At 40.4% G+C, this 72089-nt stretch overlaps 4 protein-coding genes and 2 long non-coding RNA genes across 8 annotated transcripts; 5 read left to right on the forward strand and 1 right to left on the reverse strand.

Moving 5' to 3' along the window:
- The first annotated feature begins 13322 nt into the window (after window positions 1-13322).
- On the forward strand, window positions 13323-13997 carry LOC136843115 (uncharacterized). Its single transcript, XM_067111135.1, has one exon. It carries the CDS (start codon window positions 13323-13325, stop codon window positions 13995-13997), a length of 675 nt encoding a protein of 224 aa, XP_066967236.1.
- Window positions 13998-20514: 6517 nt separating this feature from the next.
- Window positions 20515-31236, forward strand: LOC136847324 (uncharacterized). Of its 2 annotated transcripts, none has more exons than XR_010855710.1 (3): window positions 20515-20699; window positions 29825-30012; window positions 30156-31236. It is a non-coding gene; the product is annotated as an uncharacterized lncRNA (long non-coding RNA). The 2 variants fall into 2 exon arrangements; XR_010855709.1 differs by having other exon boundaries at window positions 30186-30504.
- Window positions 31237-33931: 2695 nt separating this feature from the next.
- Window positions 33932-34531, forward strand: LOC136843117 (titin-like). Its single transcript, XM_067111150.1, has one exon. It carries the CDS (start codon window positions 33932-33934, stop codon window positions 34529-34531), a length of 600 nt encoding a protein of 199 aa, XP_066967251.1.
- A 77-nt stretch (window positions 34532-34608) lies between these two features.
- On the forward strand, window positions 34609-37299 carry LOC136843123 (nascent polypeptide-associated complex subunit alpha, muscle-specific form-like). Its single transcript, XM_067111161.1, has 3 exons — window positions 34609-35307; window positions 35559-35992; window positions 36132-37299. Exons 1-3 carry the CDS (start codon window positions 34609-34611, stop codon window positions 37297-37299), a joined length of 2301 nt encoding a protein of 766 aa, XP_066967262.1.
- Window positions 37300-37337: 38 nt separating this feature from the next.
- Window positions 37338-37895, forward strand: LOC136843133 (titin-like). Its single transcript, XM_067111172.1, has one exon. It carries the CDS (start codon window positions 37338-37340, stop codon window positions 37893-37895), a length of 558 nt encoding a protein of 185 aa, XP_066967273.1.
- Window positions 37896-38940: 1045 nt separating this feature from the next.
- Window positions 38941-51088, reverse strand: LOC136849850 (uncharacterized). 2 transcript variants are annotated; one of them, XR_010856446.1, is made up of 6 exons: window positions 50960-51088; window positions 44983-45100; window positions 40431-40535; window positions 40083-40220; window positions 39566-39682; window positions 38941-39439 (listed from the first exon to the last, which is right to left on the reverse strand). It is a non-coding gene; the product is annotated as an uncharacterized lncRNA (long non-coding RNA). The 2 variants fall into 2 exon arrangements; XR_010856448.1 differs by lacking the exon at window positions 40431-40535.
- Window positions 51089-72089: the final 21001 nt, after the last annotated feature.

A 72089-nucleotide genomic window follows, 5' to 3' on the forward strand; every position in this document is an offset into this window, starting at 1 on the left:
TACCAAACCTATTCCTGTGAAACATCATTATACCAACAATATATGCATGAAAAGGTTTCCTAAAACAGTAAATGTCTTAAACAAAAATCGAAAGTCAAAATAAATACCATGGAAACTGGTCAATAAAAATGTTACTCTGCATAAAGAAATTATATGAAAAACATATTTTTTAGAAAATGGAAATTACGAAAAATAAGATATTTGGTAGCAAATTGGATACCTTCGATAGAAAATTTGCATAAGGGACGAAGTGAATAAAGAATGAAAATTGCGACTGAAAGTTGAAAAGAAAGAAATAATTGAATAACTGCAACAGTACTATATATTAAAAAAAACCAAATGAAGGGATAAATAGGATAATCTAACATGATAAAAGAGAACAAAAGGTACTGCGGTGTCGAAAAGGTTTAGGACTACAGAGAAAAATGAGAAAGCCCCATGCACACTATACAGTATATATATATATATATATATATATATATATATATATATATATATATATATATATATATATATATATCAAAGTATTCTACAGCATTGCACCAGCTGTCAACTTTAATCAGATACTAAAACCTTCGAATGACACAGCTTGTCTACGTTTTCGGGCAGTGTTGCTTTGATTACATCAATGAACGATACGGACAGAGAGACGTACGCCGTAAATTACCAAGCTCCTTGGAAGGTAAGGTTTTGAGGATTACAGGAAATGTAAAACGCAATTTTTATTAAATGGGATGTAGGTATAATGCACAGTATATACACAATACTACTAGAAAGTAAGCTAGAATTTTTAATTCTTCATTACCGCAGTCAAACCGAGGCTAAAAGTTGTTCTGAATCTTCAGCAACTTACAAAACACCCAGCATTATATCTTATGATAATTCATTTTCTAATAAAATTGTGTTTCAGGACAGTATTCACGTTCGTTCTACATTTTATAATTTCGTAGATAATCCTACCTTCCATTTCCACTGTAGGGGGTAGTACCGTCAATGCATTTCATGCGGTTCATTGTAGGGATCACTCAGGGTTCTTTGCAGTGTCCCTTCGGCCCCTACCTACAACCCCTTTCATTCCTTTTATTGTACTTCCGTTCATATTCTCTTTCTTCCACCTTCCTTTCCACCCTCTCCTAACAATAATATTGATTCATAGTGCAACAGCGAGCTTGTCCTCTGTTAAACGTTTCAGAACTTTATACTGTCTATTTCCGCTTCAGCGCTGAATGACCTCATAGGTCCCAGCGCTTGGCCTTCGGCCAAAATTCTATATTCTCTCTCTCTCTCTCTGCCTTCCATTTCTTTTTTAAGCGATAGTTTTGCGCTAGAGTTGTACCACTACGTTAATATCGTGCTCACTGCATATATCTAAAACTCTCTCCCACCAGTCTTTATAAAGTTTATTTGGTATTAAGTCTGCTTTTACTGTACTTTTTTTGGTATGATACAATTTGCTGCTGCTGCAAAAAAGTATATATTTTATAGCACTGTGCGTACTTGGTGCTGTTACAAGAAATTTAGACCTTTCTATGCTCGGATATTTCTTAGTGAAGCTTACATTTGTTTGGTTATGCTGTATTGTTTAAACATTTAATATTTGAGTACTATGTTCGTCCATCACTATTCTGAATATCATCATCGTCTTTAATATTTGTCCTCTTTATTACTTTTAATTTTTTAACCCTCACATTATTGCTTTATTTCTTTTAGCTAATTTGTTCACCCAGCGTTTTATGTCATTCTGTACGTTCCCTAATTTAGTCAAAATGTGGTAATAAAAAGAAGAGATAAGTGGTGTAATCAGTTTTCTTTCACGGACCCTAAAAGTGTTCCTCCTTCCACGTGACTGTGACGTAAGTGTTCCAGTGCTTTACGATCCATAGAATTGTTTAGGACTTTATGTTAAGCTTCCGTCCGGTAATAGTTGCTTTTGAGCAAATGTCCTCCTGAGGTTGACAACTTCCCCTATGAAAAAGGTTAGAAGAATTGTCCTGTTCACTTTTGGTTGATATCTGAACGAAACGATGGGTTAAGTGCGATTGTTCCATGAGTTCACGCTTATCAAGTTATAGTCCTTTAGGAAGATTGCCGCCTAGGTACGGTATTTGAACAATGAAGTTTTGAGCTTATTGTAATCCAGGGTTGAAACATGAAAAGGAAGTAGTCCGACATCGTAAAGCATACCTTGTGCCATGATTTAGGCTAGTTGATCTCTTAAACTGGTGAAAGGGCCCAGTGCAGGTGTATGTCTTTTTTTTTTTTTTTTTAATTTTAACCCTATTCGCCTTTTGGAGTTTAGAATGTTTTCGTTTTAATTAGAATATTGGACTTTGTTTTAATTTGAGGGTTTAATGTGTTTGTCATTGGTTTTCTGAGCAAATGCTTGCTTTTGAGATAGGCTAGGATAGTAAACCCCGTTCACAGGCCATATTCAGTAACTTGGGGGACCACGGTGTGGAGGGGGTGGTTTTGGGTTGGTGGGGCGGGGAAAAAAGTTACAAGGAGGTTAATCCTATTGACAGTTCTCAATATGATTAGGTTAAGGTCTTGTAATGTTTACTTGCCAGTTAGTCTATGCAATAGGGTGAAGTCCTGGGGTTAAACTTTACTGTAATTGTCCTGCCTGATTCCTGCCAGTCGCCAAACAGACCAGTTACAGCATTTTTCACCCCCGCCAGGTCAGGGCACATCACCCTAAGTTAGGTTAGGTAGGTAAGGTCTGGTTTGGTCAGGACATAGCATTATAGGAAAGGTTGTGTATGTATGAGGAACCTGTCCCGATCGACAACTGGCGGGAATCAGGATGTGCAACTAAGGTAAAGTTTTACCAGACCAAGTGCCCTTGGCTAGGTTATGTTGGGCTGTCGCAACTTTAGACCATATGAAGTTTAGGCTTTAAGACTTTGTAGAAGTGCCTTGGGCTCCATATTTAATACTACCCCCTCGAGGATCAAAGTATTATATACACCCATTTCGGCCATTTGCCAGTTTGGATGTTGAGGCTAATGACTTATGGCCGAAACGACCAGGACTGAGTTGGGTTGGGGGTCCAGGGAGGCGAAGCCCTTCATTTAGGTTAGGGTAAATTGATTCCTGTATTATAGTCATTTTGTTTTCCCCCACCCAAAACCGTTTTCTCCCTTTGGTCCCCAGTGTTATTAAAAGTAAATTTTTGTAAGTAAAACGAATGCAAAAATTCAAAGCAAACATAATATACAAAAAATATTTTCAGGGCCAGAATACAATAATGGTTTAGGTAATTCTAAGCTGGCTGTCCGCGGTGAGGTAGCCTATGGCAATTGACGTTTTCCTATGTTATATGACGTGCTGAACAAGATTTTAAAATAACATTTTGGCGGTCGGCTGTAACTGAAATGTAATTGACCCTTGAAAACTGGGTATTATTTTAGAAAGAGGAACCAGCTTAGGGACCGATAAATACTTCAGAAACGCATAAATCGCACTTTTCTGATTAGGAATATACTATTAGTTATGCCCGGAGATGAATAGAACATAGGTAATCGATTTTTGTTACGTTTACAAAAAATGAGGACTCTGTTTTTTTACTAAGGCAAGTGGCTATTAAAGAGAGATGTTCACCCTTTGACTCCCTCCAAAAAATGACTTCAGAGCTCCCCCCCCCCTCTTTTTGTTCCACCTATACACTTCGTTTGATTGCCTCACGTGACTTATTCACGCACCACATGACTTGATACTTTGAAATAATTGGCTCATTTTAAACAAACGAAAGCCAATTATATTCAAATATTCCTGCCACCGTGGCGCTTCAGGCATTACTCTAGGCTAACTCATCAGTACTAAGCATGGCCGTCGTTCAGATAACTTGTCGTGGTTGTGATATAGACTATTTTGAATTTATAAGACGATATCACTCGCAAGATTCCAAAATCATCACATTTTTGCAGGAACATGGTGTTTTACCTACAGCAGTAACTTGTCCTCAATGTGATATAACTTGTACATATAGTGAAACAAGGCATAAATTTTTGTGTGGCCCGTCGAAGGAAGCTTAATAAGCAGAAGGAAGTAGAAAGTGTTAGTATTAGGTTAGCCTTTTTAAGGGGATATTTTTAGACAGTGTTCATGGAAGCCGTGGGCAGTTGCTTTGTTTGTAAAACCATTGGTTAAGAAAATCTTTTGATCATATGACTATTATACGGGTGCCTAAAGTGGTCAAGTAGAACAAAGCGTAGATTGGCGTCGTTTTGTTCGAAGTCACAGAACAATGGTTTTTCCAACCAACCGCAAATTGATGGTCGTGACGTCATTGCGGAGATCGACGAAACGCTCTTCGTACATCGCAAATACAATCGTGGTTGACAACTTACCCAAGTGTTGTTGTTTGGGGGAATAGAGCGAATCTCTAAGAAAAAATCCGTTATTCCCCTTAACAAAGAAGGCCAAGACAGAAGTGCAGAGACGCTTATTCCTCTTATTAAACTATTTTACCTAATTCTGTTGTGATTAGTGATGGGTGGGCAGCGTATCGCACACTTGCTGAAGAAGGATACACGCACAAAGTGATCAATCACAGCGAACAATTTGTCGACAGAGACGATAGTAGTGTGCACCATATAAAACATTGAGCGCCTTTGGTGTGATATAAAGAGTGGTTTCGAGGACGCCTGGTAACGAGAAACAATATCTCGAACAGTATTTAGCGAGATATTTGTTTATAGACAATTTCGATAAAGAACAGGGTCAGTTGCATCACAACTTTTATTGAAGCTGGGAAATTATATGTACCTCATAGTGACCGACAACGACCCGCGGCCGAAACTGATAATTCATCTTGGACAGCGATATCGACCATCCAGGGCCTGCTTTGGTAGATCTAAGCCGGCTGTCCGCGGTGGGCTAGGTTATGGCAGTCGACATTTTCTATAGAACTTTACTTGCTGAACAAGAATTTAAAGTAATATTTTGTCGCTCGGCTGTAATTAAGCTGTAAATTACCTTTAGAACTGTAACCCGGCCAGTGGAGGTGGACCGGTTGGGAATCTGGGTCCTGGGTGGGTAAAACACTTTCGAGAACAGCTCACGGTGAGGGACCCGTTGGGAATCCGGGTTCTGGGTGGGGTAAATAAGCTAGGAAAAGGTTTGGGCAACTTATTGTTGTATTTCCAGTTATTTATGTCACTTGGAACCACGAAAACAGCGTAAAAATAAGTGGGAATAAATGGACAGCACGAGCCATTACAAAGGTACTTTTCACATATCACTACTACTGCTGATTCCAGGCCATATCACGCATGCGCGTCTTACAGAGGCTTCGGTTCAACCAATGCCTCCAATTGAGAGAGTAGTTGGTGGGTTTTGGCGGGTGGCTGTACCCAACCAATCACGTTGCAACGTTACCCCAACATTACGTTTCACCCAGGTGGAGATTTGGGGATACATAAACTCAGTTACATGTATTCCTTTTTGCTCAACTGTTTTATAACAGTTTCCTATACGTTTAGCTTGTGCCTACAACCTTCTTTCCAACACTTTTCTGTTCACAAATATATTGACGTCTCTTGCAACATGATTTTACCATAAATAAACAAAAATTACTTTACATTTGTGGCCAGACACCTGAAACATGTATATGGGGTAGGAGGAGAAGGGTCTTGCAGGACGTTCGCTACCACTTTCTCTCAGTGACGTTAACAGAAACTTTTATTACATATTTTGTAAAGCCCTGTGGTTGCGCGCAGCTCAATATTACCGCTTGCCAGAGCATATGAGCCTGCCAGATTATTTTAAAAATGCGGATAAGGCGCGCAGCGCTGTTCATACCCCAAAACTGAAAGCAGAAATACACTTTTAGCCCCCAACCATCCTTCCTACCCTGTTCCGGTGCAGTTCACGGCACAGTTCACTCACCCTTCAACCCAGCACGATGGCGGGACGTGACTCCCGGAACCTCCTGCTCTTCTGAGCCTGTAACCAGGGGAATTTGCCACTACCTGCGCGGTGCTTTTAGTTACAAGGATTTCTCTTCTTATTACTCAGGGCATTATGAACGCCTTTATAGAATTCTCGCAAGACCACGGCCTTTTGAGGAAACAAGCCTTTTGCCCTCACTGTGGCAAAGGAGTGTAGAGGCTTGACCTGCAGAAAGTGTTCAGGTTATTAGTTACACCACCTGTTGATTTTTACATCTAACTGCAACGCAGTTTCAAAACTAAAGTAGGCTAAAATATTCCTTAAAAGAGCTATACCATTGGTTGTGTCGTTCATTATATTTTCATTTTTGAGGTTTGTAACGTTAGCAATTTTTTTTTCCCCTTACTTTCAGGTGCGACAGGTCGTATGCCCCACGCCAGAAGCAGAAGAGAAGGAGGTGCAATTACTACCTCTCATTGTTTAAGGGCACCTGGTTTTCTGGGTCCCTCATGGATGTCGAGACTGTCCTCTTCTTCACTTACATTTCGTTAGTGATTTCTTTAACTATAGGGTTGTGAGGACAGAGACTAGGTTTTAAGTGACGTGGCTATTAATGACTGGTCCAGCTACTGCAGGAAGTAAGTTTTTGGTTTATTTTTTCAGTGGATGGTTTTGTGATCAACCTTTATTCACTTCCCTAACCGAATTTTGGTTTCAGGTCATAGTAAATTGGTGTATCCGGCAGAAGAAGCAAATAGGTGGCCCGGTACAACTGTTGAGATTGTGAAAGCAAAAAGTTTGTAGCGCAAGTATAATGTAGGCAGGGTCATTGAAGGCCAGTGGGTTTTTGGTGGTGTCTGCAGGCAGACTCAAAGAGTTTTTGGTGCCAGTAGACAACAGAACTAGCTTGACTTTGCTTGCTGTCATCAAAGGACCACATTGTACCGGGACAACTATTGTATCTGATTGCTGGAGAGCTTTATGACTGCCTGAAGGACGAAGGCTACGTACACATAACCGTCAACCACTCCATGAACTTTGTGGACCCAGTAACTGGTGCTCATACAAACACTATTGAGAAGAGGTGGAGGAACCGTGAGACGACGCCTAGGTACGGACGTAGGGGTACAACCAAGTCGGGTATGGCATGGCATATTTAAAATCCACTTCCGATGACCGAAGACGAGGCTCCACGCGTTAAATAAAGGCGGCGGCTGAGTTGTATCCTCCACCCCTTTAAATAGGTAAGTTCTAAGCTATCTTCTTTATTATTAGGTAGTTAGGTCACCTGTGTTTTGGTGTTATTAGGTTTTAAGTGCTTTCACGTGGGAGCATTATTATTTTTTGGTAACTGTCATTTACCGCCATGTTTCAACATAACAGTCCTACATCACTTTACCAACTTGTACCTTTGTGCGGTACCAACTTCCCCCTTACTGAACATATGGCTCCTAGTGGTTCACGTAACTCAAGATGGCGGATTTGTTTACGTTTACGTTTCTTACGCCCCGATCTGAAGCTTAGCGGTTAGTGTGCAGTTGAGGTAGCCTGTGGCAGTTGACGTTTTTCAGTGTTGCTTTGCTTGCTTTGCATGAGTTTAGGGTAACATTTTGCCCGTCGGCTGCAGCTGAACTAATTTACCCTTGAGCTGTGGCGCGCCAGTGCAGGGGACCCATGTACCGGTGTGCAGTCTTCAAGCTTCAATTACGCTTTAGTTGCAACCGACCCGACAAAATTTTACTTGTGAATTCTTGTTCCAGCAGGTCAAGTTCTATAGAAAAACGTCAACTGCCATAGGCTACCTCCACATGGACAGCGGCTTAGAATTGCCCCTGCTTTATAAGGTAAATATAAGGTTTGTCGTAGGTTGTGATATAGACTTTATTTGAATTTAAAAGACGATATCACTCACGAGATTCCAGAAATCATCACATTTTTGCCTAGGCTAGTCGTGTTTTTTGTATGTACTGTGGGCTAGCGCGCAGCAGCTAACATTTCCTCTTGCCAGAACATGTCGCGGCTTGCCAGAATCTTTAAATATGCGGATAAGGCGCGAGCGCCCGTTCCACGCAACTTACTGTAACCCCTGTGGAAGTGCGCGAGTGCAACATTACCTCTTGCCAGAACATGTCGTGCTTGCCAATAATCTTTAAATATGCGGAGGCGCGGCGCCCATTTTCGCCTACTGACCTTACTGACAGCACACACAAACATATTCACCGTTAACAACTAATTTATCAGTAATGCTGGTAGTAGCTAGCCTTGCCCGCATCTCGATTGCAGAGTAAGGGGTCAACCTATTGCTAAATTGTGTGTTATTTTGCTCCTACACACACCGTATCTGCATCCCCCCACCCAAAAACCCCGGTTCCCAACAGGGTCCCCTGTTACTGTTGATATATAAGGTTTTCGGTGGTCATCGCCACTCGTATCTGACTCCCCCCACCCAAAAATCCCGGTTTCCCAATGGGGTCCCCCTTTACCGTTTCAGCAAACTTTCGGAACTACTTTGTTTGTTGTTGTTTTGTATCGCTTCGCCATATTGGTTTTGGTGTTCTTCACGATTTCGGTCGGCGATCGAGAATGGGCTGGAAACTGCAGGTGCTCGAGTAAGTCTAAAACCGTTAATTTCCGAGGAAAATGAAGGTGATATTCGTGCAAAAACACATCAAAATCACCTAGAAAAACATATTTCCATGTCATTTTGGGCTGGTTCCTCTTTCTAAAAATTTACCGAAAACTGCACATCTATAGTGTGGGTCGCATACAGTTCAAGGGTAAATTACAGCTTAGCAGCAGCCTACCAGCAAAATGTTACCCTAAATTCATGTAAAGCAAGCAAAACAACACAGAAAAATGTCAATTGCCATTGTCTAGCTCAACTGGACACTATTTGTTGCTTGCGACCAGGGTGAAGAAACTTAACAGGTATACAAAGCCGCCATCTTGTGTTACGTAACCACTAGGGAGCCATGTGTTCAGCCGGGGTTGGGGGGGAGATGAGGTTATGGCACTGCACAGAAAGTACGAGTTGGTAAAGTGACGTAGGACTTACGTAGAGACGTGGCGGTAAATAACAGTTGCCCAATAAAATAATTCTTCCATATAAAAAACACCCTGTTTTTACCTTTTCAACTAGATTTTTCTAAACTTTTAGGGGTTCTGATACTGGCTGTGCATCAGTTTGTTGTCGGCCAAATGGAAATGTCCCTTCGCCGTGTTTAGTACTGGCCCGGGGGGGTTGTTGGGTACCGATACGTTAACAAGTTATTGCACTTGCTGGATGGGATATGAACCGTTCGAAACAGACGTACCCGTGCTCTGTCTTAAGAAGATTGCATATGGAAACCCCTTGTTGGACTTCACAGGTTAATTACACTCGAGTGCCAAAAATTAAAGGTAAATTCATAATTAGCAACCAAAAAACTGTAGAAAAAGTTAATATTACAACATGATTGGTTTAGTACCCCAACCCCCAAAACACCTGCCAACTACTCTCACAGTTAGGGGCATTGGGTGAACCGAAAGCTCCCCTGTAAATCGATGCATGCGTGAAAAGTGCCTTCGGAACGGCTCTCGCTGTCCATTTATTCGGCCTTTTTTTTACGCTTGTTTTTTGTTTCAAATGGCATATGTAACAGGAAACACAACAGTAAGGTGCCCAAACCTTTTTCCAAGTTATTTACCCCACCCAGAACCCCGGATTCAACGGTCCCCCACGTTAGCTATTCTCGAAAGTGTTTTCACTTGCCCAAAACCCAGATTCCCAACAGGTCCCCTCTTACCGTCGGCTACATTTCTAAGGTAAATTACAGCTCAATTACTTTTGGCCGCCAAAATATTACCTTGAATTCTTGTTCAGCAGGTAAAGTTCTATAGAAAAACATCAACTGCCATAGGCTAGCTCACCGCGGACAGCCGGCTTAGATCTACCATGGTTTAAAGTTAACTTTAATTTTCTTATGAAGAATTTTTAGATTTCAGGTAATTCTAAGGATAAGTGCTGCACGTAGATAATGAAATATTTTATATAGAACAGTAGAGAAGATGGTGTATATAATGCAGTGCAGGTTAGGTATAATATGAAAAATGTATATTTTGTTTTAATGTTGCAGAAAGCTCTGTGGGGCATCATGTTTAGTAACAGCCCCTTGGAGATGAACATAAAATCTAACAACTGTAAGTTTCTTGAATTATTTTGGTAAATTCCACAAATTATCTTGCCTGTACTGCATTATATAAACCCTTTTTTGTATTCAATCAATAAATTTCATAAAATAGATATCTCCATCTGTATAATTTAAGAAAGGATTACACTTGGGACGCTGCAAAGAATTAGGTGAAACACATTCCAGAAGGAAATGTTGTGTGAGTCATAGATTAGTTGTGGGGCCGAGGACCAAGACATATATTTTAAGGGTAGTGTCACATGAGCATGTTTTCTGGCATTGTTTAGCTTCTTGCCACCAAACTTTGTACCAAATAGCAATATCTTAAATAGTTGTGTATAAAACTACATACTGTATGTTCTTCGAAGAGGTTGTGCACTAGCAAGAACTTGAGTAAATATCTGAAATCAATTTGGGCAAATTGATGGTTAGGTCATGGGAACAAATGACTAGGTTTTTGGCAATATTGTCCAAAAGTTTGCAGCTAGATACTAAAAGATGATTGAAAACATGCTTATGTGACTCCACCCACAGTGGCTTTCCAGTGGGGACTGTTTGAAATTGCCCCCCCAGGCCCCAAAGTGAGGGGTGCCCCAAAATGCAAAATTTAACCATAGCTGCTATGACAGGACAAGCTAAATCCAGTGGCCCCAAAATGGTCAAGGGCCCCATTTATATTTTGGACCCGAAAGTTTGGGGCCCACTAAAGGGCCCCAATTTCCAATTTTGTGAACAAAAATGTTAATGTAAAAGAAATAGGACTCTCCGGGGCCCCCTCCCAATTGTAGAGTCCATTATAGACCTCCTCATACGGATAGGAGGAGGGTGGGTAACGTTGATTGGGGTAAGGGCAGGGCCGATCTTAGGCAATTGATTACTGCTTATAGGGGTCCTAATTATCCTCTGAGGGCTCCCATAATGGCCCCATTTGCCCAGATAATACACATTCAAATGATTCAGTGAATCTGGCCTTCTGCTGAACCCTTTCACACTGTTCTACCTCCATTTACTCTGTTCTACCTCCCTTCACTGTTCTACCTCCCTTCACTGTCCTACCTCCCTTCTCTGTCCTACCTCCCTTTCACTATGTTCTACCTTCCCTTCACTGTTTTAACTTTTCACTCTATTCTACCGCCCCAAACTTTATTCTACCTCCATTCACTCTGTTCTAACTCCCTTCACTCAGATCTACCATCATTTCATATAATGGAGTCCTTTCCAGCAATACTGATTCATTTAACTCCCTCCACATCATATTGCCGTCAAAGTACATTACTGTCATCCTAATTTTTACCATTTATCATTGTTTAACTGGATTAAGTGGATCTTCAGTTATTCAATGTACACCTAGTTTTAAGAAATAAAATTTCTGAAATTTGCATTTACAAGTGCCTTTAAAATGATCCTACAATTGCTCATATTCTGAAAATTTTCCCCGGGGGCCTTACAGCTCCCCCCCCCCTGAACCCCACCAGCTGCCATGGCTCGCTTTGCTTGCCTCCCACCCCATAAGAGGGGCCCCAAATGGGACTGTGCCCCCCCGGGGCCCCAAAATGTCTAGGAGCGCCCCTGTCCACCCAAGTACTGTACAGTGTTACCTTGTTAGCATTACAAATTACATGAAAAAGCATGTTCTAGAACAAATTAAGCATCACTGCACATGCCCAACTGTGCATTGATGTTCCTAGCTGCACCAAATGGTACAGTTGAAAAACCAGTTGGTGCACCCATTTCTTGCAAAGCACCCAGTACATGAGCCATACATTTTTCAGGCTACAGATCTTATATGCATTTCTGATGTTTTTACTGTTAATTTTACTGTGGTTTTCCATTGATAATACATTGTGTACTGTTTTGATACTGTTATGAGTCTTAAAACAGTTGTAAGGGCATCAAATCGCCTCTCCATTCTTGTGTTTCGTTCCTCATATGTACATTAATCACGTCATACATGTTGTTATTTCAGATTCTTTGTATCTCATTGTATGCATCATTGTACGGCCTTTCCACCAATATATATATCTGCCTTTTACATGTTCTGTGAACGCATTGTGTTTGTCTTATGCCTGTTAACAATCAATTTGTTTGGTTGGCCGGGGGGGGGGGACGGGGGGAGGTGCCTCAGGTTGCCTGCTACCTCTTCATCTGCTCTCCGCATTATAAACACCAGTCAAGAATAATAATCAGTCTTTCACTTCTGACATTTCTTGAACCTCACACTGGTGACCCTGGAGTGACAGGTAGCGTAGTTTTGGCCCAGCCATTAACGAACTAAAAACGGCCGCAGCCTACCATCAGAGCGCCTTTAGCAGACTAATTACAGCGTCAAAGTTTAGACCTCTGATAGCTCCCTCCCTGGTGGAAACTGTGCCATTAACAGACTAAATACAGCATGCCCAGAAGGGCCACGTTTTGGCACTTCGTTCGACTACTTGAACAATCAGCACCATTAACGGACTTGATACGACGCATTATCCCGTGTTTTGGTGCGTAAGTAGTAAAGATGTCGGAAGCTGAACTTCACTGCAAACCTGCGAGCATCGTCTGTACGCCCCTCTCACCAACAAAGCCAGATGCAGTCAAACTTCCTCCGTTTCGCAGCAGAACACGGCATCATGGGTCCTGCATGCAGACGAGCACTTTTGCATGGCGCGCATCTCAGACGATGCTATCAAATCCGACGTCACCATGATGGTGCTCCAAGAAGAGGTGTTCAACAGAATCTCCCCCTGGCTCAACGCGCAGCTGGACAAGGTCATATACGCGGCCTTGAAGGATCAAGTCATCCAAACTTACTCCATCCCCGTGACCGAGAGAGCGCAGCGAGCACTCGACCTATTATCAGAGAAGCATCACCTAGGGAAGCCTTGGACGAACTACGAGGGTTGGTAACACTGCCAGACTGCAGCAAAAACAGGAGGAAGAGGAAGGTAGACTTAATGAGAGTGATCTTCCTTCGGTGCCTCGCGCAGGAAACTAGGGGCCAGATAAAAGACGCAGACGCCCTCGACCTGGACGGCTTAGTCGACGTTGCCCAGAAAATACACAAGGCCACCAACGACTCGAAATGCTGCCGCCCTGGGAGCCTGCAGCCTGACGGAGGACAATGACGACAGCGAGGGAGACACTGTTCAGGGAACACAGGACATAGTCAAACCTGCCGTGGTGCTTCTTCCATAGCAAATTCGGCACCAACGCCAGGAACTGCAGACCTCCCTGTTCCTTTACAAAAAACGACAAAAGCGGCCACAAGTAACAGCAATGGCCGCAAAATCCAACTTCCCCCGACCAGCAGGCTTCTTCATCAGAGATGAAATTTCGAAACAGCACCTGCCGGTAAATACAGGAGCAATGCAGTCAGTCTTCCTGCCATCCGAGGAAGATTTAGAAAAGATACCTGACTCAACACCCACCCTCATAGCAGGAAACGGAACTCCCATCTGCATGTATGGCACGGCGACCCGGACTATCTCAATTCTGGGCTGCAGATACCACTGGCCCTTCGTCATCAGGGAGGTCAAGTTCCCCCTGCTGAGCTCAGATTTCCTAGGGCACCACGGACTTCTGGTCGATGTTGGAAGACAGCGCCTCCCTGACACAGGAACCTGCCACTCCCGTCAGCTCTCCACTGGACCTGGAATGCCCACCATCTGCTCCACAGCCCCCAACAGCTACACGTCCCTCCTACAGGGGTTCCCGGACGTATTCAAACCAGAGCTACGCCAGTCATCAGCAGCTTCAGCAAAGCACAGCATCTTTCATCATATCACCACGACGGGCCCACCGACCTATGCCAAGTTCCGACGACTGTCCCCCCAAAAGTTACAAGATGCCAAACGGGCCTTTGCAGAGATGGAACGGATGGGTGTCTGTAAAAAAGCATCAAGCCCGTGGGCGTCTCCCCTCCACATTGTAAAGAAGTCCGATGGTTCATAGAGGCCCTGCAGGGACTATTGGTGCTTGAATTTATTTACAACACCAAACCACTACCCCCTCCCTAATATGCAAGACCTGATGGGCGCCCTCCATAGCGTGAAGATTTTCTCCAAGATGGACCTGCTGAAGTCATACTTCCAAGTCCCTGTGCGTCCTGACGACATCCCAAAGACTGCCATCTTCACACCCTTCGGGACTTGTACATTCTCCTATTCCACCTTTGGTCTCAGGAACGCAGGTGCCACATTCCAGCGCCTGATGGACACCCTCTTGGGGCATCTATCTTTTTGCATCTGCTATGTTGACAACATTCTCATCTTCTCCAGGTCCCCAGAGGAACACCTTCGCCATGTCCGCGCCGTCCTGAAGGGGACCTAATTCGCGATCCTGACAGATCACAAACCCTTGGTGCATGCATTTGCAAAGCTGGATGACGTGTGGTCTGCAGGGCAAGAGCGACACCTGACCGCCATCTCCGAATTTGGATGCACCATCAACCAAGTCCCTGGCAGGAAGAACCCGGTAGCCAACGCCCTGTCGGGAGTAGAAATCCCCTTCACCATGGCATCGACTACGAAGACCTGGCGAAAGAACATGCAGTAGATCCAGAGACAGCAGACTACAGAACGGCTGTGACGGCCCTTAAGTGGGTAGACGTGCCCTTAGGAAACTCTCCTCTGCGACACCAGCACAGGCTGCCCCCGCCCGCTAGTACCTTCCTCGAGGAGGAAGCAGGCATTCGACGTGATCCATAGTCTCTCCCATCCATCAGGGCGCACAACAGCACGTCATGACTGACAAGTTCGTATGGCTTGGCATAAACAAAGATGTCGGACAGTGGGCAATGAGCATCCCATGCCAGGCAAGCAAAACATCCCAGCACAGAATCCTAGGTCAGTGACTTGCCTCTTCTGCAGTCTGAAGGAGCCAGATACCTCCTGAGGATCATAGACTGCTCCACCCGCTGGCCTGCGGCAACCCCCATGGAGGAGGCATCAACAGCATCATGCGCAGAGGCCCTACTCTCCAGTTGGATCAGCTGTTTCAGTGCCAGACAGCATCACTACAGATAGGGGTCCTCCTTGACATCGACGGGCGTGAAGACTGGGTCACCATCGACAGACTGAAGCCAGCATTCCTGTTGGACAGCAAAGTATGCAAGGAGGCAGGCAGGAGCCCCAGAGTTCCCCCTCAGCACCTCCCTGCAGACACAGCCACCTCCCCACCAAAGCGGGGTCGGGGCAGCCCAGGGGACACATCGAGCCAACCCCAGATGTTGGTTCCACCCCATGCCCACAGTTCTCCAGGAGTAGGGGCCCACTCCAACTACCTCAGCAAATGCATGATTAATGTTTTTTCATCCAATAATTGCTCCTCTAATTATCGTCTGGGGGGGAAGGGGAGTACTGTATTTGTAAGGGCGTCAAATAGCCTCTCCATTCTTGTGCTTTGCTCCTCATATGTACATTAATCACATCATACCTGTTACTTGTTATTATTTCAGATTCTTTATGTAGCTCATTGTATGCATCATTGTACAGTACAGCCTTTGCGCCGATATACATGTCTGCCTTTTACATGTCCTGTAACGCATTATATGTCTTTTTTTGAAGACTTATATAATGCGTTACAGGACATGTAAAAGGCAGACATGTATATCGGCGCAAAGGCTGTAATGTTAACAATTTCTGTATGGACGCAGGGGGTGCCCTCAGGTCGCCCACTACCTTTCCATCTGCCTTCTGCATTATAAACACCTGTTGAGAATAATAAAGAATGTCTTTCACTTCTGACATTTCTTGAACCTCACACGGTAACAAATTCCTGCCAGAAAATTGTTTCCGAGTTCAGCAAACAAATTTGAATAGCCTATGAAGTTAGAATTATCAATAAAAGTAAAATAAGGCAAAATACTATTAAGAACATTTTGCAAGCAAAACAGAAAATGTGAGGTTTCTATGTTAAAAATGACAACAGATAGGGTAAAAAGAATTTAGCAGATCTCTTGACACTTATTTTCTGACAGTGTATGACCTTCATTTATGGGACCAAAAAAAAAATTCAGATTGTAATGGGACATGAAAATTCTCATTTTTATACAGTACTGCTTTCTGATTTCCATAAAATGAGTTTAGTCAGAATTTGTAGCATCTTATAGTCATTTGTGCCAATTAGTTTTTCAATGTATATACACATGCAGTTTGGAGGTAGCTTGGTTTCTTATGTGGAGAGACCCTTAAAGAGTTTCCTTCGGTTTTAGTTGGTGTCTTTGACTTTTAATCAGATTAGTTACTGTCAGCAACTAAATTAGCCATTGAGGAAATGCATGGAGCAGCATTGAATTAGCACTTAGTGACATATGGCTTTGTGCTAGTTTCATGTATGCAGTACCAAATTCTTAGTGGTATGTTTGTTAACCCTTAATGGATGGGCATCATCATATGATGATCTCTAACAGGTTGAGTGATTGATGGGCTAACTCATGAGAGTATTAATATTATGCACCATATGATTTGGATGAATTTAGAGGGAAAGATGTTCATTGCACTTCAGTGGTCCATAAATGACTTATGGCAACTGTAGTAGCTCAGCACAGGACAGGGGTGGATCAGTGTGCCGTGAGACTTGATGGGGGAATATATTGTCCCTCTGTATCCCATGTCATCTTTTTATTTATTTGCTCATAAATATGCCCAGGGATTGCTGTTGGTTTTATTTCTTATCTTTTATGATAGTATTTCGGCTGTAGGTTAATTGTAATTATGCAAAGGAATATTAGAAAAAACATATACCTCACAAAAAGTTACTGCATCTCCCCACTCAGTAAATCCCATAAATATTTTACAACAAATATACTCAGAATGTTACTGATTTTAGTTCTTATCTGTTATGGTATGTGAGCTGTATTTATAATTTTACAAAGTAAAACAAATTATTATAAAATACATGTATAACTTAGTAAAATTAGCATATTTTTAAGTTAGGAAGAGAGATTGTTATGAGCAAAGAGTTGCCTGTTAAGCCATTGAGCAACATGGCATTCAGGGTTGAACCTTGGATAGCATCAGGCCTTTGTAATATCAGCCTGAAAAGGGACCAGCTTCTGTTCAAGGATCATCTTCCCCTCCTCTAGCAAGCCCCAGTTCTTCTTTCATCAAATCATCTGGGTTTTGCAAAGTCTCCGGTCCAGTCTCCAGAGGTGGACACATTGAAAGTTAAGGTGGTACAGATATTGTGAAATGCCAGTCTCAGGCATTTACAGTCTCTTCTTCCTAGTAAAGAAAGTGCCTGGGAGTTGGAGACTGGTGATCAAGCTCTTCCCATTAAATGAATTTGTTCTACAGACTTGTTTCAAGGTGGAAATGGGCATTCAGAGCTGGAGTTCATCAGGAAGGGCAACTTCATGCTTTTGATAGACCTGAAGGATGTGTACTTCAGGTACCTATTCATCAGGAATCGTAGGAGTTCCTCCAATTAGTCTCCAGAGGCACTGGATACCAGTTCAAAGTTCTGTGCTTTGGATAGGCGATGTCCCCACTGGTGTTCACCCAGGTTTTCATCTTGCTTTGACCAATATAGTGGATATACACTTGCTGCATTACCTGCATGATTGGTTAGTCCTGGTGTCTTTCAAGATGATATAGCTCCAGGACAGAGACAGCTTCCTCTCCTTTTGTCATTAGTTGGGGATTGTGGTAAGTTAGGAAAATTCCAGTCTCATTATCAAACAACAGGCAAATACTGTATCTGGGTATGCTCACAGATTTGGCAGCAGTGAAAGTCTTCCCATCAGACACTTCTGTGAGCAGGTTCAGAGGGGTTACAGTCTGGTGGAAACTACCTGCTTGGCTTTGGCAGGTGGTCCTTAGTCATAGTCATCCTTGGAGGAGCTTGTGCCTCACAGGCAAAGTCATTTATGCTAGCTTCAGTCACAACTGAAGCTCCATTGGTAAGCTGGTCAAGATCCCCCTTCTCAAACTTGTGGCCAAGTTCAGACATCAGGGAGGGTCTAGTATGGTGGGTGGACAACAGAAACCTTGTTGGGAGATCCCATGAACACCTGAAAAGTGAGTTTGTTTCAGATGCGTGGTTGAGGACACCTTGTGTACATACTAATGTTCTGCAGATAGCATGGTTAGCATTGCAAGCATTTCAATAACAGTTCATAGGTCACTCAGTAGTGCTGATGAATGAACACAACTGTTGTGGCTTATCTCAACAAACATGGAGGGCCGTGTCTTGGACTCTTGTGTAGGTTGGTATTGCAGGTGCACAAGTGAGTAGTTTGCCAAGCCACTGAGTTACCAGCCAGGTAAATTCTGGGCAGGAAGAATGTTTAAGTAGATAAACTTAATCATCTGGGTCATGTGGTGGGGACAGAGTAGTCTCTACAACCATGAGTAGCAGAAGGCTGTTCAAGTCCTGAGGTTCACTATTGCTTGAGATCCCTGCAACAAGGCTGAACAGGACACGCCCAGTCATCTGTTTTCCAGTTCCAGGTCCTTTGGCAGTGATGAAGGACATCTCACAACACTCCTGGGACAATCTTGATGTTTACACCCTTGTTCCTTTCAGTCTCTTTTACAGGTTGGTCAACGGTGTGTTCACCCCAAGTCTCAGGGTGACCCAGATGACTCCTAGTTGGCTGCAAGTTAAGGGAATTCTGATATGCTGACTCAACTGGTCAAGGTGCCAAGAGAGAGATTCCCACATAGCCCACCATGCTGTATCTGCCATGTGTTCGCAGGTACCTGTACCTCCAGGTTGTGCACTCCCTGCAGCTTCTTGCATGAAGGTTATCCAGTGTATATCCTGTTAGAGAGAGGATGTGAGGGAGGTGTCTCTCTTTCCTCCATGAGTATGTACCAGTAGACCATGTACTGTGATAGATCGCAGATCTTTGTCCAGCTGCATCAAGACAAACTCCTCTCAGTTTCTGCAGCAACAAGCTATCACTAATTCAGATTGAAGTGGTTGGATATCTCCACTTCAGTCAAATTATTCATGCTATTGAGAAGCTTTGAACAGTCTTGACCACCTCGGGAGCTAAGACCTCTGGGGTATTATCTTATCTTGTCCACTTTAGCCTTACCAGGGCTCCATTTGAGCCCATTGCCAGCTTTTGATAGAGATCTCACTTTCAAGACTTCCTTTAGTATTGGCCTTGGCAAAGAGAGTGAGGGAGTTACACAACCTGTCACATTTTGTTTGACACCCATAGAGATGGAATTTCTCATTTTCTTTTGTGCCTGACTTTGTAGTGGAAACTAAGAACCCATCTGAACCAGACGAGAGATTCAATAGCTTCTCGATCCATTTCTTGGAGACTTTGTTACAGGCAGGCCCCGGTTATCGGTGATCTGGTTTTACAGCGCTTGTCTAGCAACAACAATAACTGGATTTTTGGTGTCAATTATTGCTGATCTCCGCTTATCGGAGCCAATCTCCAGTTATCGACGCCAATCCCCACTTAACAGTGGCGCCGATATCTGGTTATCAGCGGCGATGATCGGGGATCAGCACTGATTAGCGCTGATTTTTGGTTATCGTAACGCTGTCATGAATGGAACCCCCGCCAACAGCCAGCAACTGCCTGTAGTGGTGACACAGGTGCGCTTGTGCCGTGTTTGCGCTGTCGAGTACTACGTACAATACTTGAAAAGGACCCATACTCTGAGGCCAGAGTGTAGGTTCTTTTTACATGCTTTTATTTTACTTGACTTCTGTGTCTGCTTGGGTCACAACTTGTAACTCAATTTTCGACCTGTTCCTTTCGTCTGATGGACTTGAAATTTTGCATGGTTACTCAGTCCTAGTGATAGTACAACCTTACATGATTAGTAGGTCGGGAGTGACATCTAGTGACCCCACAGTGACCACTGCAATTTTCCTTATTCTCTTCTTTCTAAGAGCAGCATCTAGGCTGGAGTGCCTGCAGGTGTTGGACAAGATACAGTAACATTTCGAGCATTTGGTTTTAGATTAGTTTAAGATGTCTCCTTCTAGCATAGGGCCCTACAGCTATGGTAACACATGTACCAGACCTAGTAGGAGGTTACAGTAGTCATGACATCTCTTGCTTTCATGCACAACTGTTAGCATTGCATTTCAGGGTGGATTCAACTCCAGTTAGTTGCTGAGACAACCTCTCACCTAAAGAGTAAGCCTCCCACATGGAAGGTGACTGTTTATATTTAAATAGGAACAAAAAATTTTTTTAAATGTACCTCAACTACCGGACTGTCCATTTGTCCTTTTGGCCTAAGGGAAAAAACAAGTGGTGAGACAAAGTGATCTAGGGGTAACCTCCACTCAATCCCCATAACTGCCAGTTACAACCTTGTAACCATTTAACAACTGCTCCAGCATGCACTGAATAAATATTATTGTATAAAAGGCCCTGGTTTGTATATCTAGGAAACATGCAAAATACTTTAAAAATAGTTACTTAAGAATAGGTAGGGCATTTGGAGTGTTTGTGTAAAATTGAGGAATTTTTTCGTGTACTAGCTTGCTTATTGCTAACTTTAATTTTTCTTTATTCAAGAAAGTGGCTGTATTGCTGTCCATGTGATCCAGAAGTGCCATTGAAAATTTAGTCTTTACCAGTGCAAATTGATCGAGTTTAAGAAGTTTTTGGCTGCCGTTACAATCAAAGAAAATCAACTGCAGACTTGATTGAAAGAATTGAGCTTGATCTAGGTAAATGCATCTTATCTTAGCGAAGTTTGTGCTTTCCTGATAAAATATTGGTTCTTTGTTATACTGTAGAAAAATGCCCAAGTCCATTGTGTATTTTTGGCTTGGTGTGTTGGTCAATTTTGAAAGGGAATTCATTTTTACGCAGAATTGCATAAGGGCTGTCAGAGATGGGAAAATCATCTTAAACCATTGTCCAAAATGCAACGAGTAAAGTTGTTAGTTGTGGGTCCCATGCTGAGATACATTAAAACCATATGAAATGAAGCTGAGCACTGCACATCACTTTGAGATGGGAAAGTATCTTTTTTTGGGTAAATTTATCTTAGGTAACCTAGAGTCCTAAGATAAGGTGTTGTCCTATCAGGGAAGAAAAAAGTGTTTGCACAAGCTTTAGCCCCTGAGTACATCTGAGTTTGAAGACTTTAGGTGAAGCAGTGAATATGGATACAACCACAACAGTTGGATAACTAGTCTGAATTCCAGTTAGCCATCATTTAGAGACAAAACTTTCAGCTGTTGTGGCGGAATTCTAACCCTCTAACAAAACAACACTCACCCTGATCTTCGGTTGCTGGAGATGGATAAGGTCCACGGTCGCCAATCACAGCACACACCCACGAAACAAAAAAACTTAAACCGACCCTCCACCAACAACGAACCAACAAAAAAAGAAGAGACACATGAACCATTAATGTGGTCCCAAAAAAACAGACGAACTCCCGTTCACTTTCAACAGTTGGACCTCAACTGCCCAAGACTTCCCCAAAAACGAAAAACTCCCGACAGACCGACAGACAGAGAGACAGCCGTAAAACCAACTCCAACAACCTAACCACCACAACGACAATTACACACTCTCTCTCTCTCTCTCTCTCTCTCTCTCTCTCTCTCTCTCTCTCTCTCTCTCTCTCTCTCTCTCTCTCTCTCTCTCTCTCTCTCAAAACATTGGGAAATGCTAAATAAAAACAAATTTATTCATCCTCTATATTTCTCCCCCTTTTAGCATTTCCCAACCAACACCTTCACACCTCTTTCAAATCGCTTTACGCAACACCCACGGATGCTCACTAGCAGGTCTCTCTAGATCGGCGTTCGCATGGCACGCAATCATTCTCTCAGAATCATCTCTCTTCTAGCAACATTCAAACTCACATCTTCTCCTCCATCTCTCTCTCAGATTCACGCTTATCTTCTTCACTATTACCACTCAATTTCATCCACAATCTCATCTATACCCTCTAACTCATTCCCAAATACCTCCCCAATTCTTCAACTAACCCATCCCATTCGCTCATTGACCTTTCCAATTCTTTGCAACGATTCATTCATGCTTTCAATCACTCAGTATATTACTGCTACGCTCTCTTACTCTTACACTTTCGCTCACCTCCAACGTTCACTTACCCTACACGTTCAGTCAACTCAGTTATATCAAACCCAGATATGCTATCGTTCTATTCATACCATCCCATTCATCCGTATACACGCTTTATCACTCATTTTCACTTTGGCACTCACACCCCTATCACACAACTTACGATCATTCCGTTCACTTTACGTTCTTCCCTTTCTTACGTTTTCTGCCATACTCTATCAAAACAAATTGCTTCATGCACTCGGTCAGTCTTTCCAGCAAAGCCCCTCATGCAACAACCCCCTCACGTACATGCATCACACGCACCGCTTGCATCCTGGAGGATCCACCCATTTGAACCCCTTCACACTCAGTTTCGAAACCCGCTGTCACAGTCACCCTCTTTTCGTCTACATACACTTGATACATGCCCTTCCATTCCACATTCGTCACACTTCGCCTCTGGTTCTGAACACATTCTCGCATAATGCCCATTCTTACCACAGTTGCCACATATTACATTCACTCAGGTACCCTACAACCATTAGCAACATGACCCACCTGTCACGTGGTAGCATTTAACCCCTATCTTTCGTGACACTCCCTTACCAAATGTCGATTTGCCCACACCCAAAACACGCCCTAAAGCCCACCTACACTCATTCTTTGTATGTCCTTCCTTTCACATCTAAAACACCCGCTCGACTTCCACTCACCGACCTTCCTTTTGTACACTACTATCCCTAACCCGTCAACCCGTTGTTCCCTTTCAAACCCATCATTCATCCTCACTGGCACCTCTACATTACTTGCTCTTACACTTATCTATTACACTATCGGCCATTCTCATTGGGCCCTCAACACTGCATCCCTAAAGCTCCAACTCTGGTACTCTCTCATCTACCCCAGCCTTACACTTACACTTCTGCTCTCTTTATAACCCTGTCAAGCTCATAATCTTCTACAATTTCCAAAATTTCTCCCCAAGTCAACCTTTCATTCGTCCATCTTTTCTTCTCCTTCCGCTTCAAGTTCACAAATTCTCTAACTCCATCTGGCACTGTCCCTAACAACTTCCGTACTAACTCCTTACATTCATCTATCCCATCATCCCCAAACTTCTTCCTTGCCAACGTCTCCAGCCTACAAGCATACAGTGACAAGGTTTCTCAGCTTTCATTCTGCCTCATCAAATTCATTCTTCCTCTTATACTTAACACTGGCTTTCATACGCCTCGCTTGCTCAACTAGTCTAGCTTTCACCTTGTCATACTCAACATCCCCACACTCATAATAACCCATACATATCAAGTAAAACCCAGTCAAATACTCTCTAATTCTGCACCCACACTCTCTTACTTTCCCCCATACTTATCCTGACAAAACCTTTCATACTCCTAAAGAAATCATGCACATCCCTACTTCCATACTCATTATACTTTTCACACCGGGTACCTCCCTCACATACATAGCCTTTCTCACTTCTTTCTCACTTTCACTCTCACTTTCTTACTTTCACTCTGTCCTTTCATACCCTCTTCAGATACAAAGAGTCCACTTCTGCACTTACATTCATCTTACTCATTACACTCTTCTTTCCCTCTTTTTATCCACTTTTATCCACTCGCCTCCATCCACCACCTCTATCACTACTGCCTTCACCCCTCTCCCCTTCTTCCGGCCTTTCCCACTTCCTTACTCTTCTTACCAGTTTCCTTTCCCTTTCCCTTCTTCCCCTTTTTCTTCCCTGACTTATCCTTACTTTCCTCTGTTCCTTCCTTGCTTTTCATTCCCCTTTTCCTTACCCTGCCTTTCATTCCCTCGTTTCTTACTTCCTATTCCCATATCACTTTTCATCACTTACGCTTCCATTCACTTCTTCCTCCTTTTCTTTCTCTCTTGCCCCTTCACACGTTCCAGAGAACCTGCCTCCAACAGCCCCCTTCTCCAAAAACACCTTGAAACATACCTTTCACCATTTCTTCCACACCTTTCATCATTCCTCCAACTTTTATCCATCTCTCTTCCATTCTCTCTTCGGACTCTTTCATCTCCCTTTCATTTCTTCTTTGCACTTCTAGCATTCCTCCCATCTCCTCCAACTGACCTCAACTCCTCATTCTCACTCCTCAGCCTCCCATTCTCCTCCTCCAGCCTGCCCTGGAGTTCTAGCCACTGGAGTTCCTCTCTCCCAGTTTCTCTATCTCATCATCCTGACCTCTTACTCTCTCGACCTCGACCCACAAACAATCTTAACTGGCTATTTTACAACAGCCCCGTTGGGCGCCAAATTTTATGTATGAATTCTAACCTCTAACAAAACAACACTCACCTGATCTTCGGTTGCTGGAGATGGATAGGGTCCACGGTCATAATCACAGCACACACCCACGAAACAAAAACTTAAACCGACCTTCTCCACCAACAACAACCAACAAAAAGAAGAGACATAGACCATTAATGTGGGTCCCAAAAACAGAGCGAACTCCCGTTCACTTTCAAGGTTGGACCTCAACTGCCCAAGACTTTAAAAAACGAAAAACTCCCGACAGACCGACAGACAGAGAGACAGCCGTCAAACCAACTCCAACAACCAGACCACTCACAGCAGACAAACTCTCTCTCTCTCTCTCTCTCTCTCTCTCTCTCTCTCTCTCTCTCTCTCTCTCTCTCTCTCTCTCTCTCTCTCAAAACGTTGGGAAATGCTAAATAAAACAATTTATTCATCCCTCTATACTGTTGGCGGGATGCATGATAGAGTAAATATTATTTATTAAATCTGTCCGTAATTCCTTTTATATCTGTATGTTGTTCTGTATGATTCTCAGGGTTCCAGTGTTTGCGCTCTTGCCCCTAACTTGTCACCTTGTGTCATTTTACCGAACTGCTTCATCTTTAGCCTTATAAAATTTTCTTAAAGCATGGTTACTAAGAAGGATTTTGATGGTAAGGGGTCATTTTCCATCTCTTGCATTTAACTTGTTCAAAAGGAAAACTTGACAAGTATTGAACTATTTTGTGCATTGTGATTTTCTCGAGATACAGGAATGTTTTTGCTCACCATTGTTGAGGTACCCGTCAGTTAGAAGGGGCAGGCAGCTCATGTTTTTGTGAAACCATTCTCTCTCAACAAATAGTGGACTTGAAATATGAAATTTGAGTTTGTCACTAAGAAGAGTTATCTGGGGACAACTAATTTGAACTTGACAAGAGGACTAGTTTTGTGACAGTTATCTGGGTACAACTAATTTGAACTTGTGACAAGAGAATTAGTTTCCAGATAAGGCTAGCAGCCTGTGTGTTCATTGTCACATTTGTTAACCCTTTCTAGGGATAGGCAATTGATGAATTTTTAAAAATTGATCTAATTCATAATTTTTAAATTGTCAAGTTAACTTGGGAGTTAGATTGTACTATTTTCATTGTTTTTTTTTTAAATTATGCATTATTATAAAGAATTACTTTTGATATTAGAAAGGTAAAAAGGAAATAACATTTAGATTCATGCTACATTCAAAATTTAGTTTTTCCATGCTTTGAAAGTTTTGAATCTTGCAGGAGCAGCATCTGACATTAGAAATTTTCACAAAATAAACAATGTGCACCATAATGTATTGACAAAAATACATGCTAAACATTTTCTATGGGGAGAGGAAATATAGAAAATGGGAATTCATCAAAGGAGGAGTTGAATTGGGAAGATAGAAATAATTGGGGATACTGTATTTTAGAAGTATGAATGAGAAATAATTAAGAATATTTTACAATTATGAACAAGAAATATTTAGGGATATTTTACAAGTATGAACAAGAAATAATTAGGGATATATTGTGAGTATGAGCAAGATTCTAGCAAGAATTCTCGTGATCAAAAGAAGAACACCTTCTCTTACAGCCTACTTCCCAAATGAAGAATTGTGCTTTTGTGGTGTTAGTGTGAACTCTTGTTTTGTAAATAAAGGCAAAGGGTATGGCCGTATTAGTGTACTCTTTGGAAGTGGGAGATTGGGGGTCAAATGTATATTGTATTTTATTTTGTTTGGTCTCAAGTTTTAGTTGACACACATTTTTTCCACTTTGGTAAAGGGTCTGCATACCCTACAGGTTTGTTTTTGGAATTTGCTGAAATATTACCCGTTAATTTTCTGTTTTATAATGAAGTCAATCTCTCTTAATAATACTCTGTTATCTTAAAACCTCAGTAAAAATTTTACTTCATGGAAATTAAACTTTCACCTTCAATCAGTACCCTGGCATATGCAGTCATAATAATTTGTTGTCTCTAGTGAGAGGGTTCTCTGAGCCTTCAGGATCTCCCATGGAAAATTTTTAGAATTGTGAGGCAGTGGAACCCAATTTCTGATTGAAGATTTCTCCAGTCTGATGAAATGATTGGTTAAGCTCACAAGGAATGCTTCTAAGGTTTGCACTATAAACTTCTCTTAATTGCAGTAGGTATATAATTAGTCTGTGGCCTGATTTATGGGAAATAAGGAATTTGCTACTAGTGATAATTAAGAATTCAACTTTATTCTTGTTCAACTAAGGTTAACATAAAAATTAGTAGCCAGGTCTAAGTTGCCCAGTCCTGTCATTTAAGAATGCGAGTTTTTAGTCTGTCCATGGAAGAGATGAGAAGTTTCATCTTCACAGGCTGGTTAAATGCAGTAGCATTAAGAAGAATGGTGTCCAAGAATCCAACTTTGTGTGTGTGTGTGTGTGTGTGTGTGTGTGTGTGTGTGTGTGTGTGTGTGAGATTCCTGATGTATCCTTTCGTTTGTGCTTGGGTGCCTAATGCAGTTGGCTGCTGATGTATCCTTTCCTTTGTTCTTAGGTACCTAATGCAGCTGGCTGTTGTGTTGTGTTTCCATTGCTGTAATCATTTTCTTTCTTTGTATTCTTAACCCTTATGGATGGGTATCATCATATGAGGATATATAACAGGTTTTGAGTGATGGATGGGCTAACTCATGAGTATTAATATTACTGTGTTGCCATATGATATGGAGGAATTTAGCAGGAAAGATGTTCATACCACTTCAGTGGTCCATAAATGACTTATGGCAACTGTAATAGTTCAGCACAGTACAGAGGGGGATCAGTTTGCCTTGAGACTTGATGGGGGGAATGTATTGCTTCTCTATCCCATGATGTCTTATTTGCTCATAAATATACCCAGGGATTATTGTTGGGTTTAGTTCTTATCTTTTATGATAGTATGTCAGCTATAATTGTAATTATGCAAAGAAGTATTAGAAAAAACATGTATACATCACAAAAGTTACTACATCTCCCCATCTCAGTAAATCTTGTTAGTATTTTACAACAAAGATACTCAGAATTTGTTGCTGATTTTAGTTCTTGTGTGTTATGATATTGTGTGAACTGTAATTATAATTTTACAAAAAATAAAATAAAAATTATTAGAAAAAACATGTATAACTTGATAAAAATTATTAGAAAAAACATGTATGACTTGGTAAAATTAGCATATTTTTATAAGTGTCTTGTATAAGAGGCCCAACACAGGGTTGTAAATAGTCACTTTCAACTTCCCATGGAAGGTAGGAAAAAATTGTTAGAATTTTTTTTTTCTTACACCATGTGCATTTGCATGTCTTCCTCTTTCCACTGATGTGTTTTTTCTTAAATTGGCCAACCTTAAAGTTTGCCTGGTTTTGGGGTGTGCTTGATACTGTATATATTTAGCCTGTCCCTTAAGGGTTAATTGTTTGAATTTTAAACTTGCAGTCCACCCACTTGTGATAACATTAGTAGAACTTCTTAGCAATATGTAATTTATATTTTGAATTTCATGTAGCATTAGGCTTAAGGGAAAATGTGCTGCTGCTTTTGTATTGCAGTTGCAGGATCTCGCATTTTCATCACATGCTGGATTGGTGTGCATGCTGGTGATTTAGACGACTGAGTTTCCTATCTATAATCTACTCTTATGTGGATCAGTAGATACAAATCCTTCCTTCTCTCTGGCAAGGGAGGAGAGGGACTGGCTATGAGCAAACCAGTTGGTTATTCTTAGCTTTATAGTCTCCGACACTGTGGGTTCATCCCAACCTTTTCGATTCAAGGATATTATAGTCCTTTAATTCAAAATGCCCAGAAGTCTGACGATTGAACATCTCTCATTCAGTAGATCAGAAATGTGGTCTCCTTCCTTTGCTTTTTCATGACCAGGAAGAGAGTACCCAGGTGAACCAAACTACCAGGCAGTTTAGATATTTACTCAGAATCGTTCCTCCAACGTCCCTCCAAAAGTAAGTCTCCCATATGTGAAGACTGAGGGTTTGTATTCGTGTAGGAACAAATGACAAATTAAAGTAATTTGCATTTTTCCGAACGTACAAACCTGAGGTCTTTACATTCGGGCCCCACCTCTTACTACCCCTCATTCTCTTACTTGAGCCAAAAGGTAAACTGCGTAGAATTGAATGCGTGCCGACTTGGTGGGCGGTACTTCTGCCCATACTGTTGGTAGCTGCTGCCCATACTATCGGTAGCTATTACCTTAACCACCTTGCAAACGTTTAATGGCTGGATTTCCAGCTCGCTGAAAGTCAATCCCGTATGTAAAGACCTCAGATATGTATGTTAGGAAAAATACAAAGTACTTTGAAAATTTGTCATTTTAGTCAGTTCTTCCAACAAGCACCATAGTTTATGTAATTTCATGGGTAAAGTGGTGTTTGAATACTGTACTTGGAATATTTCTCAGATCTATGTTGGTCCATCAGTGTCATAGATTGAGACTTTTTTTGCTGTATTTGCATCAAGCATGTTTCTATGGAATTATTAGGTAATAGTGTTAATTCAAAAATTACTAATTTTAGAGTGTCAGCAAGGAAGTAATTTTAATAGCTAAAATTGGAAGTATTGTTAGCAAAATGGTTGCTATGGGTGTGCTGTAATGTACACCCACAGGAAGTGGATCATGAAATATGGAGTAGCTTTTGCTCTGAGAACTTTAAGTGTAGAACTTGAATTTATCAATTTATTTTTAGTAGAGTTCTAACTTTCTCACTTCTGCTAAACCTTGTTTTGGGGTAGTGTTATCAGTGCACATTACATGGCGCACTTTAGTTATTAATAAAGGTGGTTTGCAGCGTCCTTTCAGCTCCTAGGTCCACCTACTTTTTAGCCTTTTCCTTTTTCATTCCCACTACCAGTCACTTCTGGTAAAGTTTCATTGATTCAGTAATATTGGTGGCATGAGATGTTTATTGGTTAACAATTGTTCAGGTACTTGTTTTTAACATGACTTACCCAGAAACTGTTGCTGAAGCAAGACTGTTGAAGGATGTATTATTAGTTAAACATTTGTGGTATAATGATTGTTCTTTTCATGAAAAAAAATATGCTGTTTGCTTTGTACATTGCTGTGATCAGTGTATCCATTGCTCCCCTTCACATATGTTGACTTTATTCATGCTACTACCCTTTTTCAATTTTGATTTTGACTTTGTGTATCTTAATAATTTTGGAAGGTATGTAATTCACATTTATCCACATACTGTATTACCTAATAGGATCAGTTTGGCATACACAAGTAAATATAGTGTGATGTTTAGTCAGTGCTTTACCATTCCATGAATGTTAAAAAGCCAAGGTTTCTAATGCTTCTTAAATTGACAAAAATACCCAGTGTGATGATTATGGTATTGCTTAGTGTTAAGAAGATATTGCTGGATGATGTTGAACATATAAGTGTATTGCTGATTATCCTAGTGGAATCTAATGACTGTGTTATTTTCAGATTGTGTGAATGGTGAGCCGGAGGAGAGGAAAAAAGTTGTTTTGACAAGTTAAAGCTAGACTTCTGAAGACTTATCAGGAGGCTATACTGCAAATATTTCCATTAAACACATATTTGCAAAGTTTCGTCATGAGTTTATATAAAGCATGTTGGGGGAAGCTGCAAAAGTGCTGCTAGCTTGGATTTGGGTGTGTTTGAAAGAAAATAATTCTCTGCAAATTATTTTACAGAATTTATTACCCAATGATTTTGAAAAGTTTAATTTTGATATATAAAAAACTTCATTCTGCATATTGGGGTTCATTTAACAGGTATACTATGGTTTTTTCAGATCCCAAGGTGCCTTCAAGATCCCAGTTAGATCCCAAGGTACCCTCAAGATCCCATCAAGATCCCCTAAGGTGCCCTCAAGATCCCATCAAGATCCCCTAAGGTGCCCTCAAGATCCCATCAAGATCCCCTAAGGTGCTCTCAAGATCCCATCAAGATCCCCTAAGGTGCCCTCAAGATCCCATCAAGATCCCCTAAGGTGCTCTCAAGATCCCATCAAGATCCCCTAAGGTGCCCTCAAGATCCCATCAAGATCCCCTAAGGTGCCCTCAAGATCCCATCAAGATCCCCTAATGTCACGTTAAGTGATGGTTTTGCGGGAACTGCTGGTTCCCCGCTCGTTCCCTTTTGTGGATTGCTGCCTTTACCTTCAAGTTTTTTTGTTTTTGATGTTTTGATGTGGTGAGCTGCTGGTTTTCTGTCGTCAGTCGGGTCTGGTTGGGCAGCGAAGGTAGCGGCTGTGGCAGCAGCAGCAGGCAGTTTTTGGAGTCGACGTTGGTCGAGTTTTTGAGCAGCAAATTGGAGCACGCCACGGCGGAGCACGTCGTAGAGGTGGAGTGTGACCATGAGTAGTCGTGTGACCACGAGCTGCTCATCTTTGATGACAGCGTGAGGCTGTCCTGTCGTCTCCATCGGGGTTTTCTGGTTGGTGGGTTTTTGTCCCAGTTGCTCAGCTGAGGGCTGTCTTGGTGCCCCGATGGAGGACGTTTGTTTGGTTTTTTTTTCTGCCTGCTGTTGTTTATTTTTGCCTTTTTTTTAATGCTACTTTTTTTGTTTAACTTGATTTTGTTTAGTGCTGCCTTTTGGTTTTTCTTGTATTTATGGTTTTTATCTTTTTACCAGACCTGACTCACTTGTAAATATTGTAAATAAATTAATTTTGCTCATTTTATTGTGTTTGTTGTTTTCCCCCTCCTTTGTTTGTTGCATCTGCCGTCAGTCATGACAGCCCCGCCCTGGAGTATGTTAAAGAACCTGCATAACGCCCACCTGGTCGTTACAATGGCGACCGTGACAGGCGGCTCTGTTTTGCTGGCGGGTTGTTTAGGCATTGGAGGGGAGCTTGAGTGTAAAAAAAAAAATCTTATTTTTTTTTTTTTAGGTGGAGGTGTCACGTTAGTGATGGTTTTGCGGAACTGCTGGTTCCCCGCTCGTTCCTTTTGTGATTGCTGCCTCCTTACCTTCAAGTTTTTTTTGTTTTGATGTTTCGTGGTGAGCTGCCGGTTTTCTGTCGTCAGTCGGGTCTGGTTGGGCAGCGAAGGTAGCGCTGTGGCAGCAGCAGCAGGCAGTTTTTGAGTCGACGTTGGTCGAGTTTTGAGCAGCAAATTGAGCACGTCACAGAGGTGGAGTGTGACCATGAGTAGTCGTGGTGACCACGAGATGCTCATCTTTGATGACAGCGTGAGGTTGTCCTGTCGTCTCCATCGGGGTTTTCTGGCTGGTGGGTTTTGTCCCAGTTGCTCAGCTGAGGGCTGTCTTGTGCCCCGATGGAGGACGTTTGTTTGGTTTTTTTTCTGCCTGCTGTTGTTTATTTTGCCTTTTTTTAATGCTACTTTTTTTGTTTATTTAACTTGATTTTGTTTAGTGCTGCCTTTTGGTTTTCTTGTATTTATGGTTTTTATCTTTTTACCAGACCTGACTCACTTGTAAATATTGTAAATAAATTAATTTTAAGCTCATTTTATTGTGTTTGTTGTTTTCTCCTTTGTTTGTTGCATCTGCCGTCAGTCATGACAGCCCTGGCCCTGAGTATGTTAAAGAACCTGCATAACGGCCCACTGGGTTCGCACCTAAGGTGCCTCAAGATCCCATCAAGATCCCCTAAGGTGCCCTCAAGATCCCATCAAGATCCCCTAAGGTGCCCTCAAGATCCCATCAAGATCCCCTAAGGTGCCCTCAAGATCCCCTAAGGTGCCCTCAAGGTGCCCTCAAGATCCCTAAGGTTTGCCTCAAGATCCCATCCAAAGATCCTAAGGTGCCCTCAAGATCTTTGTCAAGATCCCCTTGCATGCCTTTCAAGATGTTTTTAAGGCGCCCTTGGTGAGGTGCCCTTCAAGATCCCTTTATGATCCCTTTTATGTGCCCTCAAGATCCCCTTAAGGTTTTCAGGTGCCCTCCAAGATCCACTAAGTTTGCCCTCAAGATCTCTTGGTGCCCTCCAAGGTGCCTCCAAGATCTCTTTAAGATGCTTGTGTTTTCAGATCCCTAAAGGTGCCCTCCAAGATCCCCTAAGGTGCCCTCAAGATCCCATCAAGATCCCCTTTGTGCTTTGGTGATCCATCAAGATCTCCTAAGAGTGCCCTCAGATCCCATCAAGATCCCTCAGGTGCCTCAAGATCCATCAAAGATCTTTAAGGTGCCCCTCAAGATCCCTAAGGTGCCCTCCAAGATCCTAAGGTGCCTCAAAGATCCCCTAGAGTGTGCCCTCAAGATCCCCTAAGGTGCTTTTAAGATCTCCTAAGTGTGATTCTTTCAAGATCATCTTTGGGGTGCCCTCAAGATCCCTAAGGTGCCCTCAAGATCCCTCAAGGTGCCCTCAAGATCCTCAAGGTGCCCTCAAGATCCCCTCTTTGTGCCCTCAAGATCCCCTCAAGGTGCCCTCAAGATCCCTCAAAGGTGCCTCAAAGATCCTCAAAGGTGCCCTCAAGATCCCCTCAAGGTGCCCTCAAAGATCCCCTCAAGGTGCCTCAGATCCTGGTGTGCCTCAAGATCCTCTCAAGGTGCCTCAAGATCCCCTTTGTGCCCTCAAGATCCCCTCAAGATCCCCTCAAGATCCCCTTTGTGCCCTCAAGTGCCTCTCAAGATCCCCTTCAGGTGCTTTCATCTCCTCAAGGTGCCCTAAGATCTCTCAAGGTGCCTCAAAGATCCTGGTCCTCTCAAGGTGCCTCAAGATCCCTTTCAAAGGTGCCCTCAAGATCCCCTCAAAGGTGCCCTCAAAGATCCTCAAGATCCTCAAGGTGCCCTCAAGATCCCCTCAAGGTGCCTTCAAGATCCCCTCAAGGTGCCCTCAAGATCCTCTCAAGATCTTTTCAGAGGTGCCCTCAGATCCCCTCAAGGTGCCCTCAGATCCCCTCAAAGGTGCCCCCAAGATCCTTTGTTGTGCCCTCAAGATCCCTCAAGGTGCCCTCAAGATCCCCTCAAGGTGCCTCAAGATCCCCCTCAAGGTGCCCTCAAGATCCCTAAAGGTGCCCTCAAGATCCTCAAGGTGCCCTCAAGATCCTTTGTTGTGCCTCAAGATCCCCTCCAGTGCCCTCAAGATCCCCTCAAGGTGCCCTCAAGATCCCCTCAAGGTGTTTTTCAAGATCCCTCTTTGTGCCCTCAGATCCCCTCAGGTGCCCTCAAGATCCCCTCAAAGGTGCCCTCAAGATCCCATCAAGGTGCCCTCAAGATCCTCAGGTGCCCTCATCCTCAGGTGCCCTCTAAGATCCTCAAGGTGCCCTCAAGATCCCCTCAAGATCAGGTGCCCTCAAGATCCCTAAGCAAGATCTCCTCAAAGTGATCCCTAAGGTGCCTCAGATCCCCTTTGATCCACTAAGGTGCCTCAAGATCCCTAAGGTGCCTCAAGATCCCCTCAGGTGCCCTCAAGATCCCCTCAAAGATGCCCTCAAAGTCCTCAGGGTGCCCTCAAGATCTCTTTCAAGGTGCCTCAAGATCCCCTCAAGGTGCCCTCCAAGATCCCCTCAAAGGTGCCCTCAAAGATCCCCTCCGGGTGCCCTCAAGATCCCCTCAGGTGCCTCAAAAGATCCCCTCAAGGTGCCCTCAAGGTGATCCCTGCAGATGCCCTCAGGTGCCTGCCCTCAAGATCCTCAAGGTGCCCTCAAGATCCCCTCAAGGTGCCCTCAAGATCCCCTCAAGGTGCCTCAAGATCCCTCAAGGTGCCTCAAGATCTCAGGTGCCCTCAAGATCCTCAAGGTGCCTCAAGATCCCCTCAAGGTGCCCTCAAGATCCCTCATGTGCCCTCAAGATCCCCTCAAGGTGCCCTCAAGATCCCCTCTGGTGCCTCAGATCCCATCAAGATCCCTCCAGGTGCCCTCAGATCCCCTCAAGGTGCCTCAGATCCTCCTCAAGGTGCCCTCAAGATCTCAGGTGCCCTCAAGATCCCTCAAGGTGCCTCCAAGATCCTCAAGGTGCCCTCAAGATCCCCTCAAAGGTGCCCTCAAGATCCCCTCAAAGGTGCCTCAAGGTGATCCTCAAGATCCTCAAGGTCCTCAGATCCTCAAGATCCTCAAGATCCATCCTCAAGGTGCCTCAAGATCCCTCAAGGTGCCCTCAAGATCCCCTCAAGGTGCCCTCAAGATCCCCTCAAGGTGCCCTCAAGATCCCCTCAAGATCCCCTTTGGTGCCCTCAAGGTCCCCAAGATGCCAAGGTGCCCTTAAGATCCCTCAAGGTGCCTCAAAGATCCTCTCAAGGTGCCTCAAGATCCCTGTGCTCTCAAGATCCCAATGTGCCTAAGATGCCCTCAAGGTGCCCTCAGGTCCCCTCAAGGTGCCCTCTTGATCCCCTAAGATCAAGGTGCCCTCAAGATCCTCAGGGTGCCCCTCAAGATCCCTTGCCCTCCTCTCAAGATCTCTGTCCCCTCAAGGTGCCCTCAAGATCCTCAAGGTGCCCTCAAGATCCCTCAAGATCCCTTGTTGCCCTCAAAGATCCCTCAAGGTGCCCTCAAGATCCCCTCAAGGTGCCCTCAAGATCCCCTCAAGGTGCCCAAGATCCCCTCAGGTGCCTCAAGATCCCTCAGGCCTCATGTGCCCTGGCAGCTCCAAAGATGCCCCCAAGGTGCCCTCAAGATCCCCTCAAGGTCCTCAAGATCCCCTCAAGGTGCCTCAAGATCCCCTCAGCTCCTCAAGATCCCTCAAAGGTGCCCTCAAGATCCCCTCAAGGTGCCTCAAGATCCTCAAAGGTGCCCTCAGGTGCCCTCAAGATCCCCTCAGGTGCCTCAAGATCCTCAAAGGTGCCTCAAGATCCCCTCAGGTCCCCTCAAGATCTCAAGGTGCCCTCAAGATCCCAGATCTCTGTGCCCTCAAGATCCCCTCAAGGTGCCTCAAGATCTCAAGGTGCCCCTCAAGATCCTCAAGATGCCCTCAAGATGCCTCAGATCCCTCAAAGATCCTCAGGTGCCTCAAGATCCCCTCAAAGTGCCCCCAAGCCCCTCAAGGTGCTCTAAGATCCCCTCAAGGTGCCTCAAGGTGCCCCTCAAGATCCAAGATCCTCAAAGGTGCCTCAAGATCCTCAAGGTGCCCTCTCAAGGTGCCTCAAGGTGCCCTCAAGATCCTCAAGGTGCCCTCAAGATCCTCAAGATCCCCTCAAGGTGCCCTCAAGATCCCCAAAGATCCCCTCAAGGTGCCCTCAAGGTGCCCTCAAGATCCCCTCAAGGTGCCCTCAAGATCCCCTCAAGATCCCCTCAAGGTGCCCTCAAGATCCCCTCAAGGTGCCCTCAAGATCCCCTCAAGGTGCCCTCAAGATCCCCTCAAGGTGCCTCAAGATCTCAAGGTGCCCTCAAGATCCCCTCAAGGTGCCCTCAAGATCCCCTCAAGGTGCCCTCAAGATCCCCTCAAGGTGCCCTCAAGATCCCCTCAAGGTGCCCTCAAGATCCTCAAGGTGCTCCTCAAGATCCCTCAAGGTGCCCTCAAGATCCTCAAGGTGCCTCAAGGTGCCCTCAAGATGCCCTTGCAGGCTCAAGATCCCCTCAAGGTGCCCTCAGATCCCTCAAGGTGCCCTCAAGATCCCCTCAAGGTGCCTCAAGATCCCAAGGTGCCTCAAGATCTCCCTCAAAGGTGCCCTCAAGATCCCCTCAAGGTGCCCTCAAGATCCCCTCAAGGTGCCCTCAAGATCCCCTCAAGGTGCCCTCAAGGTGCCCTCAAGATCCCCTCAAGGTGCCCTCAAGATCCCCTCAAGGTGCCCTCAAGATGCCCTCAAGATCCCCTCAAGGTGCCCTCAAGATGCCCTCAAGATCCCCTCAAGGTGCCCTCTTTGCTCAAGATCCTCAAGGTGCCCTCAAGATCCTCCAAGATCTCCTCAAGGTGCTCTCAAGATCCTATGTGCCTCAAGATCCCCTCAAGGTGGTGCCTCCAAGATCCCAAGGTGCCCTCAAGATCCCCTCAAGGTGCCCTCAAGATCCCCTGCCCTTGGCAGCCCTCAAGATCCCCTCAAGGTCCCATCAAGATCCCCCAAGGTGCTCTCAAGGTGCCCTCAAGATCCCCTCAAGGTGCCTCAAGATCCTCTTTGTGCCCTCAAGATGCCCTCAAGTTGCCTCAAGATGCCTCAAGGTGCCCTCAAGATCCTCAGGTGCCCTCAAGATCCCCTCAGGTGCCCCTCAAGATGCCCTCAAGATCCCCTCAAGGTGCCCTCAAGATCCCTCAAGGTGCCTCAAGATCCCCTCAGGTGCCTCAAGATCCTCAAGGTGCCCTCAAGATCCCCTCAGGTGCCCTCAAGATCCTCAAAGGTGCCCTCAAGATCCCCTCAAGCTGCCCTCAAGGTGCCCTCAAGATCCCCTCAAGATGCCCCCCTCAGATCCCCTCAAGGTCCCCAAGATCCCCTCAAGGTGCCCTCTCAAGATCCCCTCAAGGTGCCCTCAAGATGCCCCTCAAGATCCTCTCAAGGTGCCCTCAAGATCCCTCAAGGTGCCCTCAAGATCCTCAAGATCCCTCAGGTGCCTCAAGATCCTCAAGATCCTCAAGGTGCCTCAAGATCCTCAAGGTGCCCTCTGCCCTCAAGATCCCCTCAAGGTGCCCTCAAGATCCCCTCAAGGTGCCCTCAAGATCCCCTCAAGGTGCCCTCAAGATCCCCTCAAGGTGCCCTCAAGATCCCCTCAAGGTGCCCTCAAGGTGCCTCAAGATCCCCTCAAGGTGCCCTCTCAAGTGCCCTCAAGGTGCCTCCCCTCAAGATCCCCTCAAGGTGCCCTCAAGATCCCCTAAGGTGCCCTCAAGATCCTCCCTCAAGATCCCTAAGCTGCCTCAAGATCCCCAGCCTCAAGATCCTAAAGGTGCCCTCTCAAGATGCCCCTAAGGTGCCCTGCAAGCATCCCCTCAAGATCCCCTCAAGGTGCCTCAAGATCCCTCAAGGTGCCCCCTCAAGATCCTCAAAGATGCCCTCAAGATCCCTAAGGTGCCCTCAAGATCCCCTCAAGGTGCCTCCCTCAAGATCCTAAGGTGCCCTCAAGTTTCAAGATCCTCAAGGTGCCTCAAGATGCCCCTTTGGTGCCTCAAGATCCCAAGATCCTCTAAGGTGCCCTCAGATCCCTCAAGGTGCCTTTCAAGATCCCTAAAGGTGCCCTCAAGGTGCCCTCAAAGATCCCCTCAAAGGTGCCCTCAAGATCCCAAGGTGCCTCAAGATCCCCTCAAGGTGCCCTCAGATCCCCTCAAGATGCAGCCCTCAAGATCTCTCAAGATCCTCAAGTGTCCCCAAGATCCCCTGCAAGATCCCCTCAAGATGCCCTCAAGGTGCCCTCAAGATCCCCTCAAGGGTGCCCCTCAAGATCCTCAAGGTGCCCCTCAAGGTGCCTCAAGGTGCCCTCAAGATCCTCAAGGTGCCCTCAAAGATCCCCTCAAGATGCCCTCAAGGTGCCCTCTAAGATCCCCTCAAGGTGCCTCAAGATCCCTCAGGTGCCCAAGATCTCAAGATCCTCAAGGTGCCCTCAAGATCCTATCAAGGTGCCCTTCAAGATCCCCCAGATCTCAAGATCCCCCTCAAAGATCCCCATCAAGATCCTCTCAAGGTGCCTCAAGATCCCTCAAGATCCCCTAAGTGCCCTGCCCTATGTGCCTCAAGATCCCCTCAAGGTGCCCTCAAGATCCCCAGGTCCTCAAAGATCCCCTAAGGTGCCCTCAAGATCCCCTACAGGTGCCCTCTCAAGATCCCTCAAGCTGCCTCAAGATCCTAAGCTGCCCTCAAGATCCCATCAAGATCCCTCAAGGTGCCCATCCTCAAGATCCCCTCAAAGATCCCTAAGGTGCCCTCAAGATCCCCCCCTCAAGATCCCCTAAGGTGCCCTCAAGATCCCATCAAGATCTCTCAAGGTGCCCTCAAGATCCCTAAAGGTGCCCTCAAGATCCCTAGGTGCCCTCAAGATCCCTAAGGTGATCTCCAAGATCCCCTCAAGGTGCCCTCAAGATCCCCTCAAGGTGCCCTCAAGATCCTTTGTGCCTCAAGATCCCCTAAGGTGCCCTCAAGATCTCCCCCTCAGATCCCTTTTGCCCTCAAGATCCCTAAAGATCTCAAGTGCCCTCAAGATCCCTCAGGTTCTCAAGATCCCTTTGTGCCCTCAAAGATCTCAAGATTTCCCTAAAGGTGCCTCAAAGATCCCTCCCTCATGAGGTGCCCTCAAGATCCCATCAAGATCCCATCAAGATCCCCTCAAGGTGCCCTCAAGATCCCCTCAAGGTGCCCTCAAGGTGCCCTCAAGATCCCATCAAGATCCCCTCAAGATCCCCTCAAGGTGCCCTCAAGATGACCTCAAGGTGCCTTCAAGATCCCCTAAGGTGCCCTCAAAATCCGAAGGTGCGCCCCCAAGAGGGGAGAAGAGAGGTGCCCTCAAGGTCCCTTCAAGATACCTTGTGCTCTCAAAATCCAAAGGTGTGCCCTCAGGAGGGGGGAAGAGACATTTAAGATGCAGTTAAGTTTTTAACAATTGTTATAGTAATTTGTCCAAGGCTTTTTACCAGGAGAGATTAATAGAATGGTAAATATAGTTACATAATAAATATTGAAAATAAACAGTGCCTTCTTTGTCCCATTTATTTTTTTCCATACAGCAATTTCTTCATACCAGTAAACTCTACCAATTGGATGTACGTATACAGTATATATATATGCTTTCTCTTGAAAAGCTGGTTTTCTTTATACCTCCTTTTGACAAAGAAGAAAACCAGTTTTCCAAGTGATTGGTTTTCTTCTTTATACCTTATTTGATGACAATCACTTGGAAAACTGATTTTCTTCTTTGTCAAATGGCTGGTATAAACATGAGTTCTCCAAAATGTCCAATAACAGTCCTTCTGTGTAATAAACAAAAATACTGATTCAGGCTGTCCAGGGGTCCCTACACCTGCTCTGTCTTCCTAGAAAATACTTTCTTCCAGCCACTGTGACTGAAAAACAATTTCTTTGGCTGGAGTTAAGACGACAAACGTTGTGGTAATCGTATCACACGAGCTTTTTACTGGCCACTTAATGCTTTTCAACTTGAATGGAATCTTCTAAAAGGATGTCAATACACAAGTCCAGTGTTCATAAACAGTTCCCTCCAATTCATATGATTCATCTGCCACGTGTTTGTAATGGTCCAAAACCTGAAAAAAAAAACTTTTATACATGATATCGATGGTTATTTATCAAGGCAAATAATTATTTGTAGCAAATAATCCTTTCAACAGTTTGTATTACATCATATGAAATGGAAAGTATAAATCTATTACCTATTTGTGCAAGGTGTTCCAACAGCAATTATTAGGCAATTCCACTGTCACTAAATGTTTTGGGTAGGCGATTCCTCAGAAATTACTTCACTACTCAGTATCACTCATGATACTATCCTGAAAAAAATTTTACATAAAGATTAAATCTTCAAACAATATTTTTCACCAATAGAATTTTTTAGCCAAGATGAAAATATAGCACATTAAAACTAGACTTGCTCAGACTGTTACAATGCTTAAGAAAAAGTTTCAATAATTGATTCAGTGTATGATTGCTTAAGTAAAAAGTTTTACAACATTCCAAAGTAGTGTATGTAGGTGCAAGTTCAACAGAACAAATATCCCTACTGCGTTATTACTATTGAGAACATTGTAACATTACCGGTTGCTGAAAGGTAATGCAAGATCCATTGATTAATTTACTAGAGACTTAAGTCTATATAAATCTGTAATTACCACCGATACCCAAAAGCCTGGCTCACCAAGTCCACCTACCAACTACATCAAATTAGCCTACCTCCAAAGTAAAATAATTCTGCTTCCCTGGATTAAGAATTTCAGTTAAACTTGGCCAATGAGGTTCCATGAAAGAACATCCAACGTCAACTGTTCTCCATACTAACATCAGGGCAGATGAAGTTGTCCCAGCTCTCATCTGTGCAAGATAAAAAAAAAAAGTAAATGGCGTATGAAATATTATTTTTAGTTACCTAATTCCCTAAATCCTCCCGTCCAACTAAGTTTGTCCTTAAGTGCTCGGAAATCTTTGAAAATCTTTATAGATAATACTGATTTCAGGTTGAAAAGTACCTGTTGCGTTTCTAGTGCATTTAAATTCAGAAACTGATAAAAAAGATTAACAAACCGTCCCGTATATGAAGGTTAACTCTACACGTTCTTCCGCTGTGGTATGTTCTTCACAGTATTACAAATTCTTCAAACTTTCTAAGCTCACACGAAGTACAGTACTCTGTAAAATAAAAGTTGAACCATTTACTTTTAAAACATTTAACCATTGTTGATTATCCAAACTTATTTGAACCGTTTACTTTTAAAACATTCAACCATCGGTGATTATCCAAACTTTTTAATGAATACCTTCATTATTAAGGTTCAAGTAAAAACCAAATATTCCAATTAACATTTACTCTGATCTGCTCTCATATAACATCTCCACAATAAGAGCTCGTCAATACGATATATTTTTATTAATCAACTAAAGCCATTTAGACTTACCGATGAGTAGTAACCCTACCAATGGTAATTTACTCAACCTTTCAAAGTTCAGAGTTAAAAAAAAACATGAAAATGCATTAATAGAAACCTTTTATTAAACAATTGCTTTACTGTCATGGTAGGACAGAATTTCTCGAAAATTACTAAATTTAATACGAATAACAAGTTATTTAGCTTTCATGTAACCAGTTTTAGGTTTTACTAAACATTTCGATAGAGGGATGGCAAAACCACAATATTGCCAAGGGCTCACCTTTGCATGTGTTTGCTACTGGATGTACATCCACTAAGTTCCGAAGTCAAAGTAAATGTACGGTAATAGCTACAGAAAATTTGCAAAGAATTTACGGGACATGATACGCTAGCATTATTCTGGAAACTAGTCACCAGAACGTTCAACAGTCACTGCATTGACACAAGGCACCGAAATTCGTACAACTTATGCTCGGATGATAGTTAAATTTAGTGAGCTGAGGCGCTGTCAGTTATTTACGAATATAAACAACGCGTTACTGTAGAGTTTGAACAAAAACTTCTCGCCTTCAGATCTGTTACAAAATGCCTTCGTTACTTGCTCAGATTTATAACGGGACTTCAAGCCTGAAACCCTAAAATAGCCTGTTGCAAGCCGTGTGTTATCAGAGATCCTACTATAACAGCTTAAAAAGTTCGTCGCCAAACTTCAGAAACCCAAATACAGCAATTGCTTTGACGGAATTATTAATTAGGAGAATAAAGTAAACGGCAGGCAATATTGACTAAAAACTATTGTAGGGTTAAAAAAAAAACTCAAATTCGTTCTTAAAAGTGAAAACTGCCAACAATGAGAAATGAATCCTGTCGTCATCGCAAACTTTTCCATGTCTCTAAAAGACCTCGTCTTCGGTAAAAGATAATTGTAAATGATACCACTTTTTGGATGTAAATTGTCTCACGGAGGTTCGACTCAAAATTACGCGTTGAGATCGGTATTTAATTTGAATCTAGATTGCCAATTTTTCCTTATACCACTAGAGCTGACGTAGAAGATACGTTAATCAACCATTATTTTAGGTTTCCCACTTTAATCACTCAACTTTCCTTCTCATGTTTTTGAAATATATTAGTCATTACACAAAATAGTTTAACAAGAAGTTGTTACACTGAGCAAGTTGAATTTTTAATTGTAAGATAACACCCAACTTTTTCAAAGGTCTTTTAATTTTCAGCCAAACCCGTATTCAATAGTGAAAAAAAAAGTTATGCGAATAAGACCTCCTTATGACAGGATGGGCCCTTCCCAAAGCTTATAAAGGTGGCACTGGGCTCAAGAGAACTAACCAGTAGAGCTTCGCGAAGTAAAGAGTAAATTTCACTTTCCTGAAAACTGGTATTTAACACACATGATAATGCTATTTTAAACAATGAAACTGCCATTTAGCTTTAACCTTTCTAAAATACAAACTACCAAAAGTAAAAAAAACTATTCGTCGAACTGTTTTTCCCTATTTGCTGCAAAAACTTCATTATACATACGGTTTCACACGCTAACATCATAGGTAGTTGATGTATACAGTATATACTCCTTAATATAGATATATCATGTTCCTGAAATGTTCTATCTTAATATTACTCCAGGCCAAGAAATATGAATAGACTAGGTGGGAACTTCGCATGTTGAAATTTTGCAGCCGCTTTGCTACAACTCACGTTATTAAAGACTAGTTTCATTAGTATGGAATAATGAATTGTCCCTATACATGGTTCTCTCTCGTGTTCAATTACAATTACATTGGTTTTTGAAGTCCCTCCTATAACCTTGAACTCAATGAAATAGCTACTAGCAAGGAATTTTTGTATCATAGGACTCAAAAGGTTAACTAGAAAACCATTACAGCACCAGCCTTTAATTCCCCTTTTTAGTTAAAATCACAACATTCCTTCAGACACTCTCCTACCAGATCACAACATTCCTTCAGACACTCTCCTACCAGATAACAGAACAAAGATTACTAAGCACAACCGAAATATATAATTTGTCTCCTGTACAGGTCTTCAGATTTTAAGCCGAGCTACAAATTGTATTACCTTAATCTGTTGACAACGATCGTTTGAAGTGTTTTATTAACGGGTTATTAAAACTTTACCCTTTAATTTCCCTTCGGCAGAAATTAGGTTTAATCCCTGCACATTATCCAGTACGAATATTCAGTGAAATCTGGCAGTTTCATTTCCACCCCACTTTAAAGCCGGCAACGTCTCTATCGGAATTGTCTGGAGGTGGAGGACAACAGGCCAGTTACTCCCTATCACACTTTACCAAACCGCCCTTGGGAAGGCCCCGTGATAACACCGAATCTAACCAGACAGACATAAGTCGTGGGAAGCTATTACCCAATGTGGAAGAATAACAGGTGGAATCACGCGCAGCTCGAGACGAGTCAGTAACGTCAAAGGGAACCCAGAACTACTCACGGTCAAATATTACAACAGTGCATTTCTAGCCATAGGGCACTATTGCATTGTTTTATAGTTCATTACTAAGTAGTTATATGATAAAATGATATTTCCCCTTACAGAAGAAAATACATTGTCTTACAGCTTACTGTAAATGAAATACGACCGGGATAAAATAACATATTACTTGAGTAAGAGAGAGAGAGAGAGAGAGAGAGAGAGAGAGAGAGAGAGAGAGAGAGAGAGAGAGAGAGAGAGAGAGAGAAATTCTGTCGCGAGTTTTACTTAACCTAATAAAGACCTAGGCCTATATCTATATATAATTTATATGCCTACTGAAAATTCAGTTTAGTTATATACAGTACATGTGCTTGAAGGGCTACCCTAAAAGGACTAAATTGTCTACAAAAAAAAAAAAACTTTCTTTAGCAGCCAAGTTCAGGCGAGCCCTTCAGGAGGAGGAATAGCTTAAGTAATGTACTATTAACCCACGAATTGACAAAAATACAGAGAGAGAGAGAGAGAGAGAGAGAGAGAGAGAGAGAGAGAGAGAGAGAGAGAGAGAGAGAGAGAGAATCATGTTAAATTTTCCTTGTCCCATAAAAAAAAAATCTAGGCTCGACCTATGCGCCTATATGCTGTAAACCTAGGTTATTTTAGTTTATAGCAATGTGCCTAATAGCAACAAAGTTAAACAATATGAGAGAGTTGGTAATAGGCTTGAGCAAAATCACTTTCATGAAAATTATATCAATCAAGCAAAAATGTTGCATAGATATGCTTATAAAATAAAATTATACAAAAAGAAGGCATGCAAAGACCTGAATTGAAAGCTTTATAAACATGCCTTATAAATAGATTAATCAAAATTTTTGTATTCAAAGTCAGCCGATAATAAACCAAACCATTTTCATTTGAGAAATATTGAATTGGGTGTCTCTCTCTCTGTCTTACATAATTTCAATACCAAAATAGGCTAAACCAACTAAAATACTCCTCTACTGATATAGCAAATAAGCAATATTTACCCGAGTTATATCCTTAGTATACATGTGTTGAGTAGGCACAGCAGTATCTTTCAATTTGCGTGCATTTTTAGGATGATAATCTAAAAGTATATGTCTAAGGCTTTCTCCAAAATCACCAGGGACAAAAACAATGGACCATATTCTTGTATTCTTCACGTTGAAATCATCTTTCCTTTTGCACAGTTAACCCAAGTTTCGCAAAGAGATGGATCCTATGGAAATCTGTACAATGAAATGCCTTTTTCTTGGCGATGGCGATCATGATTATTGCAACCAAATAGCACATGCCACCATCTTTGTTTCTTATCAACTGATTGAAATGTCAAAAGACCGGATTATTCCCTCCAAAACAGTACGAGTCAATGAACCTCTTGCCACTTACTCAGCTGGGTTCCAAGTGACGTCACTGCGCGGGAAAACGCAAAACTCGTTCTCACGAAATCGCCTTACTCTTCTTCCACCTTGCTATTACCTGTTAGTCTTGACAATTTACGTAAATCGGTAGGGCTGACTGACTAGGATTTTACTCTCTACTTCCACAACACTATAGTGATCGAGGTAATTAACCATTTCTATTGCATCTCATCTACTAATCTAGTTTTTAACCCACCAATGGCAAATGAAAGATTACAAATTCTGATTTAGTTTATTCTAAAACTACCTTTCAAACAAATTTATATTAATTTCAGGTAAAGCACATTTCCTGTCAAAACTTACTAGTACAGAATTGCAATGGCAGGTTTACAGTGCTCATTATGTCGTGGTGTTTTCAAGTAAAGGCAAAATTAAGCCACTGGCTTCTTGAGTGCTGGATCGTTCTTCACGTTTCAGCTTTCTGAAAAGGAAAAGTATTACAGCTTAAAATAACGTTATAGAGTCATAAGTACATTAGGATACCAGATTCCTTATAACTGTGTAGTTCCATACCATGTTCAAGCTTATCTTAAGTGCGGTACTAAACGCAGTCCCATTGTACTTCTCATTATTGACAATATATTTCAAAATGACAAAAATATTCTCACGAATAATTTTCTTCGTCTTAAGTGCAAGCTTATGGAATTTAGAATTATGATGAGTTAACCAAGGAAATACTTTGACGTACTTGGCTGGAAGGAACTCATCAACTTTCAATAGTTTTTAGAATTATTGCTATAAAATCTTCAGGGAACATGAGGGGCACCGGTAGTAGATTTTTTCTTAAGAGATGTATTCTTATCAGGGATGAAATTACTTGAGTAGACAGAGCATTGTGTTCATAAAATATCTGAGGAGGAGAGCTGTCATTACTTAGCTGCCTACTACATTCGGAGTCAGAAGCGAAATTAAAGTTCAATGAAATTCTTAAAGCTTCATATTAAATAAAAACAAGACTGAAAATTACAACTAAGGCTCTACCAAGAATCAAGCTTAGATTTCAAAAACGGTACAGAGCTTGACATTTTCTAAAAGGGAATTTGTAAAATATTTTCACTTAAATTGCAGAGAATTATAATTTCTTGTAGTTTTTGTTTTACTGCTGTTGTTTTCCTCATCCAGTAATATCTCAAACTTTTCCCAGTGAATTTTCTTTCTTACATACTTTTCCCCTTAATCTTTAACATCCTTATTTTCCAGTTCCCTTTAAACCACAAGAAAACAGCTATACATTTCAATGTCACTGATTGGTAACCTAATACAGTTCAATCTTACTTTGGTGTTAAAACTTGAAAATTCTTAGAAATTCAGAACAAATCTAGATTACTTTCCCAAAAGTAATTCATAGCTTTAAGATGACTTAGGAAGATATGAATCAGGTAGCAGGGCAGTAAAATTATACCACCAAGGAGATAACGTAATCTACATGTGCAGATAAAATAATGTAGGGGAGATGTAGTTGGTGAGACCACGTTCTGTGGCGTAAGGCCGCCATAATGTTCAGGTGTACCTGCGCAAGTTTGCCTGCACAGGCACACCTGAAGGTTAACGTGGACTACTTGCACAGGCGACCTGAGCAAATATTTCTTCACAATGGCCATGCCTGCACAGACGCGTCAACGTTTGTGGGGGGAGCCAGCTTTTTTGCTCAGTTCTCTTACCGTCCTCGGAGGAGTGCGTTCCAGTCAGAAACAGCAAGTGCTAAACCAGGATAATTTTGCAATTTTACCACGCTAAGAATGATTGCATATTTAAGGCTGAAAGTGGCAGCCTTATTGCTAAATGTCCTGATTTCATTTAAATCTATTAGCATGGGCCTTTTCTTGGGCAGGCAAAATCCAAAGACTAGTATGACAGATTAAAAAAGGCTGCATGTTCTAAGTCCGCCGAAAAACTAGAAGCGGATTCTGCTACTGACGAAGATAGTATATTTATCCATGGTTATAAACCATATATATGCAAATCAATTTTTAAAGGAGAAAAAATATTCAGTATAGCGAAGTAACGTCAAAAAGAATAGGGTTTTGTGCGTCTATTCAAGATTAGGCATCTTGTACGTAATTCAGTTTTCAAATGATAAATTATCAGTAATAGTAAAATAAAATATTAACGTATGTTCATTCACTGTTAGCATCCTATGTTAAAAATTAACCGCCACCACTTTCACTGGACTCTTTTCGTTTTCGTTATGCTGTTATCAGTAACCCAATATTGCCAGAGCATGCTACGTTGAAGCCATGGCTGCTATAGAGAACTGAACAAATAAACTGTATCGTTAGGGCCTGAAAATTTGTGTGGCATTGAGACCTGTCCTTCGTACGTCTTAAGTGTCAGCTTCTCTGGCCACCAGAAGAGGTGGTAAACCAAGACTTACTTGGCTGAGATTAGTGAGGTTTATGCAAGCAAAAACGCAGAATATAGAGGTAAGTGGAGATTTATGTTAGTGAAAACACGGGATAGAATGACTGGCAAAATTTCAGAGGCACGGAGTCCCACGGCACTAGAGCAATTTATATTTTCTTTTATCTGTTATTAAAGTCTCTTACATATACCATGGTCTGAACATTGCTCTCGGACAATTTTTTATCCGTCTAATGAGCTAAAAAAAAAAAAAATGACCTTAACTCTGTCCTGTCTTAAAACAGCATTATTTTATAGGGAATATTCTCATGCGAGAGGAGTTGCATAAAGGCCCTCAATGACCGAAATACCTAGTGTAATTCAATAAATCTGACTTTACCCTAAGAGTAAATGGAATCCAAACTAGAAAAAAAAAACTTCGCTGTCTCCGTCAGACTGATTGCCTAAGTAAACTGTAGCAATGCGAGTCAGGATGATTGATTCTGGCCGCAAATGCACTAACACCTTGCGATAAAAGGTAATCGTGAAATTTAACTGACCGGGTTGATACACAAGACTATGCATTGCTCTGTACTAAATACTCCAAAGCCTTTCTAGTAATACAAAATTGTATTTTAAGTCTACATGATTAATATTTAAATAAGATTATCAGGGAAGAGAATACTAACATTAACACTGTCAGCTACATATCATGAATAGCCTACTGTTGTCAACCACGGCTCGCCGTTTAATGAAGGTCGCCTCAAGGATGAGAATGGTAATGTACTCTAAATGGAACCTATGATTATTAATAATTAAAAAATAATCCATTTCAAATTAAATACTACTTGCAGGGAACTATAAATTACCTTAACTACTGTTGACTGCCTAATCTGATTTCCACCTCTGCGAATATACATTTTTCAAATAAGCAATTTAAACACCGGACATGTCAAAGGATGAGGGAACCAAGTTTACAGTTCGAACAAAGGAATTGAGAAGAGGGTGGAAGTCGAAATGTAACTAAGAACAAAAACCTGAATAGCAAACAATGAAAAATCACGCACATGAGATTTATACTTAAATTTTAGATTCGAGCAGATTCCTCCGTGACACGGTAGCGTCGGGTGAAAAGGATTACTGAATGGATTACTGGATAAAAAAAAATCAAATGCAAAATAAAGTTAAGCAAATTTAAGAATAAAAGTGTTAGTAACCCAGAGGTCCACATACGGTCTCTAATCGCTCTCTGCACCTTCCCAAACTTAGGTCAAGGATCAGTGCTGGCACAAAGCCGGCTTAAGCCAAATCAACTTGATTTTTATATCCGAGCAACAGTGGGATTTTAGTAGAAATTTCATATTTATGATACTGCATAATGAGCAGTTTATATGTGAATACACAAGCTGCAGAAATAAGCAACTATCTGCAACGGCCACTTTAAACAGCAATAGCAAAGAAGTTTTAAAACTTAAATATTGTAGGACCTAACGCAACGTCACTATCGAGAGAGCACTTTGAATTAGGCTAAATGGAACCTCATTCCCTAAGCTTTTAAAATAGTCATTACGTCCGTCTCTTGATTCGTAAGAAGTAACTAACAAAAACTGGTCTACTAGTAAGTATCCTTTAAAACGAGCAGCTCAGGAATTAAGAAAAATTTTGCCACAAGTTTACTGACAAAAAATATCTGCCCACACGTTTCTTGAGGGGACCACACCGCTTGATCAAGAACCTGCATCTGCCCGAAGAAACGGCACTATAAATAGCTTAATCCTAACATTTTAAACCGCCAGCGAGTCCAGTCAAGAATCATATACAGATGCAACTGCAGTTATTGCTCCAACAATAGCACGTGACACTGAAGTAAACCAGAATATAACATCTAATACAAGAACGAGGTTAATGAACCAAATGTGGATAAAGCAGAGTAAACGCAAAAATTACGTTACAAATCTGAAAACTTAACCGCTATTTTTCAATAAAAACAAATACCGTGAAGAGTGATACTAGGACAAAAACTGACGGAAAATTTGTGCCAAGTGATACTAAACTGGCCTAGTTCCATGACAGAACAAAAAGCAGAAGTGAGCCAACGTTTCACATGTTTTAAATTTCACGTTTCTGATTACCTTATTAAAATCATTGCGAGAAGGTCTCGGTAAAAACCGTTAAAATCCAAGTAATTTCTGCTTTTCTGAAATGGTGTTCAATGAACACTTCCCCCCCAAAAAATGAAACTTACTCTCCGATATTTTTGTATAACCAACCTTCTGAAACTTACCATCTGTAATGGCTTGTAACAAAAAATGGCTCAGTATATAAGGGCCTTTCATTACAAACTCCAATTACACCCACCTCCGAAGAAAAAGGGTTACCATATCACAACTGATTATTCCTGACATGAGCCAATTAATAGACAAGTGAATTCACATGAAGTTCCAACAATAAAATAAAAGATTAAAATGGTAAAAATTACCATAATAAACTTTCAGCCAATTCGCGAAGTTATAAACAGATTGCTGACCACGATCTAAGTCCAATAACCTGGGTTATATTACAGTAGGGTTCTAAACTTTCTCGCACCAACGAAGTTGCGCTTTTAACTTAAAAGTACATTTAACATATCAAAGCATTCCAAGAATCATACGACGAAGGCTACAGTACATGTAAATTTCATAAAGTCAAAGCATTTTACATTGCGACTATAACATTCTATTACTATGGTTTTGGCCGAGCTCCGTTCAGCAAACTACGGGGGCAAGTTTGGGGGAATCACATCCCAAAGAAAGTTACTCTTTAGCTAAAGCACCCGATAACCACCAATTTAATGTTCATCCTATTTTTAGTTAAGTACTTGCTCTAATAACTGAATCAGAAAATATAAGTTTCCTAAAGGCTTCACAAAAGGTTTGACTGGGTCAAATCGCTAGTAAAAGAATGGTAAGACCACGGTCTAGGTAAGACTTTTGAAATTCGGAACGCTAAACTTACATACCAAACTTAAACTATGAAGAAACCCATACCTACGGGAACAGACCGTATTGCAAACTTGAAATCTTCAAAATATGTTGGGTAGGTCATGCAACGAAATATCGTTAGCGGCAAAGTTTATGCACCCCATGACACTTGAGCTAAACATAGCTGCAGTAATAACACCAAAATTACAGTAAATGCGATAGACATTCAATCTGTGTCTACAACATAAGTTTGAAACTGGATCGAGGAAGACCAGGTCACCATTTAAAACGCCAACTACTTTATCTTGTAGTGGTAAGAGAAAATTCTTTGGATTAAATTTCTCCATAATCAGGACTACGGCGAAAATTAAATTCACAATTATGAAAGAACTGTGACAAGTCCAACACGCTTTACCAACCTGAGGTTACCGTAAAAGTTCATTTGTACCAGAAAAATTTAAAAGCTGTCGGAATTTGGCTAACATGCCACAGTAATAAACCATTTTCCAGCAATGCTTCCCCACTCCTTGCAGAGGTTATGACCTGGCTAGTCAAAAGGAAAATGCGGTCTACCCTCCACAGCCTGTTTATTCAAGAACACAGCCCATTTTGCAAGAGAGCCTTCTTATTCCACTAATTAACCTTCTTATTCCACTAACTACACAACTTCACACTGAAGGGCATCCTCGCTTAACCAAGAACTTAACTAAACTCCAAAATACCGGGTTACCTATAAAAGCACAATGACTTCCTCGTATATGCAACAATTCCATATACTGTAGATACGCTGAAGTATTGAAGACATAACTCGAGCGAAAAAGTGTCAAATCGTAACCGAATTACAAAGTTTCACTACACGAAACCACTGCCCACATAAAACTATCATTCCCTAAACCTATAAATCATAGATCTTAAAGCCACAAGGACCACTAACACGGAAATTTGAACTTAAAACTTAAGTAATCCTTAAAGAACCTTACCTACAACCAAGCAAAAGCGCCTCGTTCAGGGCCACACCCAACAAATGCTGCCAGTTCGCCCTCCACAAAGCAAAGAGGCCCTGTTAACAAAGGAGGTTCTGAAAACGGCGATGGATGCCTCTTAGCCAATCAGAGGCCTCCACCACGGCAGAGGCAAAGAAAGCACGTATTAGCCTCTCCTATTGGCTAGAATACAGAAAGCACTTCGTGAGGTTGGTAACGAGAAGTGTAATGTCTGAGAAATTAGAGAATGACTTGAGTTAAACAGTTCGGAATGGCGATTTGTGTAATTACGTATCTTCCTGATCTTGATTCTATTTTATGAATCAAATCAGCCTTACGAAATGTTCTTTTGGCATCATTTGATATCGAAATTCTAAATACTGTTTGTGGACTCGTATTATGCACGCAAACAGTCACGTTAAAATAATTAAAAGTCAGTAAAAATGAGAGAGAGAGAGAGAGAGAGAGAGAGAGAGAGAGAGAGAGAGAGAGAGAGAGAGAGAGAGAGAGAATCTCGAATCCTTTGCATTTACAACACCAACAATCATTACTTATTTATAAATCATATACAACACCACTTATCGCAAATGCATATATCAGTGTGTTATATAGTAACTTACATATTATTTGGTACATGTTACGTATTTAAAAAACGTTGGTATGAAAGATAAAAATTGTATGATGATGATAACGATGGGTCTGCTGTTAATTTAAGTGACCCAAGGAGAATTCCAAATTACATAATGTCAACTGTAAGTGATTTTCAAGCGATACTGAAAAGGACGTCAACAATGCCTACGAAATTAATTAAATATATGTCAAGTTTCCATCAAGCATTTGTGAAATTGTTATACATATTGAAATTCGTCAATATTCCAATGGTATAAAGAGTCCAAGGCTGATTATTAAGGTTGTCCAAGAATACATTCACGCATTTTTATTCAACTGACATCAGATGAAGTTATTTGATTTCCAACAACAATTCTCTTTTCTCACTGGAATTCCTTTTTCACTAATGCATCAAAGACAATTCTAATTCCGCTTTCCTTTATCGCCGCCATATCCGATCATTACTTTACATCAGACATGGATATTGCTTAAGAGTTCAAGAAATTACCACGATACTGAAGTACTTAGATCGACAACGCCACTGACGTCGGGATTTTCGGGTGTCATAATTGACTCCAGCCACTGGTCGTACTAGAACCCGATTACTACATAATGGCATTCAGGTTTACTTACGATTCCGGAGAAAATCCGGCAGTCATATAGTTTGTGGGGGTCCTTATAGTATATGGCTATTGAGAAACTGCCATATTCTGCTTTAACTGACGAATCGTGAACGAGGGTACGAGGCCCCTGTTCAGAAAACTTCCACAATAGCCGCTCGAAATGCATACACAAAAGGCTAATTAACCTAAATACAAAATCCCCCACCCACCCCACATACTTTTCACCTTAATTTTGCATGCACAAGTTTCCTGAACATTAAGGGCTTCCTTTTTAATACCACCTCCAATTTGTTTAAAACCCTGTCATTCTCATATATTTTCACAAGAGACTTGAACAAACTTCTCAGTTTTATCCCTAATCAGGACCGCTGTTTTTAAAGAGCCCTTTTTAGGGGTGTCCATCTTCTCTTAAGCATTCCTCTCCATGTCCCTAGCAATTCCGTTTCCATGATCTGCAACATGTCACTCATCATCTCCCCCTCTTCATCAGGTGCCAAAACTATCTTAATTGACTTTTTAGCCTTCTTTGACACTTCAGTAACTTTTACTGGTCATCGGATGTATTTATTTCTTATCCTACCTCTTCTCGTCACTCACTCATACAACTGAGCATCCACATAAAAGTACCTGGGCACGATAACAGATGCAGTGGATTATATGGATACAGAGGTTAAGAATGGGTGGGCTAGAAACGGCACTACTGAAGAAAATAGAAAAGTTAGATGTGGCTGAAATATTTACTTCTCCCTACGTCCACATTTCTAATAATTTTAGTTCTTTTTTAACAGCACATGGAACAGTTTTTTGTCATATTAAACTCACCATTTCTTCTCATATGTTTTGGAAAGTAAGGTCTAAATCATTTTTTGTTTATCTTATATTAGTATATTATTTGTAGCGTGTCCTGCCTTTGTAAATATACTGCAGGATATCAGATATCTTTACAGAATGGTGCTTGCAGTGAAACCATATGAAATTTACTACCACTCATCACTAACATATCTTAATTTATTAGATTACTTAAAAACAAATTAACTCTGAACTACTTAGTACAGGCAATAAATAATTTACAAGTCACCATTCGAGTCATAACAAATAAATATGGTAATATGCTATACAGTATTATCTTCCAGATCAGGGACAGTCAATCATTCATTTACAGAATATCAATTACTTACAATGCGAGTAAAATTATTAAAATTATATTAAATTATATGAGAGACATATGAGATGAACTGAAAATTAACACAAGAATGAGATTTCACCTTGTCCAATTACCTGAATCTTTATATAAGCTTTGCCATACAATTCCTCTGGCATCTAAGCTAAATATGACAGTATACAAAGGAAAAGTATGTATTTACAATTTTCTGTACAGTATATAACAAATGTTCGTCCTGCTTTAACCCTAAAACATTACACATTACTTGAACCTTAATCTGCTTTCATGAGGTCCAATTCCCCACAAAAGGAATGATGTACGGTTTTCAAAATACAAAAAACAATCTTTACCACAATATAGTTCCTAACAAGTAAGGCTTCAGCCCTCCTTGAAAGGAGTTTGGCACACCTCAACTTGGCACCTACGGAACATTCCTCTCAAAATCAGCTTCAAGTACTTGTGCAACAAATTAGAGTTGGCCATGCATTACTCCTGTTCCCACAACTCCCAACGGTCCTTCCAGGCAAACAATGTGATATATTTGCCTCCAAATATTCACAAGCCATTACAACTACACTTATCCGTACCTTAACAAACAGTTTTCTCTAAGCTCAGGAGAAAATTGGTATAGTACTACTTTCAACTGCAAACTTAAACACTCCACCGACCATGGTTAAGTTCAAGTATTTTAACATTCTGACCTAATGACCATGCGGGACGGGTAATACTGTACACAAGCCAACACTTAAACTATCTAAATCTTGCTTGTATCTCACAAAACCTTCACTTTTGGTTGTTTTGCAAACTCAAATATGTTCATATTACATGCTAACATCATATATAATTCACATATAATGACAACAGTTTTCATACAAAGTAAAAAAAGCAGAGTCTACAGGACCAAAACTTCTTTTTAGTATTGATGAACTGAGGTTAACGGAAGTGCGCAGTAACAATGACCAAACCTAGTGATTCCAAACTTGGCCTAAACAGTTGTTTGTTTGGTTGCATCAAAAAGTAATTTTTTCTGAGATTTGATTAACTGTGTTTGGAAGCAGATAAGCAATACAACCTGCACAGATTTAAAAGTATTCAAACGTTAAACTAAGCATTTTAGCTACTAGTAACGAGCGTTAGGCCCACATTAGGTCTTAGTGGATTCAAATATGCAATGAACAAGGAAATAAAACAACACAACAAAAAGGTTCTTAATAACAGGTAGAACATTCTTAATCAGAAAAAAGGTTCTTAATAACAGGCAGAGCATGCTTATTCAGAAAATAGCTCTGATTAAGAACATTAGTAATAAGGAAAACAGTTAACCTAAATCAGCAGAGAACCAACACCAAACCATTAATACTGTAAACGAGTCAGCAAATATTAAGAGTACATAATGCTAAGACATGAAACATTAGGGATATATAAAATGGATGGTGAAAAAAAAAAATGCCTTCTGCTTGCTGAAGACCCATCTGCTGCTTTAAGGTTGCTGAGTCCTCAATGCTGCATGCAATTTTGCAGCAACGAGCTGCTCATATGAAAAAAACATTGTATAGGTCACATATATCTGGTTGCATCAAACCTTAAGAACATCTCAATATTCACAATAGAAATGGCAGATTTTAACCAGACTTGCCAATAATTTAAGGGGTAATTGGAATAACAACCCATGGAATAAAATGCAAGGTGGTATCTATAACAACAATGATTATGAATTCTGGCAGCAAAAGGGGTTTGTAAATTACCCCCACTCGAAGATTTGGTACATTACTTTGAATATAATGTCACATGACAACTTGGAATGTTAAGTCAGATAAACAACAAAAAACAAACTTGAGCAGAAAGACTGTACTTCACAGCAATCTGTGTACTTTACTATTATAAAATAATTTCTTCAAAATATCTTTAAAAGAAATGTGTATCTATAAATGAAAACAAAACAGACAGATTACCCAATAATAATTAATATAAAGAGCATTTCACTCATGACAGAAGACTTGCCCTGAAAAAGAAGGATAAACGAAATAATCTATATTTTCTACAATGGTCAAGCCAAAACTATTAAAAAACAAATAAATAAAAAACAAATGTCAAAGGATGTAATCATGCTGGTCCAGGAGGTGGTAGGTGATGAGATGCCATGATCTGATGACAGAAGATAAATTTCTAAAACAAATAAAAAATAGCATTACATAACCCAGTGTCAGCTCCCCTCTTGACTTTGTCGACAAACTATTACTGCAAGTGAAGTCAAACTCTTGCTCAGATATGTATGGTGTAAGTTTCTGTGGAATATTGCTGAAGCCTGATACCCCCTCTCTACTTTTTTTATTTTTGTAACCGACCTGTAAATATCTGCAAGAGTGAAAATACATTAAAATCAATGTTATTTCTTATAGGACATTTAATAATAACCCATGGAAATTAAAATGAAATCTTTCTACCAACACATAAATCCTAAACAAACGGGCAACAAAATCCTTATACCTCCAGGGTTTATACTGTATTTCACTTCCGTAACATTCACACCAAATTAACCTCTGTTCATTTAATAACACTCATCAGTGCATAATTTTGATTCCATACCACCATCATCATCTTCATAAACAATTTTACATCAGATTTTTCCCTAATGAGATTTTAAGGGCGTGAGTAAATCCCATGTTGTTCTAAATCGTGTAAATTTGTCATCCATTTTTAAATAATGAAGTAAATGAATATAAAGATTTAGAAGTGTGTCTTTGAACCGCTCTTATTTTACCATGACAATGCCTTTCTGCATGAAGGTTAGATAATGAGTAAAGCATCCTGTGGTTTCTTCAAGATCTTCATGAATCTTTTCCTTCATTTGTCCTTCACGTGTACTGTAATGTACTGATATAACTCATAACAGGTACTAGACATGACAAACTCTGGTCAGCTAGAGTTCTTTTTATTTTAAAACAAGTAGAAAACTAATAAATAGAGAACTGAAAATTTATTTACTGGCTGACTCAAAATAAAGAATAATGTAAAAAATAAATCCAAGATACGTTTTATAATCAACTTAATAGAACAAGCTATTGAAGTCACCGGCATGTGCCTTTGATAAAGACTTTTATCAAGGTTGGGAGTGTGATAAACAGGAATCAGCAGAGACAACTGACAAAAATTAATGATAAACACTTAATTAATAATATTTTTTATAAATAAGTATTAGCAATATTTATCCCATCGAAATAAATAATCTACAATAAACACATACAGTCTATTTTTGTAAATAAAATAAGTAATGGGGAAATCTTAATGAAAAATTTTTCAGTTAGCTGCACGTCATGAGTTCCAAAGTTGTTTATCTCTGACAACAGCAGAACTTTCTCTCAGACTTCTATAAAAAAAGACCTCTTTATCTGTAGTAGTTAAAAAAAATCATCATCACATGTGGGTCAGTGTAAGGTAAGATTAATCCATTAAGTTGTCAAACCACAATACTACTGGGGAGTAGAGATGTAAACTAGATAATGAACACAATGACTACAAGAAGTTTAAGTCACGTAGGGAAGCTTACTTAAGAGCTGTAGGTTAACCTGCTTCTGGAAGTGTTGAAACTACTTCAGGACAACCTGGAAACACTCAGTAATAATGATCCTTCTTCACTCTCCCTTTAAATAATAGTCCTTGTGTAAAGCACTTGTTCACAATAATTTAATGTAAAAATGTAATCTGTTAACCTGTTGTTACAGTATTAAAATATGTAAATTATAAATATTTTATCATTAATGCCAATTTTTTTTTATTACTGTCAAAATTTGATATTAATTTCTGTTGGAAATGGGTAGTTAAATTACACAAAATACATTCTAACAATACATAAATAATTACATTCTGGGAGTTAAAAGTAAACATGCCTAAATGCTTTAATACTATGTTCATTTTCGTCAAAAATTAAAATACTAGACCCATAATATCCTATAAGTATTGAAGGGGGAAGAAAATAAATAAATGAACAGGATTTTTTGAGGAAAACAAAATGAGTGAAATAAAAAAGCTGTTTTTAAATAATAACCTGAAACCTAGTAAACCAGATTAATACATGGCCAGGGGGCTTGGCATCCCCTGGACCTCCAACATAACCTAAAAAAAAACTGTGAATGAAAACAATAGGGTTGCTCCCTAACCTAACCAGTCGTGCAGGTTCCTTACCTGGCTGGTGGGTAACTGAGGTGTTGGTTTTGCTGTACCTTTTACCCACCCCAGCCTAACCTGGGGCACAGTAAATTATAATTAACAGGGCTGAAATAAAAATAACCTAAATAAATACCATAAATAACAATAAAGACTTGGCATCTGAACACCCCTCCCCCTAAAACTTACATAACCTTGGTCACCTGGTCTTTGCTTACCTAGTACCACTTCAAGAAAGTTTATTAAAGCTTGACTTGATCAGATTCTGAACTAGCAAAAGAAAATGTCTTTGTAAATTATTTCACTTCTTAAATTTTAAAATTGCCGAAAAAATAAAAGTAAATAAATAACAACATATAAATGTAGGATATAAGTGGTTCTGGTATACTTAAATTGGTAATTTGTTACAAAATGAACGTCAGAAACATTCAAAACAAACACCAAGATTTAAATAAGCCAAATAATCCAAAGAACAAAGTTACAGCTTGCACCAAAGGAGACATGACTAAGAACAGATGTCAGTTTTTCAAGCAGCGACTGAAATCGAAAATCCAACTTATTTAGAGTATCAGGTGAAACTTAAAACAAGAAAATTAATCTGGTTTCAACAAAGTCCTCGCACCCACATTTTTTGGTGAAAATAACGTTATCATTTCCTTTTAAACCATTATGGAATTTTGGACTTGAAATAAAATTTTCTTATATTTTAATGTGGGCTCCGAACGTTTCTAACACTGGTCTTTTGGACAAACTGGTACCTTTAGTGATAGTGAACACCTTATAATCCACAATTTGGGGGACCAACATGGGAGAACTGAGTTTCTGAGTCGGGGTTACATACAAATTGAGTTACTTACAAGGATCTTAATCTCTCCGATAGTTCTCATTCAGATTAAGGTAAATTTAAGGAATGATGTCACATCAATATCAAGCACTCGCTTAGATGCTCTAGGCTAGGTTCATTAGGTTAGGTTGGGGGGTCCTGGGGTGGGCACTGGCATACCAGCTAGGTATCGACCTGGTCCTCCAACTGGATATAAAGGTGGGGTTCACTATCTCTAAAAGTCCTTATTTGGTAAAACATAGGAAAATATTTCCCATTCCACAATGCAATAAATGTAAAAAAAAATGTTTACCAAAAAAAAAAATTACATTAGCCATCCTTACCCACAATGCACTGAGACAAAATGGAATATAATCGGGAGGCCGCTGTTCTTTCTTCTACATAAAGTTACCCCTATGCTTAGGACTAATTTTCTTTATTACTTTTTTATATCGTTTTCTTTCTTTTCTATGGGTAACAATACGAGAATCTCTTGCGGTCATGTGAGTTGCGTCTGTAATCTCGGAAAACATAATAAACGTTGCAATTTCACAGAGTACAAACAAGACCATTCGTTCCAGTAAGTTTTTTTGGGCGATGCCTTTGTTTTTATATATATTTCACTTTATATCTAAATAAAGAGATGGTAAGACAGGAAACAAATTAAGTAGCGTTAAAGTCTACATTCTTCTTATAACATGATCATTTAACCGACGATCATATACTAAAAGTACGTTATAATGCACTTGTAATAGATATTCTGAAATCAATCTACCTTACATAAATATATAATATATATATATATATATATATATATATATATATATATATATATATACAGTATATGTAAGGAAGGTATTGAATAAACATACCGGCTGGGTGTTGTCTAGTTTATTGCGGTTCCTTACTGAATGAATGAAAACAGAATCTTCGAAGTTGTTATTAAATGGCAAGGAGTGAAATGTAGTTTCTAGCGCACAGACAAGACAAAACAGAGATTGTGTTTCGGACATCTGTGCTTGTCGACAGACAAGCAGATGGCGATTGTGAGAGACATAATATGTGTAAAATGATAAAACACATATCAGTCGAAAGGCCAAGAAATTCCACATATGGACATTTGCATGAGATTCGAGACAGATTCATGAATACAGTGTAGTAGCATAATATATGTGAAAATGGCGAGACGTTTGGCGTCTTCACAAGCAGAAACCTACATACAGTTTGATGCAGAAGACTCGGTGGAACATTACGAGTACATGATAGAATGCTTGCATGGTAATGCAAGTAGTGGTGATTGTACATGAATCGAGACAACAATGGTTGGAGAGAAATAGACAGGAATACTGTATGGTAGAAGCTGCGTTCCTTCGAGCGATCGCCGCTGACGCAAGGGAGGGAGAGAGAGAGAGAGAGAGAGCGGGATGCTTTGTCTTGTTTTGTCCGATGGCTGACTCACACGAACATGTGCCCATAGCACCGCCATGCGGTCACTTACAATACCGCCCCCACCCCCAAAGCAAGGTCCCGATAACGGAAATCGTCTTGCTGACAATCTGAATGGGCGCGAAGGGCTTGGGCTTTGGGCGGGCAGCAGGGTGAAGGGCGACCCCGGTCAGCAGGAACTCGAGGAGGACAGCAGCGGGCTGAAGGATGACGTCGGCTGATCCTTCGGTAGCTAGCTCGAGGGGGACGCCAGCAGGCTGAAGGATGACGTCGGCTGGTCCTTCGTTGGTCAGCTCGTCCGGTACGAGTTCGGGGGCAGCGTCAGGCTTCCTGGAGGAGGCGTCCAGGGCTCCGGTGGTGGGGTGGGTCATCTCGGTGGGTCGGACATCTACTGAAGGCTCGGGAACGACTGAAGGCTGAGTCGAGGAGGCACCGAAGGGTTCGTTGGCGCATGGGTCGTCATCGTGGGTCGGACGTCTACCATCGGCTCCTTCGGGTCACTCCAGGGTCACCAGTGTGAGGAAGGTATTGAGTGACATACTGGCTGGGTGTTGTCTAGTTTATTGGTGGTTCCTTACTGAATGAATGTGCAGTTGTTGTTGTTTCAGATTTAGCTGGCCTTGTTCCAGCACGGGCTCTTGCTCCCAGAGGAGCCTGTAACTCTATGTTGATGAGTCTGTGAGATGGTTAGGTTATGAATGTACAGAATCTTCTAAGTTGTTATTGGCTGGTGCGAGCCGCAATGTAGTTTCTACGCACAGACAAGATGAAACAGAGATTATGTTTCGGACATCTGTGCTTGTCGACAGGCAAACAGATGGCGATTGTGAGAGACATAATAAACGTACAATGATAAAACATATATCAATGGAAAGGCCAGAAAATTCCACATATGGACATTTGCATGAGATTCGAGACAGATTAATGAATACAATAAAAGTAGCATAATATATGTGAAATGGCGAGACGTAAAAATAAAAATTCACAAACAGAAACATACATACAGTTTGAGACATTGGTGGAACATTATGAGTATATGATCGGAATGCTTGCATGGCAATGCAAGTAGTGGTGATTGTATATGGATCGAGACAACAATGGTTAGAGGGAAACAGATAGGAATATTGTATGGTAGAAGTTGTGTTCCTTTGAGCAATCGCCGCTGACACACGGGAGGGAGAGAAAGGGATGCCCAAATAAATAGGACCACCATGCGGTTCCTACACACACACACACACACACACAATAACACACATAAATATATAAATATATATATTATATATAAATATATATATATATAAAATATATATATAAATAAAAATACATTGTCATGAAGCGTACCAAGCACCTGGTTATACAAAACTAATCACAGAATTCAAAAATTTACCTACTTCATATAAATACCTGAACTGTCATAATAAATAAAAATTATGACTGAGTATTCTAAAGGTAACAGTGATCCCTAAAAAGCTCAATAATCATGTGAAAAATCAAACTAAGTTTATCAAAACAACTGTGAGGTACTGACAGTTAAACAAGAAATATACTAGAGTAAAAGGGATCACTCCATAAAACAACTTTAACGGTTTCCTGGTCTTAATTAAATTTCAGCAAAATTAAGGAGCGTTTTGAAAAAAATCGAAAAATCAAAATTTTCTGAGATATTTTATATGGCATCATACATATCCTGACTATCTTCTCAGAAAGTTTTATTAAAAATTCGCCATAGTTTAGAGTTATAAACAAAAACAGTAACCTATCATAGAAAAAATTACATTTTTCGTATAATGTAATGATAATGTCAGTATATCGGGTAGTAATTTCCTTTTAGCTATGAAATAATAATATCTAAATGCGTTATATGGCAACCCTGTGGACCTAGTACGCATCAGCGAAAGCCAGGAATCGCAAGGCAGGCAGTGACGTCAGACAGTCAGTCAGTAGCAGCTCAGAGCTTCACTAAGTAAAACGTCGCACTGCCCAACCTGAGCTGTGTTTTGACACTCGCTTTTTCTAGCTTCATTTAGCGAAGTTATATTACTTTGCAAGTCTATTGTTATATATTTTGGCTTTTCAAATATGTCATAAAAACATCAAACTGTGCAACAGCAAGCAAATAAATACACAGAGAAGCAAAAATATCGTATATCTCAAAACTAAAGTTATCGACATTCAAACTGCATCTCCTCCATAATGAATGCATTGATCTCAATGAAACAAAAGCAAACGAAAGCTAAATAAATTGTCTACAAACAAATAGAGAGTTTTTTTTCATTTTGTCCTCGAAAATTTTGGGGAATTTTTTCCAAAACATCAATCGAGGTTTTTCAAAAACGAAAATATTCATAAAAAAAAAAGAAAATAAATTGAAAAAACGCTCCTTTACTTTGTTCTAATATATAATATCTGTCTACCACGTAAATTTGAGCTCTTAGTTTGCAAAAGTTATGGAGGAGATGCATTTTGAAAAAAATTTTTGGGGGTGGGGTTACCAGCTAATGGGGGCAGAAGACGAAAATTATGGTTACAGTCCTTTGCCCTATACAAAAATAAACCCAGGCACAAAATTTGAAACTGATTCATTAAAAACACGGGAGTTATTAGCGAAAAACGATTTTATCAAACGCTCCTCATATCGTTATAGAACTTTTAAAGGCCGATATCTCAAAACTAAAGTTATCGACATTCAAACTGCATCTCCTCCATAACGAATGCACTGATCTCAATTAAAACAAAAAAGCAAATGAAAGCTAATAAATTGTCTACAAACAAAAGAGAGTTTTTTCATTTTGTCCTCGAAAATTTTGGGAATTTTTTCCAAAAACAATCGAAGTTTTTCAAAAAACGAAAAATATTCTTTAAAAAAAAGAAAAAATTGAAAAAACGCTCTCTTACTTTGTTCTAATATACAATATCTGTCTACCACGTAAATTTGAGCTCTTAGTTTGCAGAATTATGGAGGAGATGCATTTTGAAAAAATTTTGGGTTGGGGTTACCAGCTAATGGGGCGGAAGACGAAAAATTATGGTTACAGTCCTTTGCCCTATACAAAAATAAACCCAGGCACAAAATTTGAAACTGATTCATTAAAACACACGGAGTTATTAGCGAAAAACGATTTTATCAAACGCTCCCCTTAAAGGAACAAAACATATTTATCACTTTGCCTTATGCACACAATTAATCCTATTCACTGGTGGTCAATAAATGAAACACTGTTTTTTAATAATTTCAAGTACAAAAATTGATTGTTAAATTCAAAATTTATAATCAGAATTCACGATCTGAAAAATTTACTGTTACTTGAAAACAACATAAAAATTTTATTAATTCTTGAGTTAAATTATTAAACAAAACTAAATCACAAAAACTTTAATTTACCAAGAAATTGAATTAATCAAGCAAAATTTAAACTATCAAGAATTATTCAAGATTTGAAAAGAAAATCTTAATAAATGAAAATTAAATCAAGTATGCAATGTTAAATTATAAAGAATTATTTAAAATGCTAAGTAAATAAATGTTAAATCACCAATATATAAAATGTGAAAAATCAAGAGATTGCAAACACAAGAACACACAAGATTACACAAAAGATTTATCAACAATAATTTCACTTAGGCAAAAATTCTCTTAATATACCTTATTATACCATGGTAATAATAAGTAAAATTCACTCTACCTTACACAAGCTTGTGAGAACCTGTGTAAAATCACTTGCACCTGCTTTAGATTTACAAAACACACTTTTTTGTTGGGCGCCATTACTTTTCCTATGATCAGATCTCAAAAGCTAATATTAACACCAGTGACCACAAATATATTACGTTAAAATGACTCTCTTTTAAAGAGAGAGAGAGAGAGAGAGAGAGAGAGAGAGAGAGAGAGAGAGAGAGAGAGAGAGAGAGAGACCAAGAACCAAACTGATCAGTCTCTCAAATCAGAATGACTAAATCTGAGGATCCCAGTATGAAATGAAACAGTCATATGATGTCATTAAGGCATTTTGGGAACGAGATACAAAAGTTCTAGAAAAAAGAAGGTGATGTCACTTCCAGCAAAACTTTTTGAAAGCAATCGGGACAGAGCAATGCAATCTTAAACATGACACACCTGCCATGAGCTTCAGTGCAATACTTGTTCGCATTTCTCAAAAGTACACGTCATTTACCAGAAAATCGTTTGGAACACATGTAACATTGCGAAATCATTCGTCTTCTTCTCGTATGAGACAAAGCTTTTACAGAAATCTTTACATGATCAAACAGACTGCAACTGGCTAATTATGACTGGCATGTTTTAAAAACAAAACAAAAAACCCGAGTTGGTTTCCAAAACGGATCAGCAATTGTTATTCACAACCTGTCAGTGCTTTACCTTAACTGGTGACAGATGGCACATCTGGTCTAAAACTTGAATTTCTCTTCCCCGTTACTACACTATTATCAAGAAAGATATTATTAATTCTAAATTATGCTGTTATGTTATCTAAATCATTAACTCTTTTGAGATCTGACATTACACTACATACGACATTTCAACAATTATTCTTATTACACATAACACATGATAAACAGAAGAGTAAATATATCAAAACTATAGGATGATATACATATTACAAGGTAACATCATGTATATATATATATATATATATATATATATATATATATATATATATATATATATATGTATATGTCGTTTCTTTTCCTCTTTATTAGGGCATGACACTAAGGTAACGTGTCAGGGGTAGTGGCGTGCAGTAATTATTGTTAAGCAGGAACAAGCGATTCTTTAAAACAATTAACTAAATTCCAAAAAACTTAAGGTTAGGGGGAAAATGATTAATTGCTCCTGTTTCTGGTTTATTCGCACTTATTGTCTTACAGTTTCTACCCCATAGTTTCTACTGGTTCGAGACTTAGAATATTGGATTGAGAGACTTAACACATTTGATTAAGGGGACTAATGTTCTAAGAGTCAATCACGCATTAACACACTTCTTCTCGCGCTGTCTTTCGGTTCCTTTCCTGCTTCCTCTCAGTTAGGAACTCTTTTCTGCTCTCTCTCTCTCTCTCTCTTTCCGCTCTTATCAACTCTGTTCTTTTCTGTGTGTTTCTCCTTATATCCCCTATTTTCCCCTTGTGTCAACCATGACGTTATATTCTGGGCAGGTACTGTGTTTCTGAGGCACCTCCTCCACTTGCTTCATTCCAACTCTTGGAGGTGTGTTTTAAGGAATTCCTGTTGGTTATTGGGTATTGGCTCCTTGTAGGACGCCTTTAGGTCTCTGGCATTGATGGCATTTGATTGGCCAAATCATCTAGGCCTGACCTGTGGGAGTGGCTTATTTTTCTGGGCTCTCCTTTGAAGGCAAGGGGGTGAAGGGTGTCTTCCCATGCTCTGCTTCCCGGTTGTCCCCTCATAGGACTCTTTGGTTTTGGCCAGATGCGACTTCTCTTAGCGCCTCGTTAGTACTTGTGTGTTCTTGAAGTTGCGGTTGGTGACTTGTTGTGACAGGAGGAAAGATTTATGTGAGATTATGGTCCCTTCTACAGACCCAATAGAAATACGATATTTCCACTTTGAAAAAATGCGTTTTCTCTGTTCTCTCGATATATAATTATATATATATATATATATATATATATATATATATATATATATATATATATATATATATATATATATATATGGGGAAACGAAGTTGGGAATTTACGAACAGCTGATCTGTATCCCCTAAATTTAATTATCTGCAAAGGAGGTACGTTTGCATAAATATTCCTTTATGCTAGTGTTGAATATAAATATATAAATACAAAAAGATGACCAGAACAAACAAATATATGTACTCACTCTTTTACTGTAATTCTCCTAGCATGAAATTAAGCTGCTGTAGGAAGATGGTGTATCTTCTGAAGTAGAATTCAAAGGATATCAAAACTTTTCGTAATCCTTTTTTTTTTCTAAAAGTGTGGTTCTGTGCTTACTGTTGTTGTTTTACTGTAGGTTAAAGCCTGCACTACACTGGCGTGAGCTCTTGCTCCTAGAGCAGCCTGTACGTGAAATTGAAACCTGTGAAAGAGAAGAGAATACTTGGTCAGGCAGGAAAAAAAAGGGTAGGTAAGATTGAAATTCTTTTGAACCTCATGGTACCAAGCAGTGAGAAAGGAAAAGAAAATAATAAAAAAAGTCTTGTTAGAGAAATGAAAGGCCAGAAACGTGAAAAGATATATTTTTCGTATGAGAAAAAGGACAGAGTCCAATGAAAATATTTATTAAAGTTCGAGAGTTAGGATTATGTGGAAAACAGAGGAACTATGGTTTAGCTCAGGGGCGTCATTTAGCGGGGGCTGGAGGGCCAACTGCCCCCTCCAAAACTTAAGTCCCCCCCCCTCCCCCAAGCCTCAACTTGGCCCCCGTCACCCGCCAAAGCACCAAGAAGTCACAGCATGTGGCTTTCCATTATTCCTACCGAAATTCAAATGTGTCATCACATTTGACTTATAAAGTATACTTTCATTAAAATGTAAAAAAAAGTCGTTTTCTTTTTACTGTAAATGTGCAATCATAAATATATGAAATTTCTCGGAAATATTACGTTTCTTGATCCTTATCTGTCTACTAGCTACCAGTGATGATGAGATAAATAAACAGTAATATAATAATAATAATAATAATAATAATAATAATAATAATAATAATAATATTCTTTATTGCAGCTCTGGGCCATATACATAGAACATACAAATACAATACACACAATCTAGATACATAAGATAACATGATAAAAATAATAATCGGCAGTCTCCACACACTTGCTGAAGAAGTAGAAAAAACAGAATTCTTAATAATGGTAATGACGGTAATTATATGGAGAATAATAGTAAAAATAATATATTAAAAATGATAACAACTAAAAATACAGATTGCAGACGATTAATTTCCATCTGGTGACCTTAGGTGGTTACAGAAGTCAGGCCAAGAAGACTAAATATGAATATTGAAAATTGCAAAACTCTACAATATTAATCACAGTAGTAATAAAAAGTAAAAATACCAAGAATAACAAGAAACGTAGAAAAATAATAATAATAATAATAATAATAATAATAATAATAATATTAATAATAATAATAATAATATAATAATAATAATGACAGATTTCTGGAGATGACACTTCATAATTGCAAAAATAGAGAATAAGACATTTAAGCACAGACGCCTCATTATTTCATCTTTCCCATAGTTTAGATATTCTTCTTGCCTAACTGCTTAGGGAGCCGAAGGTGTACGGCAGTACATTACCCCATTTGACACAGAATTGCTGTGTGGAGAACCAGCAGTATAAAATACCAATTAGATATAGAGGTGTGCCTTGTTTGTGCAGCTTCGGGTAGTTTACGCTGTCAAATGCTTTTCTCACATCTACAAAACATAGGAAAACAGGAGAGGCTGATGATATGTAATAGCTCAGCAATGCTTTCAGGATGTAGATGCAGGTGTCGGTTGAGTGGTTTGCTTTAAAGCCGAACTGGTTGTCAGTAGTGTGTAGAAAGGGGAGAAGCCTCACTAGGAGAACGGACTCAATTATCTTCGACGCGTTTGTAGTAATTGCAATTGGGCGATAATTGCCAGGGTAAGCTGCATCCTTTAGCTTGGGAGTATATCATTTTTGCTAAAATACCTTGCTCATGTGGCTTCAAAAAGCACATAAAATAGCTCAAAATAAAAAAAACCCAGCTGATTAGGCTCGCTTCGCTCGCCAAACCGTCTTTGCCACCCACAACAAAAATCTGAAGTGACGCCCCTGGTTTAGCTTCGTCAGTGAGTAATTAGGGGACGGATAAAAAGGACGAAAAACATCTAAGGATTAGCGGAAAAACTCTAAGGACAGCGCCCCTCAGATTTCAGTAACTGTTATTACTCCGGTGAATACGTGCTTGAGTTCTTATTAGCGTGGGGAGGTAGGCTAAGAGGAAGGTGGTACCACTTATATATATATATATATATATATATATATATATATATATATATATATATATATATATATATACGAATTTGTTTCTTTTACTCTGCTTCTGCTGAGAGTTCATTCCGATTTCCTTGTTATGTATACTTAATTACATAACAACCGTCTTTGTGAAGAAGACGGTTGAATTGTCTTGAAGTGACTTGTTGGGCTATAATTTTGCCATGGTACTCTGAATTAGTGAGTGACGTAACGACAGCTGACTCCTGGGGAGGGGAAGGGGGAGAAGAGGTGGAAAAAGTTGGAGAAGGTGCGAAACGAAGTATAGATTTGAGGTGAGGAAGTTGGGACTGGACGGGGGAATAGTTGTATATAAAAGTGTTGCCATGGGAGCAGGTGACGTTTGCTAGCTCCTTTCTTGAATTTGTATCTCAATTTCTTTCATTTTTTTTTTTGCTCTGAATTTTGGTTTTGGAGGTGAGGCTGCTAATGCTGCTGTTCTTGATGCTGGCACTGGCACTCACTTTTAAAACTTATCAAGTCAGCACTGCCTACAGTGCATCATGTGAGGTGCACTGACGGCATTACCCCTCACGGAAGTTTGCACTGGAAATTGGTGTCTGTGATCAGTGTGAAATACCTTATTTGAACATTTGAACCGAAATTTTTCCCTAAATTCCCGACTTAGATAATAAATAACCCCAATGAGTAACTGATGACTATGGTACACGATTACTAAAAAAATATAATAATATAAAATGAAAAGTTAGGGAAATTTTGACAAAACTCTTTGTGAACTTAAATGAAGGAATGGCGGAAGTTGAATGATCCACTTGAATTATGTGGAACCTTTCAGATTCTGAATATTTGCCAGAATATTTGAATTTCCATTACAACAACATTTTCCTCTGAAAATCTCAGTTACTTGAATATTATTCAAAATTTACTGATCTGTCATATTTGCGTTTGCCTTATTAATTATTAAAATTTATGTTTTATGATTAGTCAAGAATTGAAATAGTCTCTAGAAAATGATTGGCTTGGGTGTTAAAAAATAAGTGCATAAAAATGTGACCAAGCCTGTTTCGTTTGCTCGGTTAAATCACAAAGCTACTGCTCGAATGAAACTGTAATCACGCAAAACAAACTTTAGGTACTGATCTTGGATTAAGAATTCCTCCGGTAAATCCCTGAGTAAACGCCGGACTTTTATGAGAGCCTCGCAATCTTCCAGGGCTTTTTTTTTTTTTTTTTTTTTTTAAACGGCGAACGTAGTTGGTTAAGGATAGCACCCACGCAAACATAAATTTTGGCATACAGTATGGAGACAGAAAGAATCTGGGATGTTGATATATTTTTTGATAATGGCTAACGGTCTGGAGCCAGTCTTTCCCCTCCCACTCATCAAAGGTTGATTATGCTCTCAGGAGTAACTGGAACCATTGAAACAAAATGAGCTAAATTTTAGATTCATTTTGTGAAGTATCGGAGGTTAAAATTGAAGCTCAAAATTTCAGGCAGTAATCTATAGGACTGATTATGAATTACACGAGGACACTATATCAAACAGATTAACACTGGTAAAATCTTGAACGTACCAGGTAGGAAAATTCCTGTTCTTTGTATGAAAATTGTCTCCCTATTCTCTCAGTTGCTTAGTATGAGTTCGACATATTACAAAAAAATATCGAGTAATGGCTTACTTTACTAAAAACAATACAGTTTCTCTTATCTCTCTCTTTTTTTCCCAGCTCAGACATCAAAAGCAAGCCGTAACCTTTGTTCTTGCAGGTTACAAATCAAATTCCTCCCGTGATCAAGGGGACTCTAGATCCGGAATTTACGATCGCATGGCATGTGACGGATTTACGTTTTCCCGGAGAAAATCACCTCAGTGCGGAGGTCAGAGATTTCTGGGTCAGTATGTGCATGCATACTTACCAGGGAAGGTCCTGAGCTCAAGCCTTTCGCGATTACGGTCGCGTGAACCTCGTGAGGATGTTATTAGGGTTCTTCCGTGCCAAAGGTCTCACCTGATGAAGGCCAGCGTTACCAATTCCACCACGGCTTCTTCTTCTTCCTTTTTTGTGCCACGAGCTGAGCACGTAGCACGGACCAATCAATGTCCGTCAACCGTCCCTGCAAACGAGTCTTTGCGTGATATGTCACACGCCATGTTTACGTCATAATTATTTATTTCCATCAGTCACTGGGACTTCAGGCGACCGAAAAAAACGACATTAATCTCTGTTCGTCGCGAACTTGCGATGATTTTTCGCACCTTGCTTGCAATAATTCTTTGTTATTCAGAACGTCTGACTGGCTTTGGCGAAGAAAAAAGGGCTTACCATCCTTAGTACGAATGCCCAAGACGAACCCTTCTAATAAGCTTGCAGTTATTTTCCGTGTTCATACCGTGACCTCTACAGTTTAATGTGCCTGGAAGGCATGCGTTTGCCTGAGGTCACGCGATTCTAATTTCTCTTGTACACAAGTCGTGGTAATCCGTAATGTGTCCTTGAGACTTCTCGTCCGTCTGTTTGTTTCCGTGTGTTCCTTTATGTGGATTAAGCCTTGCTAATTATTCATTTTCTCAAATGGCGATTGTATTTATTCTTTGCATACAAGGTAGCTCAGTGACATTGACTTTACATTGTTTCTGCAGATTCCATAAAAAAACCACCACTATCTTGTAAAAATAGTTAATTTTAAGAATATATCCCATTTTACATTGGTAATTTGGGAATTTTTTTTTTCCATGAAAATGCAGAAGCAAAGTTTACAACCAGTTTCCCACGTGTTTAAGATGGCGGATAAAAGTTACTTGGTAACATACGTCCTCAAATGTCCCAACGACTGTAACACCTACATTCTGTCTCCTGACAGCTTCAGTCCTTCCAGAACAGGCTCCTTCTGAGCATTATTTACATCCGTAACACCCACCATAGCCGTTGTTACTCGGTAAGAGGCACTTCACCATCTACATTTTCACCAACCTTAGATGGACCACATAAAGACGAAATGTTTAGATTGCCTAAAGAAAATTATCATTTCTGTGCAGACTTGACTGTGTGGTAGCAAAAGAATCTAAAAAGACAACATACATTACCAGTACAAGGCCTATTTAGTAGAGGATGGAAAGTAAGATGGAAGAAAGACAAGAACGAAGGTATGGTAAAAGGAATGAAAGGGGTTGCAGCTAAGGGGCCGAAGGGACTCTGCAAAGAACCTCAAGTAATACCTAAAGTGCACCTTGTGAGGTGCACTGACGGCACTACCCCCTACAATTTAAATTTTTTTTTTTCTAACATTTGGCTGCAGTGTTGTTGGTGACAAACGAAGATTACCATTTCTCAACATCAAAGTGGAATCACTGGCAAGTAAAACCATAGAACAAAACCTATTTGGCCAAATGCCTCAGTCTATTATGTAAACATTTTTGGAAAGTGATGATCCATGGCACTGTACTACAGAGTGAGTAAATCAAGGCTCTTTTCTATTCACAGAGGGGCTCTTCACTAACTTATTTATGGCAACAGAGTGCAGAGGAATTTTTGTCACGCCATACTTCCTCCTTGAGTTGAATATTCGATTGAATACTCGAAGGCTGAGAGCGATACTGAGTCAAAATCGGTCACGGATCAAAATTCACGGTACTTTGGTATTATTTATGCTTGTGATACCAGAGGTCAAATGTATAGTGTTAGTTACGTAGTGAACACTCCCTACGAAAGCGAGTGGCTACGCATTCGATGAAAAGTTTGATATAAGACTATTTTCACACACACACACAGAGAGAGAGAGAGAGAGAGAGAGAGAGAGAGAGAGAGAGAGAGAGAGAGAGAGAGAGAGAGAGAGAGAGAGAGAGAGAGAGTTTCAGTATGCTTTTATTCATAAATATGACGTAAGTTCAGATTGTTACGCTGGGCTACGAAGCACGCATCTATTTTATTTTTTCTAAGTCACTACTGATTTGTTTTTGCACTAACATAAAAACTAGATTTTTGATGTCATCGATTAGCCATAATTTTACACGAACTAGTGAGAAACAGTTATGCTACAAAAACGACAGATAAATACCAAAAAAAGTCCCAACGAAAGCGTATCAATTTCTCATAATCAATATAGAATTTGTAGAAACGATTTTCATGATATTTGACCCAAGCAGAAGGATAGTGAAGAGGAAAATCTTCGGCTCACGTCAATTTTGAATGAGAAAAAGATCGCCAAACTACTGTTTTTTATTTTCTGACCCCTTTGGTAACACTTAAAAAATGCACGTCCTTCATCAGTAATTGCTACAATGTTCTAGTAACCCATTAAATCTTGT

Source organism: Macrobrachium rosenbergii, chromosome 2, assembly GCF_040412425.1.
Source record: "Macrobrachium rosenbergii isolate ZJJX-2024 chromosome 2, ASM4041242v1, whole genome shotgun sequence".
Lineage (NCBI taxonomy): Eukaryota > Metazoa > Arthropoda > Malacostraca > Decapoda > Palaemonidae > Macrobrachium > Macrobrachium rosenbergii.

Excerpts from the sequence above, each read along its gene's own strand:
- LOC136843123 (XM_067111161.1), top strand. The coding sequence starts at position 34,609 with ATGCCCTCAAGGTGCCCTCAGGTCCCCTCAAGGTGCCCTCTTGATCCC. Across the intron at positions 35,308-35,558 it reads GTGCCCCCAAGCCCCTCAAG|GTGCCCTCAAGATCCCCTCA; the intron begins GTGCTCTAAGAT and ends GATCCCCTCAAG. Across the intron at positions 35,993-36,131 it reads GCCCTCAAGATCCCCTCAAG|ATCCTCAAGGTGCCCTCAAG; the intron begins GTGCCCTCAAGG and ends TCTTTGCTCAAG.
- LOC136843133 (XM_067111172.1), top strand. The coding sequence starts at position 37,338 with ATGCCCCTTTGGTGCCTCAAGATCCCAAGATCCTCTAAGGTGCCCTCA.
- LOC136843117 (XM_067111150.1), top strand. The coding sequence starts at position 33,932 with ATGCCCTCAGGTGCCTGCCCTCAAGATCCTCAAGGTGCCCTCAAGATC.
- LOC136843115 (XM_067111135.1), top strand. The coding sequence starts at position 13,323 with ATGGCCGCAAAATCCAACTTCCCCCGACCAGCAGGCTTCTTCATCAGA.